We start from the raw sequence: 71647 nt of genomic DNA, 5'->3' as shown, positions 1-71647 counted from the left end.
AAGCTCAGAGCTGGTTTTTCGGCTGGCTATTTTGGGACAATAAAAGGTGTGAAATGGGGTTGTTATCTATCTGAGCCTGTTCGTATGTGGGGGTCTCATTTTTCCTTTTCTTTTCACTACCAAGAGGCAGGGGAATTTTAATAGTGGATTTCAGTTTTTCTAGGCTCAGTACTTCCAGCAGAATCTGTAAAGCAAACCAGTCTGCCTTCATCCAAACTGCTGTGAAAGTATATTTCTATTTCTCAACGCTGTCACCAATTTGGTGATACGCCACATAATATTCAGTGTTAAATCTTTCCTGATGAGGTACATTTTAGTCTGATTCAGTATCTTTGATCCCTATCGGATTCAAGCCTGTTAGATTTGAATTAATATTCTACTGTGTAGTTAAATGCCTGCTTAATTAGCAATCATAAGGGCCAAACGTCCTAAGTGTTTGAAAACAAAGAAAACCAGAAGTGAACTGTCATCATGCACAAAAACACGCCCGTCCATATGTGATTAGTATCGAGTTAATGGAACGTGATAGAACCTGGGGCTGCTGGATTTTTAGACTTAATGTATTTGTATTTTCAGGAGTTCCAAAGTGAGGCTGCAAAAATTGGTTGGAGAACTGAATGCATAATGCATTCATGAAGCACATAATGCAATTTTATCAAGGTTGGCTGCAATTTCAAGAAAGATAATTGTATGTGTTTTTTTTTTTACCGCCAGGGGAGAGGGCACATCTCAACTTTGGGCGGTACATTGCATTACGCATGACATCACTTAACAGACACTCTTACCTAGAGTAAAACATAACTGCATTCACCTGATTATTACGAGCAACAGAGCCAGACCTGGCTAGCAATAATCCCAGACCAGCAAGTATAAATTCAATATCACTTAAGCACTAGTGAAAGTTAACGTTGCAAACCAGGAAGCAAAATACCAATTCTGAATACACAGATTAGATTCACCTTGTGCTGTAAGGTGCTGCTCTAAGGTGCTTCACACAATACAGATTTAAAACAGAGGTAAGACAGCTAAAACAAACCAAGACAACAACAGACACAGTCAAACATACAAGAACAAACCAAAAAGAAACAGAAAAATAAAATGGCAAAATGAAGACATCATCATCTGTCTCCGAAAATATAGGCTAAATTCAAATGAGTAGAATGTTCTAGTAGATGTCTCCTCTCGAAGACCCAAGATCCATTAATTGAGATGAAAAAACTGAAATCATCCACACAATTTACAGGCCCACGCTGCAGACAAATTAACTGGAACCACACAATGACAAGCACAATTCCTACAGAACGGAAGCTTATGTCAAGATTGAACCTGCCATTTCAGTGCGAATTTACAAGTGTCCTGGCCTTTTCTGAAATAAATAAAATACCCCATTGCTTGTTGGTATACCCATTATTTGACGCAATATGTGTTAATCATCAGGATTATCAGTATTATGTTTTTAAATGTTACGCCTGTGCTCACACCTAGGCTACTTTCAGTAAATAATAGTAAATATGAAATGACAAGCATATGCTCGCGAACAATTTCACAACGCACGGGGTAATTTTCTGCATCCTTAGCAAAATGACCCCACGCTGTTACATATTCTGCAGAAGCCGCATTCCAAATCAAATTAAAACTGCACGTGAGAAACAAGTCTTTAGCCTACTTCCTGCTCTAAGTCATATGAAAGTGCAAACAGAGCAAAGTGAAAACGGGAACGAACGCGCTGCGCGGCGCACCTGACCTTTTGCGAAGGAATGTCAACTATCAGCAGAAGCGTCTGCGTTAGGAGCCTGTTTCCGACAGGTTTTCATATCTCCAGAAATTGGAAAAATGCTGCCAGACGATTTCCGTCAATTCGGCGGACAACCGCGCCTGTCATATCCGCAAATGGCCCCGCGCGTGTCCAGGAGAACCGGCCCAGAGAACGCGATGCGCACACCCACTGATCTTTGCGTCAAATGATTGGGCTGATATTACATCCTGATGACTGATGACTGATGCATCAATGTTATATATAGATAACTGGATTTGTACAGAGGAGCTGACCTGCTGTAAACGGATGTAAGTGAACAAGTAACACCTGTCAGCTGGTGTAGTGGATGGATGCGCCCTTCTTACCATAGGTAGGAGGTGTTAGGTATATGTAGGCAGTATGCATACGGTTTGCTGCACTGAGTTTAGCCACCTTATAATGCCTGTGTATTCTGCTTTTTTTTCTTTCTTCTTTTTTTTGGCCAAGGCAGCTCTGCACAAAATGTGAGATTTATCCATGATTTATTCAGAACCCCAGCCTTAGTCTAGTTCCCATCTCTCTGCCGTACTAAGGTCCTGAGAACACACACAGGCCCCCTGTGCAGTCTGTGAGAGTGTGTGTGCATGTGTGTGTGCATGTACAGTATGTGTCTGAAGGTGCAGGTGTGTGTCTGCATGTACGTGATTTATAGGTGTGTGTGTGTGGGGGGGGGGGGGGGGGACTGCAAACGTGTGCATCTGAGCATGTATGTGTGTGTGTACGCGTGTGTGTGTCTGTAGATGCAGGTGTGTGTCTGCATGTACGTGATGTATAGGTCTGTGTTTGTGCGTGTGTGTGTGTGTGTGTACGCGTGTGTGTGTCTGTAGGTGCAGGTGTGTGTCTGCATGTACGTGATGTATAGGTCTGTGTTTGCGTGTGTGTGTGTGTGTGTGTGTGTGCATGGTTGTGTGTCTGTGACTGCGCACGCATGCATCTGGTCATGTATGCATGCGTGTGCGTGCGGGTGTGTGTCTGCGCGTGTTATCAGAGGACAGAGCGGGTGGGCGTGGGCTGGTGTCATTTTGGGCTGGGCGTCTCTGGTGAGTTCTTCCACTCGAGGGCAGATCAGGCTGGAGAGCGGCGGTGTAATTATCCTCGGCGCGTGTGTCAGACAGCCGGGGACTCCTTCAGCCGCCCGGGCTAATTTCTCCCCGCTCCGCGCGTTTCCCCGTGTCAGAGCCGGCGCTGCTCTTTTGAGCAGCCTTTTCTGTCTGCTCGGAAACAACCGCTGCATTGACACGGAGACACGCGTTGACGCCGAAGCTCCAGCTCCTTTAACGTTGCTCTTTTAACGCCGAGAAACGCGCCGTGTTAACATTTTTTGTATTAACGCCGCTGAGCTTGCTCCGACGCGCCGTCTTTTTGCCGCTGAAATTTCTGCCCTGTTAACACCAAGACGTGGCCTTAACAGTGAAATACCTGCTCGCGTTATCGCCGCTCAAGCTACGCTGAGATATGCTCCATTAGCGCGGAAACTTCGGCGCCATTAACATCGTTCTATTAACACTGGGACACATGCCACATTAGCTGCAGCATTAACAACGTTCAATTTACAACGAGGCCAGGTCTTTTGCCACTTTAATTCCCGCTCAATTTACACTGCTCCATTAAGAGTGAGGGATGTGGTCTTAGCACGGAAACCCTGCCACATTCGGTGTCATTGTGCCCATTCAGACAAAAAAAATGTACATTTTTGGCCTCTCTCAGATGTGAAATTAACATATTTTTTTTAATTTGTCATTTGTAATATGTGATTTCGGATTATACGTTTTAGAAGAATTCAAAAGTATTCTTCTAAATAAGACACAGTCTGGTAGTGGTAAACCCCCCAATCCACCACCTCCCCCTTGTTGCTAGTTCCTTCCATGAGTGCGTGGGCATCACAGATAATAAAACAGTGACAAGATCCCTTTAGAAAATATCTGGGTATTATGATACCCACAAATCACGATAACAATGCGATTATATTTTACCAATAAAGAACAACTGTTGAATTAAATATTTACGAATAACTGAATAAACTGAACATGAACATGATCATTAGAAGGATTCATGCAAGTTGACACCAGTGTATAGCTGACCGACGGCCTGTAATTCTTTGGGTTGATTTTCTTCCTAAAAAAAAGTGTTCACATTCACAAATGCTTTTGTTTTGTTCTGCGTTGTTCTGGTTCCGTTAAGGGCCTATTTGGAAGGGGTTTTTCTTTAAGTGATTTAACCATGCCATTACGTCATTCCTTGTCTCTTCCGTTCCCTGCTGTCAGTCAAATTGCGGTTCCTTTAACTTTCACTTCCTGAGTGTCAGCCGCCACATCATTTCCTGTCCCTCTGGGGCCCCCCGCCCCCGCCCCCACCCCTCCTTCACTCCGCGCTGTCAGCCCCTCTCCCCCCTCTCCTTCTCACTGGTAAATTGGTTGCCTTCAGAAGTTTTATGCAGTGGCCGGAAATATCACACCCAATAATAGCTTGACCTCCCATAACCCTCTGCAGGGAGACAGTGGTTAGAGCGGCCTTTTTTCTCTGCTCTTTTTCCTTTTAAACTGACATTATATTTTAAAAACAGAGAGAGAGAGAGAGAGAGAGAGAGAGAGAGAGAGACAGAGAGAGAGAGACTAAGGCGATACTTATTCTTCTAATCCCCTCCCATTAAAACCACTGTCTATGTTGTGGTTAATTAGTTTGTCCACTACAAGTTATTAATGATCAGATAATTAAGCAATGTCATAAAGGCATGGTGTGGTACATAATCTTTTGTGCTTTGGAATTCTCTTCTGCTTTAATGACTCATCTTTTTACAGCCTTGTTTTGTTTGTTTTGCATTATTTCATTTTTTTTGACAGGAGCCAGACTGCGATGACCTCCGACCTGGAAGCAGTAATAAGCTGGCCGGCGCTTGCCAGCCGGCCCCGGCGTCCTCCCCGTTCGTTGTTATTAATCTGCTGTCGACTCCACCTTCCTCCCGCCATTACTCATCTGGTAGAGTTTATTTATCTCCACTTTAACGATGGCGCTAATTACAGTCCACTCATCTGTATGGGAAAGGTCAGCTTCCCCTGCTGAACCGGTACTGTACCTAGCCTCATCAGAACAACCTGTGCTCCATGCTGGGGTCGCTAGCCTGGGCCGATGGTCTATTTTTATTAAAAGACATGGTGAAGGATGGAGAGGTTTTTTTCCCCTGCCATGCTGAAATGTAGAATCATTAGAAATAATAATGCATAGTTGTCAATGCATGGAACAGCTTGTAGTATAGGTAGAGGCCCTCAGGGTGTGTAGGTTCAGGTACATTCAGACATTAATTATGGAAACCTGCTAACAACTGCAATTTGAATGTGGCTTGACACCACTTTATATTATTAAGGAGAGATTAATTAAACCTTATTAATTTAATGTTTGTGTTTCCACTGCTGAAGAAAACACTTATAAATGACATGAATACAATTAACAGTGATTAAAACTGACCTGACTGAATTCTAGTCTCTATAAGTCAACTGTAAATGGGCGAATGACATCTGCATTAGGACAGGCATTCAAATAAATAATGTATTCATCATTTTGAAAACTGAAATGGTCAAAAGTGGAACTTTTTGGTTGACATGGTTCCCCTTATGTATGGCTTAAAGCAACTACATTATTTCACAGTAAGAACATACCAACAGTCAAACATGGTGCCTCAGGACTTGGATGACTTGCCATTATTGAAGGAGCCACAATTTTGCTCTGTACCAGAAAATTCTGAAGAAGAATGCCCAGTGATCTGTCCATGAGCTGAAGCTGAAGCGTAATTGGTTTCTGCAGCAAGACAATGATCTAAAACACAAAGGCAAGCCTACAACTGAATGGCTGAAAAGAAACAAAATGAAAGTTTTGGAGTGACCTAGTCCAAGTCCTGACTTGAACCCAATAGAGATGCTGTGGCAGGACCTGAATGTGCTGTTCATGCTGAAAAACCTGCCAGTTTATCTGAATTAAAGCAGTTCTGCAAAGAAGAGTGGGCTTTCCTTTCCACGTTCCCTTCATCTGATATTACATTTATTCTAAAGATCTGAAACTGTTCAGAGTGAAAAATATGCAATAATAGAGGAAATCAGGAAGGGGGGCCAATACTTTTTTTATGGCACTGTATATATGGTTCCCCCCAGAAGGAGTGCAAAATTATCTGTGGTCTGAAAAAAATAGCAATTCTAAAGATTAATCCATGTATATAAATTATAAGAGGAAGTATCTCTCCTGTCTGTCTAAGACATATTCTACTGTTATCTCACAGTACAGCAAGAAGCATTGTTATATGTTTAGTATTTATTCTTGAAGAAGGAGTATTCTTATTATGCTTTATCTGTAGTATTTCAACTAAATAATTTTTTGTCCCTCTCTCTCACTGACTCTCTCTCTCTCCCTCTCCCTCTTCTTCTCTCTCTCCCCCCCTCTGTCTCTCCGATGAAGCACAGCCTTATAAAGACACTGCGCGTGTGGCATGGACTCCGGTCTCTTGCCTTTGGCCGCGGACAGTCGATAGCGGTCAGCGTGACTGGGGGAGCGCTTAACCGCCGCGGTCTTCAGAAAAACAGCTTCCTCTCCCCGCCGCCATCGATCCGGCTCCGGGGTAATCTGGGCCGATCGGTTTGTATGTGCCAGCGAGACAAGGGAGAACATTCTTTTAATTGCTCTCCATCCATCCAGTGGAAAAAAAACACACTTAAAGTGAGCTTAAAGAATCGTCCCTTATGGATGCTCCCGGCACCCCCTAACTGTGCAGTGAGCTGAAAATAAATGGGGAGGGGGGGGTGGGGAGTCGGGGGGGGGGGGGGGGGGGGCTTGGGGGTGCTAACATGACAGCTTCTTTGACCCTGGACAGGTGGTCAGAATGAAAGGAGCTTGCAATCAGCATCGACTCAAATGGTGCATCTCCCAGGTTGCCTAATAACAAGCTGCCCAGCACCTGGGGTCATAACGCCCTGAAGTCCACGCCTAACAGTAAGTCATATTCAAATTCAAATTCAAATTCAAATAAGCTTTATTGGCATGGTAAGGGTACACTTACATTGCCAAAGCATACACTGACGTGACAAACATAACAGACAGGCAATAACAATTTAACTACAATAAACAGAACAAATATAAAATCCAGAAGACAGAAATAAAATTCTACATCTAGAAGATAATGCATACAAAATGGCAATGAACTGTAATAACTTTGCTTTTTGGTGTCAATGTTACTCACCGTTTGTGGCAAGTGGCAATGCATTGCGCTGCCAAATCCACACATTCCCTTCTCTCTCCCAAAAGGAATTTTATTTCATTTAACTTAGTCATCTTACTACCCGTCTTACTTAGCCTCATTTGTTTTCTGAACTATAGGCAAAATAAGACATGGCCTAAGAAACTGACTAACTGGTCTTCAGAGCAAAATAAGACTGATCTCTAATCTTATGATTTAGACTGGTCTTTAATACCTATAAACAGGCCCCTGGGCACAGCAGGCAGGAGACCCTCTGATGGAAGGAAACAGCGTGTGCCTCGATTTCAGCGTGCAGGACTTGATGGAGTCAGCGTGAGGTCACATGGGACTGCGTGTGCCAGCAGGGTTAAAGGTCAGAGATGCCTGGTGTTCTGGAAGGAGTATCTGCTACTCGATACTGTTCAATTACCCAGACATGTGACCACATAACCCCGTTCAGTACACAGTGGCAACTTTTTCCCACAGACACCTGGGTACTGACAGAGACAGAGAGAGAGAGAGAGAGAGCGATGGAGAGAGGGACAGACCGTCACAGAGGTAAAAGGACAGGTTGAACAATAAGATTGAAGGAAGAGGAAATATTAAAACAGAATCTCTTCATTTTACATGGGTGGGAAAAAATGACAAATGGGGAAGAGTACATATTTCCAAATGCTTGAAAACCAATATTTCCAAACGTAACTTCCTCTCCATCTGTTTCACAGCGTCCTGCTCACAGGCAGAAGAGGAACTCCCAGGTATGTACCGGCCTGTGAGGTCATTGCGACAGTACGTGTGGTAGGTGAGGGAGGAGGGAAGTAGTATTTACACTATGAAAGGAAAGGGCTGTTACCAAGAAAGCACTATAAATGGGAATAATGAAATGCTCTGTGTGTATTTATAATGTACTGAATTCTGTTTTATTTATTGGCAGAAGAGTTATTGTATCTCAATGGGACCTTTCTGGTTAAATGAAGGATAAATAAAAATAAAATAAAATAAATTGGCATGCTGATACAGCCCTTTTGAAAATGGATTTGGAATACAAGAGAAGCGCTAGAGGGAAACAGAGCTCAATCATATTCGTATTGCTTGTGTTTGTATGCGTGGTGCACGCAAGTAAAATTGTTTGCCAGTGTCGATCTTCTGTTTGCTACACTCTTTGACTTTGAAATTTGAATTTGAGAGAGAGAGAGAGTGAGTGGGGAAAGGAGGGAGAGAGAGTGAGAATGGAGGGGGAGAGGGAGGGAGGGATGGGAAGGAGAAGGGGGAGAAATATCTATAAAACAATAACAGAAACAAACAGGGAGAGTAATAACAGGCATGGGGAGAAGGGGTGGGTATGAAAGAACAGGGGAGAGAGAGAGAGAGAGATTGAGAGATAGAGCACATCAAAGGGAGCGAGGGATGAAAACTGAAATGAGATGAAACGAGACACTTTGAGGGGATAACAAAGCGAGTGGTTGGGAAGAGCGGATTGGGAATACTCCTCCTACCCTCCACCTATCACCCCCCCCCCCCACCTGCCCCTCCTCCCCCGGCCCCCCTTCCAAGAGGTCAAAGGTCATCCCAGCCATCACATCAGAAGCCTCCATGGCACCGTGCTCACCTTTTTCTCAAAATGCTTTGCCATTTTGGAAGATTAATATGAAATGCCGCATAGCTGCCTGTTTCCCTTTTTTTTCCCTTCTTTGCAGGTTTAGTAGCATATTTTTATTTTATTTTATTTTTTTCTCATTAGCTCACTGTACCAGGTGCCCTTTATGAAGGTCAAGTAGCACAGATTCCATCTCGCACATATTCCGCTGCCCATTTATACGATGGGGACCTGCTTATTTGAAGTACTTCCACCTCATGGGGTTTATCGGCGCTCAAACTGCAGCTTCAGTCTGTTAGCCCCCTCCGCTTCACTCTTCCCCTTTCATGCTCCCCCTAGTGGCGAACCATCGCCAATTCAGACCTTCCATAGTTAAGGCGTCTCGTAAGTGTGTAAAAGCCCATTTCTGGTTGGCTCTCCTGTAAAAACCAGCCACAATATGGATCGCAGGAATGAACAGAGAGCAATCCTCACTGTATGCAAAAAGCTGCACACTCTTCCTCTGTTTGAAGGCTAGCAGTAAAAATAGGCTGCTCTAAAGCTGCTGGAGTTTTTTTTTCATGCTGTGACCGAAAGTGCAGTAACTCCTCATTCCCGTGAGAGGGGTGGGCGAGATGGGGGGGGGGGTGAAATGGGGGTGTCCCACAGAGGCAGCAGACATGAAAAGATTGCTCAGCTGTGCATGAGGCGGGAGGAACCTTCCAGCAACCCCCCCCTCCAATTCTGCTGGCAACCACCTCAGACGGGCTAGCAATTAGCAGAGTGAGTGATTATCCTTCCCACAATGCACCTCTTTCTTTCACTCCTCGTGTTCCTAATGACCTGCCTTCATTTATCTCTCAATCGGCAGTTCCTGCGTTCTTTAACACCTTTACCTCAATCTCTTTATCCGCCCTTTTCCACCCCCCCTCATATAGTGCTTGGCTGACGTCAGTGGGTTTGATGTATTCCTATGTTCAGGTAAGCTTCTGCAGGGGGCCGCCCCCCTAGAAGTGCAATTACTGTGTAAAGTTTCGGTCCCAAATGAGGGGGTGGGGGGGCTCAGGGGGGAGTGGGGAAGGATGGAGGCTTGGGAGGGGGGGGGACACTTTGCTACGACTGGTTAAAAAATGGCATCGCCAGAAGGAGTTGGATACAATCAGCAAGCGTTGGCCCAAGGGAAGTACGCATCACACCACTGACATTTCCATATGAGGAGCTGTGCAGTGACCGTGGTAACAGCATTAGTTCCCCACCCCACCCCAGCACACCCCAGCACACCCTGCCACCACATGCTGCAGGTGTTCAGCGGAGGAGATATCTGCACGGGTAAACAGGCGGGTACATACCTGTGTAGCCTGGTCAACCCCCCCAACACCCCAGGTAGAGCGGGTGGGGCAGGACAAAGTAGGGCCAGACGTGTGGATAGCATGGACATGCTGTTATAACATGTATACATGTAAATTCTATTCTATCCAAGCATGTTGGTGGTATTGTTTTGTGATAATCCTTGTTTACTCATATTATATTTACTTGTCTTTGTGTGTGTGTGTGTGCGTGTGTTCGCTAACATCAGGCTGTGACTGAGGTTAAAAGTAAATGGTTACTGTCAGATGCTTGCCACACAATTTTGAGAAACATCCCTGTTGGCCCATACCATCATATCCTTCTTGATACATTGAGCAACGTCTGCTGTATTTATTTAACAGTTGCCAGGATTCAGTCCTACAAAAATCACTTGGCAAATATCATCCATTATTTATATCCGCTAACCTAATTCTCTGTCACTTTTGCTTGCAACTGATTTTAGAAATCACGGGCTTGCACTTGAAATAGAATTGCCGTGGTAGCTCAAGTGTGCTAAAAGGTGGGATGACATCACAAATGAGGTTTAGGGGCTGCCGGATGGTATCCTGTCAAGGTGGCATTGCTCTAGCGCATGGATGGGCCCCACAGTCTGGTATCAGTGCTGACTCTGGCCCACAGACCCATGCTGTTGGCTGTAGCATCATCCAGGGGTGTGAGGATTTCAGTTGGCCAGGGTTACAGCATCTTATCACTCTGCTGGTCGATCAGGCACCCACAAGTCGAGCTGCGTGTGAAGATTTGTGTCTGCGTGAGCCGAACTTGTGAACTGTAGTTATGGAGGTACTTCTGTGGCAAAAGTCACAAATCTGTAGAATAGATTCACATATCTGTAAAGGGTTTCACAGATCTGTAGAATGGATTCACAAATCTGCAATGAATTTGACGAATCTGTAGTATGGATTCACAAATCTGTAAATTAACATGAGAATACATGCAATGACAGTTGCAAACCTGACTGTACAGCTCAGTAACTATAACCTCTCAAATCTGCCTTTGCAACCTCTCAAACGCTATCCTGTGTATCATTTGGTGCAAAAGTGAGTTGTGTCTCCTGGTCATTGGAATCAGAGCCTTCGGGGAAGAATGAGAAATGGACAACTTGGCAACCGAGTGGCCAATCAGAAAATCTCTTTTCCTGTTGTTTTTCCCATCGATTTCTCCAGACCATATCATCCTCCTTACTTCTGTCATAAGTTATTAAACTGGAATCTGTGAATCCTTTGCTGATGTGTAGTTTTAATATTTTATTGCCTTCCCCAATAGTTGAGAAGCATTTTTAAATGATTCTTACAAAAAAATGTATAAAAGCTGAAATTGGCTTGCTTTCCCCTTGGCTAAACAGCAGGCCTTCAGTGAGCAGGGTAAACTGGGTGTTAGTTGTATAACAAAAACCTTAAGTCCAGTGAAATCCTTCATACATATAATATGCAAATGCTGCTCTTGCCACTTCTGTGCAGTTAAGGTAGGCTAAGTTGAAAATACCTAAGCATTGCCCCTTCTCAGGATGCGGAGAATGCAATACACTTTTTTATTTTCCCAAAAATGAAGAGACCTACAAGGAATAGGATTTATTCATGGAGCCCATGGGTGCTGCAATATTACAATAACTTGTACAGTCAGTGGTTGCAGTGCCCATTTTCGCCTGGAACTTGCCGGAGAACATGGTGGATCAATAAGTATGCTACTGTTAACTAGCCACAATTAAAAAGCTTTCAAGCCTAGACATGTGGAGTCAAAGACTTTCTTTTTCGTATGTGAGGTCCGGAGTTTAAGACTATAGAGTCTAATAATGTTAGTGTACAGTAGTTCAGTGTTGCAACATTATTACACACGGAATGATCTTCAGGTTTAACTATACAATGGTAAAGCCTAGTTCATGTTGCTTTCTTTCATTTTGTCTGATGGTGTAAGCTTACTACCCTAACCGGCTCTAATCTAACGAGCAATGAGGAATTATTTACATACGACCTGTCTTACAGATATGAATGTTAATGAGCACAGGATACACACCCACCACATCTGTGTCTGCTGAACAGGTCACAATAATCTAATTGTGTTTATTACAATTTAATGGTTATAATTGGGTTAAAAATGTGAAATAAATATTAATAAGGCAATCAATTGTCACTTCTGGGGAATATTACCACAATTTTAATCCAGTTTCCTGGACCTTTAATTGTGTATTTGGTTAACGTTAGCCGAAATTTGGCAGGCTAGCTAGCTAGCTAACTAATGTCACCTCCATCACTAACGTAAGCCAGCGAGTGTGTTCAGATTTAGTGCAGTTCAGATGCAGTGTGCATGCTAGCTAGCTAACGTCAAGTCTTCTGGCTAATTCTGTCACGAATGTTAGCATGCTCAATTCCGAAATCCTAAAATGGTCTTGGTAAATTATCTGAATGCAGCATAAACTTACAATTCTGCAGATTTGTGAACCCATTTACAGATTTGTGAATTCATTCTACAGCTTTGTGAGTCCATTCTATAGAGTTGTGAATCCATTTACAGATTTGTGTATCCATTCTACGGATTTATCTCCCTTTTCACTGCAAAGAAGCAGCATTGGTTTCACAAGCACTTTGTTAATAGCTGAAGTTGCAGCAATGAGCACTGGCATATATACAACTGGAAATTCCAAATTGGGGGGGGGGGGGGGGGGAGTACACAAAGCATTTAATTATATATACATATAATTCATTAATGAAATGAGATTGACAATAGTGCAACTGTTTTGAAAAGAAGTCTATTTAAATGCTATCACATTTTACTGTGCCAATTATTATAAATAGCACTGTCAAGTCTTTGCATAGTACATGTGTTTTGCCAAAATGAACAAAATGTGCAATTTTTCTGTCATGTTTTCTGTCATTTTTGTTGTAGCACTGTGTAATTACATTAGCAATTATTTGTTTACTGTTAACTGGTGATTCTTCCTGGTGCTGGTGTAAGCACCCTGGGGTTATAATCTTATAATCTACTGGCTCTAGAGCGGAATTTGAGCTGTTTGTGGGGTGTGCGAGTTTGTGACACAGTACAGTAAGAATTTAAGTCTGTGTCCCTCACAGGCTGAATGTGATTGAAAAGTATGTCAAATTAATTGACCTGCAGACAAGCCCAAAGGCAGAAGGAACATACACATTCACACACGTGCATGCACACACGCACACACCCTCACAGACACGGGGAGAATATACACACATGGAAAGTTGGCTAGATTCTAGTATTCTAATCCTGGTGACCACGTGTGAACGAACCACAGCTCTCCTCTCAGGTAAATGTACTATACCGCTTGTCCCCTAAGGTACATGTACTGTACTGCTTCACTCATCTCAGGTTAATTGAACTACATTACACCTGCCCCCTCAGGTAAATGTACTACACTATACCTGTTGCCTCAGGTAAATGTACTATAGCACCCCCGTCCACTCAGGTAAATGTGCCATAAACACCGGTTCCCTCTGGTAAATTCACCACACCACACCTGTCCTCAGGTAAATGTACCACCATTGTCCTCTCATATGAGTTTCACCATTCAGCTGAGATAAGCCATCCCACACCATTCTTCTCAGGTAATATCTTATATGAGATATGCCCCCTTTATGTATGCCCGTTCGTTCAGGCAAGTTCTTCTGAACTCTTTCAGGGGTAAATAAGGCTCTTTTTTGTGGAGTGTCATGGAAGACAACCCCCTTTCTGTTTGCTGGGAAAGTTAAATGTCATGAATTCTTAATGCTTAACGAGGCCAGCAGCTCTTAAGTAAGTGCTCCGTAACATTTCAGCTAATTGGCTTCAGTGGCTGTGCGTCCTTCTTGTAGTGGATTAAGAGCAGGGCGAACTGAGGTTGTGGGGGAGCATGGAGAGAGGAAGGGCTGAAGGCCACAGAGGAGTTTGCAGAAAGGGGAATGGTAACAGGAATGTAGTCTTTAGATGGTTTTGACAGGAGTGGTCTTCACCTTATTCGACTGTGGTCAGGTTGCCAGCGTGTGAATCAAACTCCAAAAAAATCCCCAAAACTATTTGATTTCTTTGTTTTATGTTGTTGTTTGTCTGTATGTATTTTTGCATTGTTTTAACCCTTTCCCAATGTAGGGTGGGGGGGTGTTCAGTGTATTTGGGGGAATACACTGAACCGAACTGTGGTTCTTCACAGAAGGACAGAGGAAGGCAGACATTTTGGAGCTTCAAAAGGAAGGCTTGAGTACTGGTGGACAGGGTGATGTGGAGAGACAGGAAAAGAAGTGGCCAGTGCCACAGGAAGACTCTTCTGTAGATAAGGACAAGGAAAACCAGGAATAAAGAAGGAGGGAAAAAGTGAGAAGGCAAGAAAGAGAGGTGAAGACATGAGTGAGAAGGAGAGAGGAAGAGGCAAGAGGAGAGGGAGAGAGCACAAAAAACAGGAGGGAGAAGCAGAATGAGAAAGATGGAGAGGGAAGGTAAAGGAAAGACAAAGGGGAAAGGAGGGAAGGGAAAGAGAAAGGTACTGAGGGGAAAAAGAACATGTGAGGGACAGGCAGAGAGTAACGAGGGAGGGTGAGGGAGCGAGCGGGTTTAGTACGGGCAGCAGTGGCCGCAGTTCGCCGTTGGTCACAACCTCGCACTGCTTCCTGTCCCAGACTCCACCCACCTCAGCCCCGGCGAGTGGTGGGCTCGGCCGAGTCCTCACAATTGTCGGGAGAGGCAGGCAGTCACGCTCGGCCCCCCCGCTCCCCCAGCAGCCTCCGCCTCCCGGTCTTTCTGTGTGCCTGTCCCGCCATCGCCGCCAATTACCCGAGCGGGACAGAAGCCGGGCCCTAATCCGCGGCGGCGTCCGAGAGGCATGCCCGAAGCCCGGCCCCCCGCCGAGCGCATCTCTCCCGCCCCGCGAGGACAGGGGAGGCGCCGCTGCGCCGCCGCAGCCTCCCCGCGGGACCAGCCGGGCCGGGCCCAGCGGGCCTCCGTCCCCCCCCCGGGCCGCCGGGGGCTCCGGGACCCGCCCGCGCGGCTCGGGGCGCGCCGCCGCCGCCGCGTCGATCCCGCCCGACAATCTCCGCGCTAACCGCCATCGATCCGCTACCGGGCGGGCCGCGGCGGGGCTTCCGGCCGGCCCCCGCACCCGTCCCTCCCCTGATGTTCTCGTCCTTGTTCTTTTTCTCTGTTCTTGTTTTTTTTTCCCTGAGCTCCTGTTCTCCTCCTTCTGAAAACCTTGCGAAATAGTCTTCCTAGAGTCCGTGAGCCGGATTGTGACTGGCGGACAGCGATTGGAGAGCTCGGAAATGGCACTTCGCCTCTCTGTGTCTCTCACGCTTTGTTAATGCAGGTGTGCTTTTGTTTTCTCCTTCCTGGAAAAATAGTAGCTGTGGGTTTATGAAGTCCTGCACTTGGGTGTAACGGGTGCAGTGGGTGGTGGGGGGGGGGGGTGTTTTAAGGGCATATCTGAACGGTTATGGTCTGGCAGCAAGGATGTGCGGGAGGGTTGCTGGGGTCAGGGGGGTGCCTGCTGATTGATGTTTTTCAATGGGGGAGGGGGGTGGGTCAGGGTGTTGTGCATGTGACACAAAGAATGCTGTATACTTTGTCCAGGATATAACATCAAAGGTCTGTTCTGGAGTCTGAATTTTTGGGCTATTCATACTGAACAGCACCCCATCTGGCCAACTTTGGTAAACACCCCTATACGTCCTTCAATGAGCAGGCAGCACTCTTTCTGAAAGGATAAATAACGGAGTCAGAGGAATGGAGTGATAGAAGAGAGAGAAAGAAGAATTGAGGGAAGGATGCAGATTAGGAGTGAGAGAGGGTACGATCAAAAACAGAGGAGGATCTGTAAAAAAAAAGAGGACCAGATTAGGGAGGATGAGAAAGAGAGGTGAGAAAGGATATTTAAGACGAGGATAAAAATAGTTATATGGGGAAGGAGAGAGGCATTGTTCGTTTCAGTAGCACATTTGACTTTGATATTGAATGTCATATTAAAGGAACCGCCTACCTTGACCCCTCAACTTCCTCCCCAAATATTAAATGTATAGGTTACAAAGTAAAATGTATAGGTTTTCATGTGTGCTGTAGCCATGCCTGAATCACAAAGAGGACTCCCAAGCAATCATAAGGGTGCATAGTGGATCTGAATGTCTAACTGCAGCTCAAGAGCGTTCTAGTTTCCAAGTGTCGCGAGAGACCTGACATAGTTTCCTTTCAGGTAAATTGGATTTTTTTTGTTGTTGTTGTTATTGCATTTAGGCCCAAATTCTAATTCAGTGCTCTTGGCTCCCTGTTCCTCGAGCACTTCAGTAGTTGCACTTCTTTAAGTTAAATCCCTTATTGTTGGGCTTTTATGCACTTTATATTCTTTAGCACAATAAGGAAAAACAAAAAGGCAAGCACATTCCTTCTTATTTACTTCCTGTTCTTGCGGTTCCCATGGTTAAATATGTCAGCACTGAGAAAGTGTTTGCATAGGCCATAGGTCAGTTGCCTTGCTGTTGTCTTTGCAGTAGGGCAGAGACAGATTTAGCAGACAGGTCAGGTGCTAACATTGGTAGGAAATCTTCCATTCATTGCAAACAGCAGCGCTATGGATTTGCTACAAAGGAGCGCTCGGCAGTTGTGAACTTCATTAAGGGTGCTACAAAACCCAGATAACAATGATTAGAAATATTTTCATTCTCAATTTTCCTCTTCTTTTTGCATAAAAAAGCCTGTCTGCCTCCATCATGAGGTGTGACAACTAATATTTATCCAGCTACAAAAAAAGTGGTTTTCACATGATGTTCCACTTTCAGCACTGAATCGTTTTTACAACAGGAGACCACAACATACAGCGTCTCGTTTTATCAAGTATCTCTGAGCTAGAACCTGAGGTGCAGAAGATGTCGTAAAATGCTAAGGTAGCGCGACTGAATACGTTACATCGCTATCCATTGTATCTGCTCCTGTTGACATATTAACTCATTTTATTAAAGTATGTCTGTGTAGGGCCAGTTTTTGAATGTGCTGTATTTATTATAAACATTCACCAGTCATTTTCACTCCCCTATATGGAGCAAGGTCTAACTACAGTAATATTGCAGTAATATTCACCAGAACAATACTCAGTCAGCTTGGAAGCTGACTGTTTAAAGTCTGCTCTATCCCAGCTAACAATTTTTGTTTCTCAGAACGTTCCGGAAACATCAGGAGTTAGGGTAAATGTTCCCAGCATGTACATTTGCCTGGATTCCTCTGAATGGTATCTTTACATCACAAGTCCAATTGCAAGAATGAATTTTAAAAAATGTAATTATGGGTGGTCACTCATTCAAATTATATCAGGGATGTAAACAAAGTTTCAATATTTTCATGCAGAACACTCTGTTACTTTGAGAGTATAGTTTTGGAGGGGATATGTCAAGGTTGGTACCATTTTAGTATTTATTTGCCTCAATGAAGGTACATTTTTGGTGTATATCTGTCTATGGAAGTCCAGTTTTGGTGTGTATCTGTCTGTGAGACTGTATTTTTGTGTGGATTTTGGTGTGGATCTGTCTATGAGACTGCCGTTTTAGTGTGGATCTGTCTGTGAGAGTGTAGTTTTGGTGTGGAGTTGACTGTGAGAGTAGAGTTTTGGTGTAGATCTGTCTGTGAGACTGCAGTTTTGGTGTGAATCTGTCTATGAAAGTACGGTTTTAGTGTGGATCTGTCTGTGAGACTGCAGTTTTGGTGTGAATCTGCTTGTGAGAGTAGAGTTTTAGTGTGGATCTGACTCGCTGAAGGACAGGTGATGCAGGGTTGTTGTGTGAAGGCAGGATTTGAGAGGTCTGTATCTGCATGGCAACGAGGTGAGAATAAAAGACAGAGACCTTGATATCCTCAATAGAAAATCCTAAAAGACTGCAGTTCCTTTCAGCTGCCCACACACTGCACATTCATTCTCTCTCTCTCTTTCACAAACACACACACATACACACACACACACACACACACACACGCACACATACACACACACACACACACACACACACACACACACACACACACACAAGTACAAGCATACAAACATGACAGATACCCACACACACACACACATGCACACACACACACACACACTCACACACACAAGTACAAGCATATAAACATGACAGACACCCACGCACACACACACACATACACACACACGTACACACGCATACACACACATGCAAGTACAAGCATACAAACATGACAGACACCCACACACACACACACACACACACACACAGGTACAAGCATACAACAAACACAGACACATACACAAGCATACAAAAATCAAAGCCACACACACACAGGAACACACAATTATACAAACATCGCAGACATGCATACATATAATATAGACACAAGTAAATACACACAAATACATATACATTCACATGCAAAAATGCATATGGACACACAAAATTAAATGCATACATTCAGAAGCACTCACACTCACTCTCCCACAAACACCTTATTGCTATTCACGAACTGTTAATTGCAGAGAATAGAATGACACATTGAGTGACATCACACATACGGGCTCTGTGCCCTGGCCCGGTGCCTGCACTGACTGCACCAGGCCAGGACCGAGATGCAAAGAGCAACACTTCCTGGCAGGCCTCTTAATGTGTCTCAGATTTATTTATATGTCTATTTGTTTAATTGATGCCTCCCCCTGCCCTGCTCCCCTGCCTCCTCCCATGGTCAGCCCACAAAATTTCAGCTCCCTTCCTAATGAGCAGGTGAGACGGGATTTGGGCTAATTACCTTTTCGTGACTCGCATCATAATCAAGGAAAACATTAACAAAGAACAAATTAAAAAGAAATACTCCAACCAAACATTATGGCGTGAGTAATATTATTTCTGGATATAAAGGTGTCTATAAATACAGAATGTGTGTCAGGAGTAGAGGGGGAGATGGTAGCTGGGGACTGTGTACATGTGCATATAGCCGTAATAAGAGCAGTAGCAGTTAAAGGAGAAGTAGCAACGGTATTAGCACAAATAATACTTATAGCAGCAGCAGCAACCATAGTAGCCGCAGTAGAAATCATAGCAATGGAAATACCAGCAATTATATCAGAATAGTAATTACAACAACAACAGCAATTGATGTTGTTGCCATTGTAGTAGCATGAGTAATACTAATATAATGAATAGTAAATGTAACAGTATTAGTAGCGATATTATTAACTATTGCATTCATAGCGGTAGTGATAGTAATAGAGCTTGGTTGCCTCTGGAATGGATGTTCTCTCTGGTAATATTGATAGCAACAGCAGTATTACCACCACTAGTATGGTGATAATAACAATAGTAGCAATACCAAAGTTAGTAATAGCTACCAATGATATCGGGCTCAGTATAATTTGTAATAACAATAGTAACAGTAACAATCTTAGTAATAGCTACCATAATATTAGTGGTAATAATGATGGCAATGGTAGTAATATGAGGAAAAACAGTCGTCGTAGCAGTAGGAGCAGCAGAATTAATGGTAATAACAACAGTCGCAGCTTTCATGGTAATAACCACAGTAACGGCAATAACACTGATAATAGCATTAGTAGCATCCATGGTAACAAGAATATTAACAGAAAACGGAAGCAGTATTCATAGTAACAATGATAGTGATAGCAGCAGTATTAGCGGTGAAATTGTAGTGTGGGGATGGCATTGGGCAGACCTCACGCTGAGTTGTGAGTTGGACACTTCTCTCCCCTAACCAGCGCTAATAAAATAAGCGTTGGATTCTGCGAGACTGGCAGCGTCTGACTGCCGGAAAGGCTCATTTGTCTCCCTAATCTTACACAAAATAACATTTGCATTCAACCAGCTGCCTATAATAACGCTTGACAGTTATGAGGCAGCCTGGCCACATTACCATTAATCTCGATTAAATAAAGCTTAGCGCTTGTCGCATGAATATTTACAGTGTGGCCAGGCCCATCAGCCACTGTAAATTCATAAATCATTGCCCCAGATTATGGGATTTATGGCTGTTTTATTATTCATGATCTGCCTTTTATGTGTTTATATATTTATTTTCCACTCCACATGCAACCAATAGTGATGGCGTTGGAGGTAGGTGGGGGTTTGGAGGGGGAGAGGGGGGGTTTACACCTCCCTCACTGTTCCCTGTCAATCAGAGCCTGCTCCCACTTCCTACCACTATAGGATTAAACCCACCAGAATTACAGCATTCCCACCCATGTTATTTGGTTCCTTTCCAACTGTCCAGTGTGTTTATTTGACCTTCAACCTCCATTGACCCTTGACCCCCAGATAACCCCTCTCCTTCACTCCTTTGTCCTATGAACTAATTCACCACAGGTGGCGGTAATAACTGGCTAATTATATAGTGGTTAGATACACAACTTTTCTGTCATAAAAAGTTAGCAAGGGAAGTGCTTGGATGGGCCCCACAGTCTGGTATTGGATCCAGAACATTCTGATGTCGGCTGTGGCTAGCAACCCTGCAGGACATTTTGGAGCAGTATTGCCCAGGGAGGGAGAGATTTAGTCAGCTGGGATGACCACGTGTAACAGCTCACCAGTGACCCCCGCTGGTCAACTCAGCACCGACATTCTGCTTTCTTAAAGCTGCGGATGAGGTGACCTCCTCTGATTCATGCTTTGGAAGATCACCTTGTGGAGCATGAAAAGAAGCAATGACTTTATGTACTCCACAACATCTCTTCAAATTTTACAGCGGAGATGGCAACAATGAGCATGCCCTGTGAGGATGATTGAGTGTACTAATTTGAAAGGACAAAAGGGGGTATAAAGCATAAATAAATCTTTGTATGGCCACCCAAGAGTGCCACTGCCCCATGCCTTCAGATCATCTAAGGGGCTGAGATTGAGAGATGATTGGCAGGGGGCAGGAGGGGATCGGAACACATTCAGGCATACGGCCTTGCCAAGGAACGGCAGCAGCGGTGCCAAGCTAGGCAGGGGAGCGGCGCATTTCCCACAATCCTTTGCTCCCTCTCTCCTGTTACCCCGTTCTGATCTGTCCTCCACCGCTGTCCGTCCGACCAACCAGCCAAGTCCCTTTTCATCTCGGTGTCAGTTCCCGTTTTTAGCAGGCTTCCGCGTGTCGTCTTCCTCATTTTGCAGAGAAACCAATCTGTCCTTTGCCGGAGCGCGGGTCCTTTCATGTTTTTGCGGGGCCCCCTGCTGTGGCGGAGTTGTTTGGGTGTGCTGGCTGGGGTTCTGCTCAGGAGGCTGCAGGGAGGTAATCAATGGAAAGAGATCAGAGAGATACTGCATATGCAGTGGCTCTCTTATCCCTTTTTACATTACACAGAGCAGTGGGCAGGTGTGTGTGTGTGTGTGTGTGTGTGTGTGTGACCATTAACAAGTTACTGAATCCCTTTCACATATTCTAAATGGCTGCAGTGCATACAAAAGGTTGTACATAGCAAGATATGATAGAATTGTGAAACTGTTGGTGAAGGGCCTATTACCATCATATCCGTTTACTGTGAGAATGAGCAAGCATCCTCAAGTCATTTCTACCATGTTCTATCTTTGCAATAATGATACTGACATATCCTACAATGTGTCTGCTCCAGATGTTGATGATGAAGGAAGCAGAGCTGAGTTTGTTCTAGAGCTGGACTTTTCTTTTGATTCCAGTCTAGAAGAGGCCTTCCTCACTAAGGTAGGCCTAATGAAGTATACACTCTTGAACAAATTGGCAATAAATGTAGAGTACTAGTATTTATATTTGGTAGCCTTGGCAACAGACTAGTGGTGAGAGGTCTGCACCTGGCTGGGATGTTATAATCGTGACCAAGGCAGCTGGCAACATATTGTTCCATGTCAGCAATAATAAGTAGCCGCCATATTTGGAGGCGGTGCTGCTGCCTATACCCCTAATGAGCCTGCAAGTGTCCATATCATTATTCTGTGCTGTGTGTCTCCATTGTTAATGCCATTTGATGTCGCGTCCTGTATGTGGACATGAATAAAAGTATTAAGTGTGTGTGTATGTGTTTGAACACTGATTCTGAAGACTGTCTCTGTGTCCTGTGGCAGGTGCGGTGATGATGCTGTGGCGCCGGCATTTTGTCTTCCCTTCACTTGCTCTCGTTTCCAGGTGACTGATGTGAAGGTTAACTGCCACTTAATGTCCGTGTTTAATGACCGGCGGGCGCTCCTGCCAATCGCCGCCGCCCGGGTCCGAGCAGCTGCGGCCGGGAGCGACCGGCGGAGCGGAACTAAGACGGAGCATGTGTCTCGGGTCGGCGCCGCTCTCCACCCAGCAGCTGCGCCGCCGTCGGCCGAGGCCACTCGACCGCACGCTCCTCAGACCCGGCTCGCGCCGTCGCATCGCCGAAACGCCGTCCCAGGAGACGGGTTTGCTTTTACGCGAAAGCGCGCCGAATCACTGTATCCGTTTTTACAGGATATCTAGTGAACAAAGAAGTTACGTATTTGCGGGGGAGCTGTTTCGCTTTTTCGGTGCGTTTGCTCTGTGCCATAGGCGAGCGAGCGGGCTCAGTTTTTCACTGAGAAAAAGCAGAGTGAGATGAAGCGAGGGAACGAGACGCAGTGAAAGAGCGAGGGCAGAAAACTGCTGAAAGAAAAACATCTCGATCGACCTGCGCGGGCAGGATCACGAGCCACGAATTAAGGTTTGAACACAAACATGCAGGCAGGTCAAATGAGAGATTTCCTGGGAAATTGACTGAAATAGACGCCTGCATGTTGGTGGGTAGTTATATCAAAGATGTAGAGGAGATCGGAAAGGGACTCAGAGAGAGAGAGGCTGGTATGTTGCTAGGGAGATGGACTACGGAGATTGATTTGTTGGCAGACAGGTAGACAGACGGGTGGATTTATGGAAGGATGGGTAAGCATGATTCTCAATGGATTGATAGAAAGAGTGAGGATGTACAGGACAGAGAGGGGGGAAAGAGAGAGAGAGAGAGACAGAATGATAGACAGGTAGCTTGCTCTCTTGGGCAGATTGACAGGTGGCATTAAACGTGACATGAACAGAATGTGGCATGACTGATGTGAAGGTGTTGGTGTTAGTTAATGCACTGCTGTTCTATTTCTTCCCTCTAGGGGGCATCAGGCGATCGTATCCACGCATCTCCTTCCCAGCTACAGTGGGGGGGGGGGGGGTTGCAGAGGGTGATGGGGGGAGGGGGGGAGACAGAGGATGGACGCACTCATGGACAGATATTACAGTCATCTCCCCACAGGATCCGTGCTGCCTCCTCTTGTTCAACAGTACTTCTCCTCAATGAACTTTAATAAAGGAAATGTGCCCCAATTCCGTGGGTCTGGGGTCCAAATAATGAAACATATCGATTTGAGCATTACGTTCTAGTCGATACTCTCCCAAGGTGGGAGGGAAGGCTTGCAGGCGGCAGCCGGGATGGTTACGAGGATGAGAGCGCCACCTAGAGCCAGTCACTGAAAGAGAGCATTAGAGAGACTAGAAATACAGACGGGTAAAACAGCAGTTCTTAATCACCATTATAGAAATGTCTACGTTTTAAAAAATCTGTGCTTATTCACATTAAGGTTTCTTCATCAATGCTCTCTCTGCAATTTGTTTGCTGGTTTGTTTTCTTTGTGTGTGTGTGTGTGTGTGTGTGTGTTTGTTTATGTGTGCATATATTTGTGATTGTAAATGCATATGTGGACTAGGTGTGTAGGTGTATGTGCAAGTTATGTTTTTTGTGAGTGCATGCATGTAAGCTGGTGGGCTATGTGTGTGGGTGGGTTTGTGTGCATGTAGGTTTTGTGTAACTGCTTGCATTGTGTGCATGTGAGTGTAGCTCCGAGTGTGTGTGTGTGTGTGTGTCTGTGTGGTTCTGTGTCTTTGTGTCTGTGTGTGTGTGTGTGTGTGTGTGTGTGTGTGTCTGTGTGGTTCTGTGTCTGTGTGTGTGTGTGTGTGTGTCTGTGTGTGTCTTTGTGTGTGTGTGTGTGTGTGTCTGTGTGGTTCTGTGTCTTTGTGTCTGTGTGTGTGTGTGTGTGTGTCTGTGTGTGTCTGTGTGTGTGTGTGTGTGTGTGTGTGTGTGGTTCTGTGTCTTTGTGTGTGTGTGTGTGTGTGTCTGTGTGGTTCTGTGTCTTTGTGTCTGTGTGTGTGTGTGTGTGTGTGTGTGTGGTTCTGTGTCTGTGTGTGTCTGTGTGTGTGTGTGTGTGGTTCTGTGTCTTCGTGTCTGTGTGTGTGTGTGTGTGTGTCTGTGTGGTTCTGTGTCTTTGTGTCTGTGTGTGTGTGTGTGTGTGTGTCTGTGTGGTTCTGTGAGTGTGTGTGTGTGTGTCTGTGTGGTTCTGTGTCTTTGTGTCTGAGTGTGTGTGTGTGTGTGTGTGTGTGTCTGTGTGGTTCTGTCTTTGTGTCTGTGTGTGTGTGTGTTGTACACCCTTGATTTCTTGTTTCTGAGACAGAGTGGCAGCTGTGCCGGGGCTTTCAGTGCAGCCCTGAATGGGCTGTGTGTCTGTGCAGCGCTGTCTCCTCCATCTCAAGGCCCCGAAGCCTGATAATAGGCCCACCGTTGTTCCCTCTCCTCTCCCTGCAACTCCTGTTCATCCAGCGTCTCTCACCCACACAAGGACACACACACAGAGTCTCTGTAACCATGGGCACATGCGCGCACACACACACACACCTCCCACAGCCCCACCTATTCCCTCTCTTTACTTGTGTGTTTCATTCTCTCTCTCTAAGGATGTGTTCCTTCTTTATCTTCTCCTCGCCTCCCTCTACCTGTCCCACAACTTGTATTTTCTCTTTTCTCTTTGCTTTCTCCCCTCACGCTCTTCATTTTTTCAACATTTCTTCCCTCTCTCCTTTCCTCTCATTTCTGTTTCTGCTGTCTCTCTTCTTACTCCGTGCCTTTCTTCCTTCTCTCATCTCAATTCTTTCATTCTGTCAATTCTCTTTTCGTTTATTTCCTCTTTTGTATTCTGTGCTCTCTCTCCTCATTTTCTGCTCTCTCTCTCTCTCTAATTCAAATTCATAATGCTTTATTGGCATGAAATACATTTGCAGAATATTGCCAAAGTGCACATAACAGAGATAGATAAATAAACTGTATGACCAAAAGTATTTGGACACCCCTTGGTCTGCTTCTGTTTTTCATGGTTTGGGCTAGGCCCCTTAGTTCCAGTGCAGGCAAATATTAATGTTACAGCATACAATCACATTCTAGATGATTCTGTACTTCCCCGAAGGTTTGGGGAAGGCCCTTTCCTGTTTCAGCAAGACAATGCCACTGGCCACACATATTTTTACATAGAAATTGTTTGTTTTTTTTAGAAGGTTGTGGAAGAACTTGACTGACCTGCACCACGCCCTGACCTCAACTCTATCCATCACCTTTGGGATCAATTTGAAAGTAAACTGCAAAAGAGGTTTAATCGCCCAATCAGTATCCAGCCTCACTAATGCTCTTCTGGCTGAATGGAAGCAAATTCCTGCACCAACATCTTGTATAAAGCCTTTCCAGAAGAGTGGATATTATTATAGCAGGAAAGGGTGGACCAACTCAATATTAATGCTTATAATTTTGGATGAGATGTCAGATGTCCACATACTTTTGGCAATGTAGTGTACATTAGAACATGAACTTAAATTGAACAGAACAATTGCTATCTAACTGTGATAACAAAACAAACATTGTTATTATTATTAGTAGTAGTAGTAGTAGTAGTAGTATGACAAAAAAATAAAATGAATAATTCATTAATTCATTCATTAATTTGGTGGTCAAACATTGTCCCTCAAATTATGATAGGCAACGATATACTGGAGCTCTCTCTTATGCACTCTTCTCTGTCTTTTCTGTCTGCTTAATAATCAAGAGGCCAAGTCTGCCTAAAAAATGTATCAGGTATAGCTGGTGTGCCCCCTTAACGACAAGCGGCTCCAAGCTGTGTCCTGGCAAAGATGAAATGTGCACATAAAAAATGAAATAAACAGTAACTCATATTTACTATTTATACAGACTGGGAGTAGGAACTCCTTTGATTATCTATTTAACTCAATAATAACTGAGTAATACATGTAGATTATACAGAATTTCTGTCCTGTATTACACATTAAACTTGCATCCGGTTCTTGGCTGGAGGGGAAAAGTGCGTAATTTGTCATTCCTGAAAATGACACAAGAGGGCACTATCTTCAAAGGTGAAACAGGACCAAATAGAAAAATGTGATGGCGGAGTGCTAGGCTTTAAAAAATTTTTAAAACGGAGCCTTACCACTCCGGGACGCAATTATTTGATTAAAGCCCATGCGTCACAGACATTGATTTATAAATATGCATTGCTATATTTTAACTGTTTTTTCTAAGTTTCCTTAAGAAACGTGTTATCTGGAGAGAAAATAACTTTACAAGTGTATTAGATTGAACATAGGTGGGTAGCGTTGGCTCGGTTCCATCATTATCACTCCAGAAGCGCATTAAGCGAACAGAAAGTGCCAGAAAACGTTTCGCAAAAAGGATGATCGGAGAAGTGCTTATAAAATATATTATTATTAAGTGTCAGAATCTCAAAAGTTAAACTTCACCGGCACACCTTGCTCTCTGGGGAAAGAAATGTTATACTCTGCAGCTTTTTGCTGCACATCTGGTTATTTTACAGCTGCTACATCACTGCTGTTTTGCTATATAGGGATCGTTTTATTATGGATTTAGCGGATGGCATACCATGTTGGTGTACTCTGCAGCAGTCGAGCATTTCAGAAAAATACTAGAAAAATACTGCTGCATGTAGGCTAGTTGTAAATACGAAGTTTGAATATGAGTTGGCGTAGTGGTGTGATGTTTAAATCAATGAGATGCAAAACGTATTCAATTAGGACATTAGAAGCGGTTGCGTTTGTAGCGATAGAAATAGTAGTGGTTTTCTTGTATCAAAAGTGCTGGTGGTAGGCCTAATGTCTAAGCTACATTTTATTATTTTACAAACATATAGGAAGTACATAAAGTGCATAAAATAAGGATTAGGATATCATATTAGTTTATTTTGGGAAAGTACATTATTGCAATTGTCATTTCTGTTAACTTGCACAATAATATTGAGCAAGACTGAAACGATACATTGCTGATATAGTTAGCTACTTAGATAAGTGAGATAAACATTAAACCGCGGTCGTATTTTGATGACGTCATTGGGACTTTCCGGGTAGCTACGAGAGATGTCATAGATGTAGCTAGCTATAGCAAACTTGGTAACGAAAGGGGGTACGAAGAACACAGGAACGAGGAAGAAAGTCGTACGAAAATAATGAAGGGAGAAAACGACTCATTCATCACTGAGTGCTTTAAAGAGTAAAAACTCCACTAACAAGCAATATTAACACTGAAATAACCACCGAGGACCGAATGTCAACAACGCGGCCCCTCCTCGGGATGAAGCGAATCACCGAGTTAACCTGCTCGGAGCCTCCGGGAGGCAGGCTGTCTGCGCCGGTCAAAAAGCAGCAACAAGACGCGCTGACAGTGGACGAGTTCACAGTTCCTGAGGCTAAGCAGGAGGAGTTGAAATGCGTCAAGCCTCGGGTTGAGCAGGTTTTTGAGGTGGCGTTCACCATTATCGGCCTGTTAGACCCAACCGGAGCCCACGGAACCAAAGCGTCCCGGCAAATTTGGCTTCAGCTTAAGGGAAAGAGAGAGGATGTTTCAAAGGCTAAGGTAACGTTTGACGTGTTACACTTCTCTTAACATTACAGCATTCGGTGTATACATACGTAGTTTCAGATAATACTGAAAACACACAACGAATGTCTCCTTGTGCCTTTCAATTGTTTAAATATAACCTTAGGTTGTCTAACCTAAACACTTCGTCGGTTGGTATCGCAGTGGAGTGTGACATTATTGGACAAGGTTGAACTTGGATTTGCGAATTTGGGTTCTGCGGTGTCAAGATAGACTCTTGTTAGTGCGTTTTGTATGCTATTGAATGTTGTAGTTCATTTTGCTTGCAATTTCGCATTACTTTACTTGGCTCAACATTACTAATACGACCAGCATTGCAGGTTCGCCATTACAATACCAAGCAGGGATCTAACGGTATTTCCTCCTTCCTTATCTTGGTTTGCTGTGTGGAATGTCCCAGTATGAATCCCGTGTTGTGTAATCATTCTACATCTCCGCCTGACTTAACTGGTTAATACCCAGAGCACAACGCATTGTGGTTCTAGTAGAAAGGTAGTGGTTGCATTATGACTCACTCCTACGCAGCGCAAATAGATAATGTTGGATGGCTGGCAGCAGTTTTTTCCCCCCTCAAAGTATTGGGAGACAAACTTGTATGTTGCATGTAAGTTGTGATCTTTCATAAAAGTTGGTAGTCATACATGCACATAGAACACATGGTCCGGCTAGAATGGAACGTTCCCTTCCACGTGTTCCTTGGTAATTTATGTTATTTCCCTGTCTTGATTCTAGTACAGTTTTGACAGTTTCGGACAGCCCTGGCTCTTCCCCTCTACGCACAACGTAGTTCCGCCCCCGCCTTTACGGTACCCAAGGTCGGTCGAGTTCATCTTCTCCCCAAACTGGCATCGGCTGGCCTTTGTCAAACTCAACGTGGAAAACGCTGTTACTGGTGCCAGTAAACGTGTAGCCCCCGCTAGACCCGTTCAGATCACACAAAAACGGAAACCCCACAAACCCCCTCTGACACAATCGCTCTGTCTCTCCGTTTCCTACTTTTGGTATCTGTGCGAAATCGCCAAACCATGCGCAACCCATGGAGGGACGAATTTAGATTGTGTCATGACTGTTGTAGAAGCCTTCCTGCAGGAAGTCCCAGCCCGGCCGCTGATTCATCTCTGTTTGAGCAAAATCCCCTAACAGCCTCATAGCTTCAGTTCTCATACATAGAAAGTCTATATCGGCCACACTGTCACCACTCGTCAGAAAACTTTAGTTACTGTCAGCCTTGTTCGTGATGCTGATCACTCACGTATATTTGGTGCTACTTGGTACCCTGTCAGGGCAAACTGTGTCATTAAAGAAGGGCAGTGTGATATGTGCTGATATTGTCAGCAGGTATGTTACTGACACTAAGCAGTTGGCGAAGTTTTTTTAAGCCGGTTGGCTGAGAGCACCGCCACCCTCCGCTGCACTGCTCAGTGTTGAGGGAGGGGGAAAACCCCATGCACCCCACCGTCAGTCCTAGAGCGTGAACATGGGCGACACACCTGTGTCTGTGAGCGCGCAGTCAAGCGGGTGGGTGTGTTTAACAGGTTACTACAACGAGGCCTGAATTCAAAGTGAGTCAGAAACGGCGGTTGTATGTAAAATCGCTCCAGTGCAGGTGAGTCACTGCTGCCAGTTGTCTCTGAAGTCGCTCGCAGTCACCTGTCGGTAAACGTTCTCCGGTAGAATTATCGTAAGTGACGTGAAAGGCCACAGCAACGCAGGAAACGCACCTCGAACCCCCCACCTTTTCAGGCGGCGTGGACCGTTCTTTGTGGCCATAGTCACCCTTCGCCCACCCCAGTCCCACAAGATAGAAACTGCCCCACACCCCGCCCCCACCCCCCCCCCCTCCCCAATCCTCAGCCCGTCTCACTTGGTGTTGAAATCAGCTTTCCTTCCCACGGTATCATTGTTGCTTGATTGTGTCTGGATCCTGGCCTCCTCAAGTCGCTAGGCTGTGAGTCAGTGTTGGTGTCATTCATAAGAATCTGTAAACAACACAAACAGTCGGAGTGCACTCTGACGCAAACACCGGTTGTTTGCTTCGGCTGAGAGTCTGGAGCATCAGTCTGTCAAAGGTCATTAGACATCACGAAACCCCCAGATACCGTGAACACGAAAGAGAAAGAAGTATCAGTTTGCCCGTGGATGCGTGCAACCCTTTTGCATAGATTGTGGCTCTTGCCTGTGGGATCTAAAATGCAAAATTATTCAGTACAGATGGGTTTGAGTACTGAAGTACTCATTATTTTATTCAAAAATTAGCCTGCTTGATAATATACGCAAATGAATTAACGGGTTTGGTTTCACCATTTGTTTTTGCATTGCAGCTTTGGCTGCTGGCTGTTTTTTAGGTTAAAACATTAGCTTCTATTGTTCTTAATCTGCAGTCAGCATTTCACCAGCGGTTGTGGCTCCAAAGCCGTGGAGTTTTCAACATTGCTGACATTAAAATGTGATGACTCAAGTCCCACTTGATTCTATGGCGCTGTTTGTTAGAATTCATATCGACATGGTGGCACCATGAATGGAATCTGCAGTGAAATGTAATCATCCAGCGAAGCCACGACTCTGTCATGTGTCTAAGGATCTTTGCTGGATTGTAAAGGTGTTGCCACATTCTAAGATTCAGCTGTGAATGGTTTTTGGTTCAAAGGTTGACCCCGGGTCGTACCATAGTGAAGTAAAAATAATTCAGCTGGCCAATTATCTGTAACCTTTGGATTGAAATTTCAGTCATTCAGTTGAGTGTGTAGTGTATCACTGTCCTGGTCGATGCGCTGTCTTTCTGTTGGTCTGGGGAGGGTGTAGACTACCACATGGCTCCTCCGATACATGTGGAATCACCAGCCACTTCTTTTCACCTGACAGCGAGGAGTTTCACTGGGAGAGCATAACGCGTGTGGAGGTTCACGCTATCTCCCCTAGATCCCCTCCCTGCTGAACAGGCGCCCCGACCAACCACTAGGAGTCGGTAATGCAACAATCAGGACTCATACCCTCACCGGCTTCCCACCCGCGAGCACTGCCAACTGTGTTCGTAGGAACGTCTGACCAAGCCAGAAGTACCGCTGCCGGGGATTGAACCTGGGTCTCTGCGGTGGTAGGCCTCTACCCTACCCAGACGGCCCCCTGAAACTGTAACTTATCGTTAGTTAATCTGCTGTATTTTCGGGGCCAGGACGATGCAGGAATCGTGATATGCCACTGTCCACTGTACCCATTCTCAGATCAAAAAGCCCTGTGATTCGCTGTTTGGCATTGTGGTTTCTCTCTTGATTTTTTTTGTCAGTTGAACAGAAAAAAACAGGGAAGAAGACTGTCTTGCAAAAGATGGTGTAATAATGACAAGGGTGCTCCAAGATTCTGTACAGCACGGACTGTACCGTGGCCTGTGCTTTGTGTCACAAACGTGCTAAATTTCTGTGGCAATTTCTTTTACACTGAACAGTTAATGCAGTGTTAATTGCTCACAAGACAAGAACGTTTTGAATAAGAGCTTTCACTCAGATCTTTCTCTTTGTAATTGTCTCTTTGCAATAAAATCTAAACTTGAAATTCATTCGAAAAGCTTAAATATAAAATATAAAATGAAATAATGAAAATATTGTTGGGTGGTTAAAGAAACAATTCTAGCTGATAAATCTTTCCCTGCCCTTGGCAGGTGACCTGAAAAGCTAAATTTAGACCCAGGTAGCCAGTCATCCTCTTGTAGTTTCAGTTTGATGTAACCAGTCGGTTGTCCCGGTTTAGCAAGTCCAGGTACGAGGTCCTGGACGATTAGGCGTATTTGCTCAGTTTGTGTATTTAACTTCTCAAATGGAGATGATTTTCCTGCCATTTTGAAACAGGGCCCCTGGCAATGGTACTGTCGCCTTTCAGAAGGCACTCTTGTAATTCTTATCTGTTGGACTGTACTGTGCTCTTTATAGGAGCACAATAAATGATTACACACTGCTGTGCCGCTCCTGGATAATGTGTGTACTTTTCTGTGTGCGTCTGAGTCACGCTGAAGGTGGTTACCCGCACTTGCACGAGCAGGGCAAGGCATTATGTAAACACTGGGACATTCGCAGGTGTTCTACTGTACGCAGTTTCGTCTATAAAGTAGCATTGTCTTGGGCAAGACCCGTGTTCAAGGCACAAGGAAATGTGAAAATCCTCGCTAACTCTCGAGCCAAGTGCTTGCTTTGCTCCCCGGGGTGACAAGCCGGTGAAATCTTAGCCTACGTTCAGCTCAGTACTGGTGTACTTCCTGCATAACTCTTTCCCTCTTGGATTACGACCCAGTCAATAAGTGTCCATGGGATTGTTTTCTTTTTGCCGCAGGGGTGAGGTGGAGGTCCCCTTGACTTGGGGGACCGCGATACCGCAGTCATGTGATGCCTACCGCGGAATTGAGCTCAGTACCGTCATCACCGCAAAATTTCAAAACTAAAAATTTGTATTTCATTTTTATTGCTGGTGAAAGTTACAGGAGTGCATATGGTGTGTGATATGAAATGTAAGCTCATCATATAAACACAATAATTGTTTAGTTATCATCATTGACTTCCGTTCAAGGGCTTCTGGAGAAACAAAACTTTTCAGTTGCTTGCCACTTCAGCTTCGAGCGCGAGGGGGTATTGTGAGGTTTTTTTTGCAGCTCATGAATTGAATTGCATTTCAGCTCCTCCAGGGTCGTGCGGGTCTTTCCAGGAGGAGAAGCCGCGATGCTGTGGGGTGTGCTTCCCTGTTCTTCCTGACGCTGTGCTGTCCTTGCAGGAGTACGTGAAGGGGCTGTGTGACCCGGAGCTCCAGAAGGTGGAGGTGTACCCGGCGGACATGCACTGCATTTTCGTGGGCGCGCGGGGCCTGTTCCTGGACCAGCTGCTGCGGGACACCAGCGCCGAGGTGGCGGTCCTGGAGCCGGGCCGGCTCCGCCTCCTGGGCCGGGCCGAGGCCGTCGTCATGGCGCAGAGCCGCGTGCAGCAGTTCGTGGCGCTCTTCCAGGAGAACAAGAGCCTGCCGGGGGACACGGAGCCCGCCGTCAAGCGGGCCTTCAAGACCTTCGTGGAGGAGCGCGCCGACAAGTACGCCATGGAGCTCCTGCTGCTCCCCAGCGCCCTGAAGGAGGAGCTGCTGGGCCTGGCCTGCGGAGCCTCGGCCCCGGCCGGCCCGCCCAACCCGCCCCCGGAGCCTCCGCCCCCCGACCCGCTGGACCGCTCCCGCACCAGCACGCCCGTCACCGAGCTGTCCAACCGCATCCTGGACGCCACCTTCGAGGACAAGGCGGTGGGGGCGGGCGGCGGGGAGGTGGTGCTGAACGGGCGGCCCTGCCACAAGCGGCGCTCCTCGGAGAGCGAGGCGCGGGACACCAAGCGCCAGTTCTCCCAGGAGCGGCGGGACGAGGAGCTGGAGACGGACTGGTGCTGCATCGGCGGCGAGGGCCGCGGCAAGCCGTCCGCCAACGCCGCCTCTGGGGCCGCCGCCGCCGCCGCCGCGGACGACGCGGTGTTGGTGCTGGACTCCAGCGAGCTCTCGGACGAAGGCGCCGACGGCGTGAGCCCCGAGACCAACTTCAAGTGCCTGGTGAACTTCTTCCGGACCATGGGCTACCAGCAGGAGGTGGTGGAGCGGGTGGTGAAGGAGGCGGGGCAGAGGGAGGACACCTTCCTGCTCCTGGAGCGCATCGTGGAGGAGAGTCAGAGGACGGGGGCGGGGTCCGGGGGCGGGGCGGGGATGCGCACGAGAGAGCCCAGGACCCCGAGCCCCTCCTGCCAGCCGGCCGCCGTCGCCTCTTCCTCCGCGGCCCCGTCCTCCTCCTCCTCGTCCTCCCGGGGCCGGGAGAAGGACCGAGCCCACGGCCGGGCGCACGCGGAGGTGAAGTCCAAGGAGAACATCCAGCCCGGCAGCAACGGCATGTTCCCGCCGGCGCACAGCGGGCTGGCCCCCGCCCACCCCGCCGGCCCCCCGAGGAGGACCGGCATCCCGCCGGGCCACCAGGAGATCATCGTCATCGCCGACGACGACGGCAGCGAGGGGGCGCGGCCAGGACCAGGGGCGGGGCCGGGAGCGGGAGCGGGGGCGGCCGTCAAGGCCAGGCCGGCTGCGAGGGCCAACTTTGCCGCCGTGGCCAAGATGGACTACCTGTCCCGGGGCACTAGGACCCTGGGGCCCGAGCGGGTGGAAAGCATGACGCCCCTCCGCAGCACCACCCAGCGCCCCCCTCAGACTCTGGAGCGCCCCGGCTGCTCCTACCAGACCGTGGGGCCCGCCCGGGTTCCCCCTCCCTCCACCCCCATCCCCGCCCTGGCCCCGGCCCCCAGCCCCATCCCCCAGCCGGCCCGCTGCGAGCCCCAGCCCCCGAAGGCCGCGCCCCTGACGGGCGTGTCCCGGTTCCAGCAGTCGCTGCGCACGCCCTACCGGCTCACCCTGCAGAACGAGCCCGGGAACCCGGGTCTCCGCCACATCATCATCGACGGCAGCAACGTGGCCATGATGTGAGTGTGCTCTCCGTCCGCTCTCACCCGCCCGGCAACGGCAGCCCTTCTCCATTGACCAATTGGAATCCTTTTTCAATGCTTTCCGACCAATAGCAATCATTTTTGGATGAGCCTTAAAATAGCGAATAGCAGACGCTGTTTGATAGCTTTCAGGCCACATTCGGTCTTTGTTTGTTGGATTTCACGCCAGTAACATCAAACTAGCAGGATTGGTTGATGCTGTTTACGCTCCTGGCTGAGAATGAATGAACGTATGTTGATCTCTACAGTGAGTCAGTTTTTGCACTGAAAGAACTGTCGGTCCCTGCAGATTAATTGTAGCAATATTCAACCTCAGGAGGACCGTTGAACAACCACAAATGAATCCCTCTATTATACTCCGCTGAAACTTATCAAGCTGTTCGCCGCAGGCTAAAACGTAGACATTTTTTTAGCTCATCGGCTGAATTTTGTTTCTTTTTCTGAACTCAAAATCGGAAACTTTCCTGAAATTCAAGCTAAAAGGTAATTACCCCAGCCCTGGTACATATTGTACTTTTGCTGTTTCGGTTTCACAGTCACTGAAAGCAAAAGGGCTGCGTTGGTGCTTTCACTCTGTCCTGATTTTTATTAGCTGCGACCGCAGCTCTCTATAGCTCTGTCTGTCGGTCGGTTGGTCGGTTGGTCCACAAAAGTGTCCCACCCCGTAGCGGCCACAGTTTTCGCCCCAGGAGGCTGAAATTTGGCATGGAGGTTGGTCATGACCGAAGGTAGAGCTGAGTAACTTTCAAGGCCGATTGACCAAGAGGGGGCGTGGCGATGGGCATGGCCTATCACAAAAAGGCGCATAACTCCAGAATGGATTCACAGGTTTGCACAAGATTTTGTGGAAAGGTTGGACATGAGCCAAAGAAGAGGTCACGTGTTTGTGTGAGGGTGTGTGCGTGGATGCGTGGATGCATGGATGCATGCGCGTGTGCGGTCGCAGCTATTGCGGGTTCGCGCTTGTTCAGGGGGTGAGGGGCAGCGGCAATTGTAGAGAGAAGCTGTAAGATCCTGATAATATGCTGAGACACCGCGTGTCGCTAGCCCCTTCTGAATTTCACCCAATCACACAGGTGCATTGTGGAGAACGAATCATTTTGATTGGTCCTCACAAGTGTCATTGACAGCTCAGGTGGCTCTGAGGCTTCTCTCCCACCTCATGTGAGCAGTGGATGGCCATTGGCTGCTTTTGGTAATGCACCTGCAGTCATGTGCAGAAAAAAACACAGGCACACCGCACCACGTCTTTGTTTTTCACTGATTCTGACTAACCACGGTTTGGTTCTGCTCTTCGATTGTTCGATGGAAATCGGCAAAAAAAGGCGGGGCGAACGGTGCCAACCCTTTGGAGGACCGTCTCAATCCCACGTCCTTCAGCCAACACCTCTCTCTCGCTCTCATACCCGTCTGTATCCCCTTCTCTTTTCTTCCCTCTTTTCTTAAGCCCTTCCCCACCCGCTGCCTACCCCTCTTTCTATTCTCCGCTTCTCCTGACGTCCCCTCCGCGGACGATGTCCTCTCCCGCGTGTCGACCCCGGCGTCCGAAAGGAGCGCCTTCGCTTTCGTGAGAACCCGATGCAGCGAGCGTTCGTTCTGGCGGCAGGTGCAGCGCACCTCACCTCCGCGTGAGCTGTCGGCGCTAGCGACTTCGGGCTGACCTCAGGCTGCTGAGCGAGGGTTGGTGTGGGTGTTAGCGCGGGGGCGGCCGGAGATCTTCCAGTAAACGCGACGGCGCGCTTCACACCCAGGAACCTCTGCCTCCCGCACGCGTGCACTGCTTCCTCCGCCGGGGCTCTGATCTGTAGAGCTGATAGAGGGCTTGCGTGGGAGTGCGCGCACGAGGTTGACATCAGGGGACCGAAGGCACCTGCCCTTCGGTCCCTCGAATTAAACATCATATGATGCTATGTAAAACATTTCTGGTTGTTCAAATTTCTTTCTTTCTTAGTTTATTGACTGGGCTTCAATGGTGATAGCGGTTAATTTGTAATATTATTAGCTGAAATCAATTTCTGCTTGTGGTGCTTAGGGGACTCCAACTCTTAGGTCCACAACCTACGTTTAGGGGACAGCAACCCAAAGGTCCACAGCCTAAGAAGTGATGTTATGTTCTCACCTTTTCCTTTGCTGTTCGGATCGCGTATTGATCACCTCCTCCAGACGGCCCTTGGTCTCGGGTGTTCGTTTCTGCTCCGGTCCTTTTACGTACAGGCCGCGGAGAGTCGAAACTTCCGAGATTTCCAAGAATCCCGGCTGTGCACAGTGTTTCCCTGTTCCAAGCGTCTGAAAAGGGAATCAAGTTAGCCATCTTGCCGACTACGCCAAATTACTGTGGTGGAAATTACCTCAGTTTTCCCCCGGTCGGTGAGAAGAGTCCAACAGACTTACGCACAATATTCAGTTCAGATACCTTTATTCGGCCGAATAGGAGAGTTTTCCCAAAACCTGTCTGTCTCAAACTGCACGTAGTGCAGTTTTGCAGCTCGTCTCTGATTGGTTAAAAACATGGGTTTCTGAGGTGCGGCCCTGTTCAGACGTTCTGACTTCTTCAAGGCTATCATGTCACAGTGACTAAAAACAATGGAGAAATACAAAGACAGTTTTCCGGGGGAAATAGGAACACGCGCGGGAGGGGCTATGCACTCCCAAAAATTCTCAGTTAGACAGAAAAGCAATTTAAATGATTTCTTAAGGTTATATAAAAGCAAGCAAATATATGTAAAAAGTCATTTCTCATTTTTCCCTTACGCTGTTAAAATTGTTTAATTATTAATAATCGCCCCAGTACATTCATGAATGGGTGAATAGAATTTAGTTGCTAAGGAAAAATTCATGACGAAACACAAACCTTTTCACGGGACATAAAATGACCTGAGTCTAAAAAGGATATCAAGCATGATTGATAGCATGTCAAAAGGCAGTGTTCTGATATCATCAGCTGGTGATTGTGTCCATGGGTTACGGACTGGGCAGTCTACGTGCAGAATGATACGCGAGAGAAGGAAAGAAAGAAAGGGTTGGCGTATTCCGCTTATCTAAAGACGAAAGTGCCCACGCCCATCGAGCGCACGCCTGGATCACAAACGGGACTCCTCCCGCTGCCCTGCGGTGACCTTTAGACCCTACGGTTCAGATTACATGCTGAGGTGGCCCAAATCATATCTCTTCATATCACGTTTGGGCCACTTCCATATGCGGGGCCTGGATCTGTGGTCATGTGACCACTGCGAGCGCACTGTGGTCATGTGACCGCTGCACGCACTGTGGCCATGTGACCACTGAGAACCGTCAGGTCAGAATTCCTGTGGTTTTCTTAACGTCGTACTTCACCGGGCAGCCGCAGGTCACTGTCGTCGTCGCTCCCTTGGCCTTCCTCCTCCTCCTCCTCCTCCTCGCCCTCACCCTCAGCAGCGGACGAAGCGCCGTCCAACCTCCACAGCGAACAATCTCGGGCCACGTCCAGAACGGCTTACTTGCCTACTGTTGAGTATACAAGTTATATGCAACTTGTGTACTCAATAGTAAGCAAGTAAGCCATTTAGGACTCGACCCAGTGCTTGCGCCGCTATTTTGCTTGTTTCCGTGATGGACCGTCTCACAAATATTACGTTATTTTGTTGTTAATGCGTGCGTGCATGTTCTTTCAAGGCTGAGGTGTGTTCACACTTACAGTGGATATCGGTGAGTTACAGGCATGAATGTGAAGTAAAATGCAAAAAGGATTTGATCTGAGCAAAACATCACAATTGAGCATTAAGGCCGGTTATGAACTTAGCCTTAGTGTTGCTCCTCCTCCTTCTCTTCTCCCCCCCCCCCCCCCCCCAAAAAAAAACGATATATATCGGGATTCGGTTGTCTTCTCCCCTTGACTTGTAAAGCTTGAACTCAATGTGGTGATGGATAGTGTAACCGGGCAACACTGTCACCTTCTCGATTTCAGAGCCATTGAAATAGAATCATTCTTTTGTAATCAGCTGTTTCTTAGATATGGATGTGTTGTACCTTGTTTTAATCGGAGGAAAGAAGACTCTTCATCCTCTAAACAACAATCACGTATAATTGCCAAAGAATTAGAATATAAAAATCGAACGGAAGAGCAAATAGAAAAAGTTGAGTTGAATTCCAAATGTTTTCCCTGCAACGGAACGTCATTGGGCATCATTGGCTGCCGTTAGCCAGCTGTAAAAGTGTAATGGCCTGGCCGGATATTGTATGCAATATCTGAATGGTAAGTGGACTGCATTTATATAGCGCTTTTATCCAAAGCACTTTACAATTGATGCCCCTCATTCACCAGAGCAGTTAGGGGTTAGGTGTCTTGCTCAGGGACACTTCGACACGCCCAGAGTGGGGATCGAACCGGCAACCTTCCGACTGCCAGACGACCGCTCTTACCTCCTGAGCTGTGTCGCCCCAAAAGTGAGTTATTCCCCTCGAATAGAATCACTTGGCACTGAATCGTTTAGCTGGACGGAATCGTCACTCCCACCAAGGAAATTCACTCAGCAACTTTCCGTTTGCGTCCAGCAACTTGGCAACTTGTTTGGGTGTAGAGGTGGCGCGTGTGGCGGTGGGAGCTTTAGCCGCCTGGCCTGCGTCAGGTTTCAGAAATTTCAGACCGTGATCTCGACAGCCAGGACGGGCGGGACCGACCGTCATAACGCGAAAACGCAGGCGGCACCGCGCTCCGAGCTCTGCGTCTCGCTGACGCAGCACTGTAGCTGCGCTGACTGCGCAGAGAGGCCCACAGCCCTGCCTGCGTTCGGCTGCGGCACAGAGGTGTGATCACAAAGTGGCATCTTGTGACCGTATTTCAATCGAAGAGAGATGGGCCATAGATTGACAACTGAACTTTTTTTTCTTTTTTTTTTTTAACTCAAGTCGCAACCACAAGAGTAAAGCTAACTTGCCTGAAAGCTTATTTTTTATCTGCCTCGGGCAACGGTCCTTTGTGTGTGTGTGTGTGTGTGTGTGTGTGAGGAGATGTACAGTATAATTGAGAATGAGGGAGTTTGAGTATTTTGTGTGTGTGTGTGTGTGTGTGTGACAGAGTGTGTGTGTGTGTGTGTGTGTGAGGAGATGTACAGTATAATTGAGAATGAGGGAGTTTGAGTATTTTGTGTGTGTGACAGAGTGTGTGTGTGTGTGTGTGTGTGTGCAGGAAGTGTTTGGCTGAGAGAGGTGTGCTTGTGACCTCAGTCAGCCCGGAACTCTTTTAAGTGTAAAAATAAAACACAAACACACATGCGGCGCTTCCCGTAACCCTATTCGTCAGCCGCGTATGGGAGTGGGCTCCCGAGGACGTGCGCGGGCCAACCCAGAGGGCAGGTGTGGTGAGTGGGCGGGGCTGCAGTCTTATCTGTGGGAGGCGTGGACCGGCCCCTGACTCACTCTCAGTCTCTCTCTGATTAGCAGTTTCCTCTGGTCTGATTTCCCAGCGCGTCGGCCTCTATTTCATTCAGACTCTGTCTGTTCTTTTGACCTCTCGTTCTTTCTTTCTTTCTTTCTTTCTGTCTTTTTCCAGGAAATCGCCTTGTTCTGATCAGGGGCCTCACGTACTCACTCATGCGTACAGCTGAGAGAAAGAGAGAGAGAGAGAGATACGCCTGTGTGTGTGAGAGAGAGACACAGATGTGTGTGTGTGTGTGTGTGTGTGTGTGTGTGTGTGTGTGTGTGTGTGAGAGAGGGAGAGAAAGAGATAGAGACACAGAGAGAGAAATGTGTGTGTGTGAGAGAGAGAGAGAGATACGCCTGTGTGTGTGAGATAGAGACACAGATGTGTGTGTGTGTGTGTGTGTGTGTATGAGAGAGGAAGAGAAAGAGATAGAGACACAGAGAGAGAAATGTGTGTGTGTGTGTGTGTGTGTGACAGATAGAGACACACAGAGAGAAATGTGTGTGTGTGTGTGTGTGTGTGTGACAGATAGAGACACACAGAGAGAAATGCGTGTGTGTGTGTGTGTGTGTGTGTGTGTGTGTGTGTGAGAGAGAGGGAGAGATTGTATGCACATGTTCATTTGTGTCTGTGAGGTGTCATGCTCTCATACTGCTCTCTAGGTTAATCAGTCATATGATCTCATCCCAGAACTCCCATTCGTCTGGATCAGTGGCCAGTTTGTTTCCCAGTTGGCTGATATCCCTGTTCTGTGTTCACGCAGCAAATGTCCTCTTTCCATTACAGGGGAACTCCACGAAAACAGATCAGTGATTGGTTCTGTGCTGATTCTTGCTTTGAATGTACTCAGTACACACGCAGAGAGTGTGCTTCCTCTTCTCAGAATACATGGATTTCCATCCTTGCTGTCGAGCACGGCCACTTTTAGAAACATGCATATCTGAGTTGGCACGGTTAATTTCTTAATAATAAAGCGATTAGCTTTTTTTTTTCTAGCACCTTTCATCTAATGCACTGCAGCCCAATTTTCTCAGCAAATTGACACAAAAAAAAAACTAATGTGTGGTGAGCGCTCAGGTGCAAAATGGCTGCCTTGCATCACCCAGGTGGGTGATACACGTGGGTGGTCATGGAGGTGAGTTCCCCCTGTTCACTGAGAAACAAGTGCTTTGAGATCTTGAAAATCACAACATAAGTACAACCTTTTATTATTAGGAAGCCTAGCACCGAAGGTTCGAAGACTCTCTATTGTTTTCCTTGGCATAATTATTATTATTTCATTTTATTTTATTTATTTTTTTAATTCAGGTTTTTGCAATTCAGGTAAAACCGCCTGGTCGTTTTTTACCGAACTTTGCCAATTGATTGAGGGGTACTTTAAATGGTGATCGAGAGATTTTGTCCTCAGTTGGCTGCTTGGTGGTGCTATAGCAAACGGTTGAAAATCCAAACTTTTATAGGCCATAACCCCTGAACCATTTGACCTGGAATCAAAATTCTTTTTTGTTCATTCTTTTTGCTTTTTTTGCTGACCGGTTTCCACGAAACTTGGAATATATCCTCTACTAGCAAATATCTAAAATCCCAGCATCAGAAAAGTTGCTACACTTAAAAACGTGCCCGCGGTAAATGCATTTTTGTGTGCATATGATTTTTTTACCAGAAAGCTAATAAATCCCAAACTGTTTGACAAAATGTGTTTATTGACAGCATTATTGTGTGGACAAGCCAGAAGGATTGGCCCGATTCAACCACAGGGTGGCGCTACAGTGCTCAACGTTTTTTAAAAGCGGAAAAATTCACAGAAAAATCAGTTTTTATTTGGATATTTGAATCTTGCTAGAGTGAATAATCACCTACATCTGAGGGCGCCTCCCTGTGTCATGAAATGAATCGTTATCTTCGGCGTTCTCATAAAGCACATGGTGGACGTCAGCGCTTCTCAGCACTGTGTGTAGGTCCTGTGGGGTCACGGGGTCTCAGAGGGGCGGGGGTGCGTCGAGGCGGAGGTTTTCGCACCATCGGTCTGTCGGCGCCGGGAGGAAAGCCCGTCGGCCTCGTCGGCCGGCCCGATGGCGGGCTGAGGCGTCGGCCGCGGGTCACAGGATGTCTTTTCAGACCGAAACTTCAGCAGCGCGGTTTCTCCTGGGAGCTCGACAGCGCCGTGTTCTTGGGTGGGTTTTTGTGCTGGCGCAGGCTGTTGTGTAGCTTGGGCTCGTTTCCTGTCTGAAATTCCCCCCCCCCCCCCCCCCCCAGACGATGGAACTGAACTGTCTCTCCGTGCTGCAGTCAGCAGGTTACTGGCTGGGTCCTACCTGGTACTCAGAGCGCATTCTCAACGCTTCTGTCAGTCGCTTCTTTGTGAGCGGGGGTGCGGTTTGAATCCTCTTCATCGCTAGGTCCTCTGCTTCTTTGTGAGTGGGGGTGCGGTTAGAATCCTCTTCTTCGCTAGGTCCTCTGCTTCTTTGTGCACATCTCGAAGTTTCTCTCGGAGAATCTCATTGGTAAAGCTTCTCAAGTTGAGTATCTTAGGAAGTTTTTCTTTTCCATTGTCGGTTCGGCTCTGCTCTTTCATTGGCTGATGGGAGCTGTGCTGCATAAGCAGACAGTGTTGACCTACGCGCCGGTTCGTGGCACGCACACACGCGCGGACGCATACGCGCAGCGGTACTCCGAGGCGCGTGTGAGCATCACCGTTCGCTGACCCCCCTGCTGTTCACAGTAACTCCACAGAAACTGGCCTTATGCGTGACCCTTGACCCCTGACCTCTGCAGGCACGGACTGCACCGGTTCTTCTCCTGCCGCGGGATCGCCATCGCCGTGGAGACCTTCTGGAAGCGAGGCCACCGCGAGATCACCGTCTTCGTGCCGCAGTGGAGACAGAAGAGAGACCCCAACATCACAGGTGTGTGAGTGTGTGTGTGTGTGTGTGTGTGTGTGTGTGTGTCCCGCAGTGGAGACAGAAGAGAGACCCCAACATCACAGGTGTGTGTGTGTGTGTGTGTGTGTGTGTGTGTGTGTCCCGCAGTGGAGACAGAAGAGAGACCCCAACATCACAGGTGTGTGTGTGTGTGTGTGTGTGTGTCAGTGTGTGTGTGTCCCGCAGTGGAGACAGAAGAGAGACCCCAACATCACAGGTGTGTGTGTGTGTGTGTGTGTGTGTGTGTGTGTGTGTCAGTGTGTGTGTGCCGCAGTGGAGACAGAAGAGAGACCCCAACATCACAGGTGTGTGAGTGTGTGTGTGTGTGTGTGTGTGTGTGTGCCGCAGTGGAGACAGAAGAGAGACCCCAACATCACAGGTGTGTGTGTGTCCCGCAGTGGAGACAGAAGAGAGACCCCAACATCACAGGTGTGTGAGTGTGTGTGTGTGTGTGTGTGTGTCCCGCAGTGGAGACAGAAGAGAGACCCCAACATCACAGGTGTGTGTGTGTGTGTGTGTGTGTGTGTGTGAGTGTGTGTGTGTGTGTGTCCCGCAGTGGAGACAGAAGAGAGACCCCAACATCACAGGTGTGTGAGTGTGTGTGAGTGTGTGTGTGTGTGTGTGTATGCGTGTATGCATGCGTGTGTGTGTTTGAGCACACATGCATGCCTGCAATAGGGGTGTTTAACAGAAGCTGGAATCTTGGAATTTCCCAAAAATGTCCACTCCCGTTTCCTGCTATGGACCGGGGGAACCAGTTCTTCCCCCCAGTTGAAATTCAAGTTTGTTTGTTTGTTTAGAACATTCTGACCCTGTTAAATAACTAAAAGCCTGTTCTGCAAGTCTTGACCTTAAATGAGCTCATTAGAAGTTACAAATGAATCTTAAACATTTCCCTGTGGCACTTTGTAATGTAATAGTATTTGTTGTGGCATCCATCAATTCCCGAAACTTCTAAGATCTCCAGCCCTGAAATGAGTGGGTGTGTGTGTGTTCTTCGCAGGTTTGTGTGTGTGTGTATGTGCGCGTATGCGTGTGTGTGTGTACGAGCGTGTGCGTGTGTGTGTGTTCTTTGCGGTTATTAAAGGCGTGTGTGAGTGTGCGTCTGTCTGTCTGTCTGTCTGTGTGTGTGTACGTGCGTGTGCGCGTGTGCATGCGTGTCTGTGTGCGTGCGTCTGTGTGTGTGCACGCGCGTGTGTGTGTGTGTGCGTGCATCTGTGTGTGTTCTTTGAAGTTACTAAAGGCGTGTGTATGTGTGTGTGTGTGTGTGTTCTATGCAGTTATTAAAGGCGTGTGTGTGTGTGTGTGTGTTCTATGCAGTTATTAAAGGCGTGTGTTTGTGTGTGTGTGTGTGTGTTCTAAGCAGTTATTAAAGGCGTGTGTATGTGTGTGTGTGTGTGTTCTATGCAGTTATTAAAGGTGTGTGTATGTATGTATGTGTGTGTGTGTGTTCTATGCAGTTATTAAAGGTGTGTATGTGTGTGCTTCCTGTCTCCACAGAGCAGCACTTCCTCAGCCAGCTGGAGGACTTACGGCTGCTGTCCTTCACCCCTTCCCGGGAGGTGTGCGGGCAGCGCATCTGCTCCCATGACGACAGGTACCCCTCCCACACACTCCAGGACAAGCTACACGCCTCTTGGCCTTATGCCATCCAAGCCGCACCCACCTCACACTCTCACACCCCAAAACTGAACCCCACCTCACCCTCTCACACTCAAAACTGAACCCACCTCACCCTCTCACACCCCAAAACTGAACCCACCTCACCCTCTCACACCCCAAACAACGCACCTCATTCATAATCTCATACTCGCCTGTGAGCTTACCTGTCCCTCTCATTTTGCCAGGTTCCTTCTCCACCTGGCAGAGAAGACGGGCGGGGTCATCGTCACCAATGACAACCTGCGGGATTTTGTGGACACATCGGAGGCATGGAAACAAATCATCAAAGAGAGGTTAGGGGCATAACCGCAAGTCAGTGCTGTTTAATGCACACAGACTCAGGGTCAGTGCTGTTACTGCACACACAGGCTCAGGGTCAGTGCTGTTTAATACACACAGGCTCAGGGTCAGTGCTGTTTAATGCACACAGACTCAGGGTCAGTGCTGTTTAATATACACAGACTCAGGGTCAGTGCTGTTTAATATACACAGACTCAGGGTCAGTGCTGTTTAATACACACAGACTCAGGGTCAGTGCTGTTTAATATACACAGACTCAGGGTCAGTGCTGTTTAATACACACAGACTCAGGGTCAGTGCTGTTTAATATACACAGACTCAGGGTCAGTGCTGTTTAATATACACAGACTCAGGGTCAGTGCTGTTTAATACACACAGACTCAGGGTCAGTGCTGTTTAATATACACAGACTCAGGGTCAGTGCTGTTTAATATACACAGACTCGGGGTCAGTGCTGTTTAATACACACAGACTCGGGGTCAGTGCTGTTTAATACACACAGGCTCAGGGTCAGTGCTGTTTAATACACACAGACTCAGGGTCAGTGCTGTTTAATACACACAGACTCAGGGTCAGTGCTCTTTAATATACACAGACTCAGGGTCAGTGCTGTTTAATATACACAGACTCAGGGTCAGTGCTGTTTAATACACACAGACTCAGGGTCAGTGCTGTTTAATATACACAGACTCAGGGTCAGTGCTGTTTAATATACACAGACTCAGGGTCAGTGCTGTTTAATATACACAGACTCAGGGTCAGTGCTGTTTAATATACACAGACTCAGGGTCAGTGCTGTTTAATATACACAGACTCAGGGTCAGTGCTGTGTTACTGCACACACATACTCAGTGTCAGTGTTGTTACTGCACACACAGACTCAGGGTCAGTGCTGTGTTACTGCACACACAGACTCAGGGTCAGTGCTGTGTTGCTGCACACAGACTCAGGGTCAGTGCTGTGTTACTGCACACACAGACTCAGGGTCAGTGCTGTGTTGTTGCACACACAGACTCAGGGTCAGTGCTGTGTTGTTGCACACACAGTCTCAGGGTCAGTGCTGTGTTGTTGCACACACAGACTCAGGGTCAGTGCTGTGTTACTGCACACACAGACTCAGGGTCAGTGCTGTGTTACTGCACACACAGGCTCAGGGTCAGTGCTGTGTTGCTGCACACACAGACTCAGGGTCAGTGCTGTGTTACTGCACACACAGACTCAGGGTCAGTGCTGTGTTGTTGCACACACAGGCTCAGGGTCAGTGCTGTGTTACTGCACACAGGCTCAGGGTCAGTGCTGTGTTGCTGCACACACAGGCTCAGGGTCAGTGCTGTGTTACTGCACACACAGGCTCAGGGTCAGTGCTGTGTTACTGCACACAGACTCAGGGTCAGTGCTGTGTTACTGCACACAGGCTCAGGGTCAGTGCTGTGTTACTGCACACAGACTCAGGGTCAGTGCTGTGTTACTGCACACAGACTCAGGGTCAGTGCTGTGTTGCTGCACACAGACTCAGGGTCAGTGCTGTGTTGTTGCAGGCTGCTGCAGTTCACCTTTGTGGAAGACCACTTCCTGATCCCAGATGACCCCCTCGGCAAGCATGGCCCCCAGCTGGAGGACTTCTTACGCAAGGACTTCAGGTGTGTGTGTGTGAGTGTGTGTGTGTGTGTGTGTGTGTCTGTGCATACGAGTGAGTGTGTGTGTGTGTGTGTGTCTGTGCGTGCGAGTGAGTGAGTGAGTGAGTGTGTGTGTGTGAGTGTGTGTGTGTGTGTGTGTGTGTGCGTGCACGTGCGTGTGTGTGCACGCACGTGTGTGTGTGTGTTCGTGTGTGTGTGTCTGTTTCTCTCTATCTCTCTTTCTCCCAGGATCAAATGCATATTCATACACTTATTTTCAGTTACTAAGCATAATGAAAATGATTTGAAAGAGGGTTTTGTTTCTGAGCGTTGGTGTGCAGGAGTGTAGCCCGTGAAGGCTTTACAGGGAGGTCCTGTCGCTCACTCTTAGAGCTCACTCTAACTCTGTGCGGTCTCCCTCCCCACAGGCACAGCCCGGTCACCGCGCCCTCCAGGCCAGAGCTCCGGGTCACCCCGCCCGTCTACGTCCAGGCCCTCCAGTCGGCCCCGCGGCCCTCCCTGGCCCCCCAGACCCGGCCCCCGTCCCGCTGGCCCCACACGGGGCCGCCCGGCTGGGCCCCGCCCCGCCCGTCCCCCTCCCCCCCGCCCCAGCGCTCCCCCGGCGAGACGGCGGACCTGAAGAGGCAGCTGTACGTCATCTTCCCCGACCAGAGGCCCCGCATCGACCGCATCCTGAGCGAGAACCCCTACATGCGGGACCTCAACGCCCTGTCGGGCCTGCTGCTGGGCTGAGCCCCCGTTCGTCCGTCCAGCTGTCCGTCAGTCTATCCGTCTGAGGAGGAGGGAGGGGGGCGGGACTCTGCAGCGCTCCCATTTTAAGAGCTTTTGCTCCCGGGAATGGGTGTTGTGCTAACTGGAATAAAATCATTTAGGAGCACACCTACTAATTGGGATGCTTTGCTGTGCTCCTGTGTTTTTCAGCTTAGGGGCACACGTTTTTTTCCCCTTGGGAAAAATAGTAGCGTAAGGCCCTGGGGGGGGGTGTGGCCTCTGAGAACAGGGTTCAGCACTGAGCTCTTTTAGTGTAATCATTAAACGGGACTGGAAGATCCACCACACTATGGGGACAATATGGAGTCAGCTTCACGCTGCAGTCCACTTAATCGAAGGTTCTAGTGAATCTATCCCCCCCATTTCCACCTTCCTCCAGCACACTCACTTTCCGCTGCCTGTTCCTGCCTGATGATCCAATGGAATGCTGGGTAATGTCAATCAAAGTGATTTTTCGAGTGGAATTTTTGGGCGGGGAGGGAGGACGGGTTTGGCGGAAGTGGCCGATCACACGTGTATATATGAAATATAAATGTTTCCTCATAATTTATTTCTGCAGATTCAGGTGACTTTGAAAGCGGGAGAGATTTTGTGCTTCGCTGTAGTTTTCCCTGCACAGAGACTCATTTGGGAAAGGGAGCCTTTCTGTTTTGGAGCTGTTATGAACAGAATCACTAAGACTTGATTTCCTTTTTGTACATAAGACGTTAAATCCTTTGCTGCACAGAGAGGGGTATCCTCACTACCACGGCAACCTGAAACGCAGGACTCGTTCGAAAGAGAGAAAAGACGAAAGGAGGGAAGGAAAAGGGGGAGCACTTACCATAAAAACATGTTTTTACAGACACCTTTTTCCCCGCAGAGCACTGGACCCCGTGCCCTCTCTCTGTCTGTTTACTGTTTACACACGGGAACTTCAGTGTCCATTGCGATGATCCCCTTTCCCACAATGCAACACTCAAAAGTTTTTTGGTAGCAGGACATTGTGAGCACACGCGCTCCCTCGCCGTACGTTTCGCAAAAGAACTGCGCTTCCTTACCTTAACTAAGTCCACCGATGTTTAAGCACAGACTGACACACCTCCAATGACTTAGCTGTGTTACAGTTCCATGTTCCTCTTGGCCCCGCATAATCAGAACACGCAGCCACAGGGACAGGTAAAGGAGGGGGGATATGGGAGCAAATATCTATTTAAAAAGCCGCTCGCTCGCTCCTCCGACACAATGTACAGTTCCTAATACAGATGAGCACAAAGGTAACACACTTACAAGCGGTAGTTCATTGTCAGTTCTACCAGAAGACCACCAGAGGCCGCTGTTTACCATATAAAGAGGTCCCAGTAAGCTTCGAGACAGCCTAACGATGTTTTGTAAATTCCCTTTCTCCTTCGCAAGCCAGCGGCCCTGCCTTGTACAGACATAAAGACACGCGCATCGTTGTCACGTGCAGTGCTGTTGTGGCTGATCCATCGCATCAGGGGTCGGGAGGTGTGCGGGTTCCATTGTGTTATCGCATTCGTGAGCGTTCTCCAGGCATTGCCATGTCGCCGCCGTCTGGCCCAGGAAGCTGTGACGAGGGGTCGGACCGCCTGTGTTTCCGAGTCGCTTTCTGCTGTGTCCTGTGGGTGCAATGGAAAAGGACTGCCATGCTTTTTTTTTCCTCCTGGTTGGTTGCTGTTATGTTTATTTTTTTATATTTAAGACGAAAGCGAGGGGGGGGGGGCGATATTATTCCAGTTGGTTCCACAGACCCCAGGACTTTGTTTTATTTAGCAGGAGAAACTTCCTTGAGTTTTCCCAAAGGCGGTGAAGTCATTAAAGGACATGTTTTCTTTATTTATTATTATTTGGTGTGCTCTTTTTTTGGTGGGGGGGTGGGAGGGGTTTGCACTGGTCATGAAAAAATTGACAAAACCTTATTACATTAATTTTAACAATTAAAATTAAATGGCGAAGGTAATTAAAGCAGGGAAGTCCAAAAGAGAACAAGTTGGTGAGGTGACATAAAGGAGTGTTCGCTCCCAGGAGGCAAAGCCTGATAAAGGCCGAGAGGCTTTCAGTTTTTAATTGAGCTGCTGCGTATTTAATTCATCATAAGTGACAGAGTGGGTGGCGGAGTTTGCCTTAAAAGAACATAAGATGGAGTACATGGCTGAGCTGAGCGCATGGGTGACCCCTGAGAGACGAGGCTGTCAGTCGGCATGGGAACAGCCAATAGGAGAGCCACTGGATTTGCCCGGCTCCGAACCACAAATTGTAGTAAACACAGCATGAGGTGGATTTCTGACCTCTCGAAACATCGCAGGAAAATTGGTTTTCTCTATGCAGATTATGGATGAATACGGACTACCAGCTCTGTCTGGAAGGACACCTGTACTCGCCCACCTGTCAACTCATGCCATGAGGCGGCTGCTGGCAGTCCAGAATGCTGCTGCCTGTCTGGTCTTTAACCGACCTAAATTCAGACACATCACGCCAACTTTGAACACCCTTCACTGGCTTCCCATGGCTTTCAGTTTAAATCTCTTGCCCTGGCATACCGAACTTCAAAGGGTACTGGCCCTTCCTGCCCTACAGTAATAATTACACCATACACTCCAATCAGGTCTCTTTATTCTGCGTCTTGTTGACACCTCAATGTCCCGTCTCTTCAAGCATATAGCTGCTGCTCCTCGTGCTCCCAGCTCTTCTCTGCCCTTGTCCCCCAGCGGTAGAAGGACCAAAGGAAGATTCTGTGGCTGTCTTGCACAAACATCTAAAACCTCATCTCTTCACCTCAATGTTTCCATTTATTAAAAGGAAGCATAACCCTTCTCTCCCCTTGTAGGTCTGGAGGCATGCAGCTTGAAAGTATGATTGATTAACTTTGAGTATCCCTAGCTCTTGTGGCATTTGTTTGCCACATGAAATATACTTTTCAAAAAGAATTTGCTAAATTACTTAATAGTAAATTGTAGAGTTCCTAAAAGCCAGAGACAGTTAATTTATGATGGTCACAACCATAACATCCTGTGTCAACAACAGAAACTCAATGAAGTCTGGTGGATAATTAATGGATTTCTCCCAATGTGTTGGTGTAGTATAATGATCAGGGAACAAACCTTATATGTCAGAGGTTGGGAATTTCATTCCCATGTAAGTCACTGCTGTTATACTCTTGAGCAAAGTGCTTGACCAGATGCTGCTGTATAGATAGTATGCATAAAAAAGTGCAGTATGTCACTCTGTGTAGGAGTATCTGTTGAATACCCGAGTAAATATAGAAATTGTCTTCTAATTGGACATTAGCACCCTCCTGCAAATGAGGTATTGTTGTGGGTAGTGCCTGACAACACCAAAGTGAATCTCCACTGGTCAAAGGTAGCCCCAGTCACAGGTAACTTAAGGCATATCAAATGTTGATGAGTTGCGTTAGAACTCAGTGGCACCTTGTTATGTAACAAAGTCATGGGTTTGTGTGAAAGGTGACCTTTTTGACACATCACCCAGTAGCACGTGAAGGTTCGTGGGTGTGCTCTTGAAAAAGCTGCCGATATTACACCAAGTTACAAGCATTCACATGACACTTTGACAGCGGAACAGTGGATGACTTTGAGCCAAGAAAGGTGAGCTAATAACTTCAGAACTGAACTGTGTGTTCTGAACTAAAGAAAACTATTCTCGACTAACCTAACCGCATTCTCAACTAAAAATATCCTTTTTGCCTCAGTGTTTTGGTAATCTTTTCTTTGAGAACATGAACATCTATTGTTCATACATAGGTATGTATTAAAGCAGTATTTACATGCAGCAAATATGAATAAAAAGTTACTGTAAAAAAGATGTATGGAACCTTGAATAAAGATTATTTTGTTAAATAGCTATTAAATTAGCATAATGGTAATCATAATGTACAAAACACATTTAAACTAATTTTATGAGTTTATTAAAGTACAGTATACAGTGCAGTGAGTAGCATTGTGAATCATGAAGGTATCGAGTTGAATCCAGATCAAGAAGGGCCTTTCTAGGTACTCTACTTTCCTCCCAAAGTTCACAGACATGCAGTAGGCTAATTGGAGACTAATTTGCCCGTAGGTATGAATGTGTAAGTAAATGATTTGTGGGCCCAATAATGGACTTGCAACCTGTCCAGGGTGTATTCCTGCCTTTTACCCACTGCATGCTGGGATAGGTTCCAGCACCCCTGCAACCCTGACCAGGAAATATGGATGGATGGATGGAGTCTACAAATGAATTTGTACACTCAATGACGCAAAATACAAGAACTGATTAAAGTGAATCTTCGTATGTCCGTATTGTAGAATGAAAGTTCCATGTTGCTGCAGCTTTGGTTTTCCGAACTGCAGTAGGAAGTGACGCTGGACCAGTTTCACTTGCGCCATCTGTGATAAGTGGTAACAGAAGACTGAATTGGACTGGTGTGATTGCCAAGGAGTTTCACCATCAGAAATACTCTTAAGGTTGGCATCTTGTTGTGTTCGACTGCAGTCAAGCAGGGGGAACTTTAGCTGAGCAGCTGAGACTTTACATCTTGCAGAAAAAAAAAATGAATTGTATTTAGAATGACTGACCATTCATAGTGACCATCTCTAGATCCCGTTTTTTTTTTCGTCTAAATGGCTCATTCACTACCCTCACAGATAAGTGGTGGTGGATAATGAATGTATTTCTACCCATGTGTCGGTGTAGTATAAGGGACAGGGAACTAACCTTGTATTTCAGAGGATGTAGGTTTGGTTCTCATGCAAGTCCCTGCTGTCTTGCCCTTGAGCAAAGTACTTGCTGATCCTGCTGTACAGATGCATAGTTTAATCAAATGAATGTATGTTATGTCACTCTGTGTAAGAGTATCTGTTAAATGACTGAGTCTCAAGAAGCTGCCTTCTAATTGAACATTGTCCCCCTCCTGCCAATGAGGTCTTGTTATGGTTTGGGCCTGGCAACACCTCCCAAGTGAATCTCCACCCCTCCCTGATAGTTGTGGGAACTGTGTTCGTCTCTCCACTGGTCAGGGGTAAGCCCAGTCACCAGTCACAGGTGACTTGATGCATGTCAGGTGTTGATTGGCTGCTTTAGAAACTCAGTGGCACCTGGTTATGTAAGAGAGTTATGGGTTTGTGTAAAAAGGTGACCTTTTTGACACTTTCTAACACATCACCCAGCAGTATGTGAAAGTTCATGGGTGTGCACTTGAAACAGCTGCCAATATTACAGCAGGTTACGGGGCAGTCACATGACACTTTGACGGCGTAAAATTGGACAACAATGGCACCAAATACAATAACTGATTAAAGTGAATTTTCGTATGTGCGTATTGTGGAATATAAGTTCCATATTACTGCAGCTTCAGTTTTCCAAACCACAGTAGAAAGTGACACAGGACCAGTTTCACTAGCACCATCTGTGGTTGGGGGAAAAATAAGACTTAATCAGACTGGAGCAATCGCCAAGGAGTTTCACTATTAGAATGACTCTGTTCAGGTTGGCACCTCGTTGTTGTATTCAACTGCAATCAAGCAGGGGGAACTTTAGCTAGGCAGCTGAGCCTTTCATATTTTGTGGGGAAACAACTCTGAGTTGTACTTAGTGACTTAGTGACCATCACTAGATCTCATTGTTTTCATCTAAATGGCTTGTTCACTAAGCTCACTTCAGTCAACTGAATCTCTGCAGATGTCCAGCCATATGCTAAATGCTATTGTTTCCGCGCCTACGTCTTTTCTAAGTCTCACAGCAAACTGTTCATAAAAGATTCAGAAATGTAACAGTGGGAAAAGATCCTGTTCTTTCCTCTGGGAAAGCGTCTGTTTCTTGGGAAATGGTGAGTGGGGGTAATGCTCCTACACTTGTTCATTCACATGCTGAATCAAAATCAAGAAGTAACTATGAAATGAATATTGTCTGCAAGAACAATATAGCTCATTTATTTTTGTTTTCTATTCTTATTGACAGAAGTACACTGTATGACCAAAAGTATCTGGACACCCCTTGGTTTGGGGCTTCATCATTTGGTCTAGGCCCCTTAGTTCCAGTGAAGGCAACTCTTAATGCTACAGCATACAATCACATTCTAGACAATTCTGTGCTTCCCCAACAGTTTGGGTAAGGCCCTTTCCTGTTTCAGCATGACAATGCCCTTGGGCGCACAGCAAGATCCGTATAGAAATGGTTTTGTTGAAAACGGTTCGGAAGAACGTGACTGGCCTGCACTGAGCCCCGACCTAAACCCCATCCAATACCTTTCGAATCAATTGGAAAGCCAACTGCAATCCTGGCCTAATCACCCAGTCAGTGCCCGACCTCACTAATGCTCTTCTGGCCAAATGGAAGCAAATCCCCGCAGCAGTGCTCCAACATTTCGTGTAAAGCCTTCCCAGAAGAGTGGAGGTTGTTATAGCAGCTAAGGGTGGTCCAACTCCATTTTAATAACCATAATTGTGGATGTGATGTTGAATGTCAGATGTCTGCATACCTTTGTAGTGTATGATGAGATGAAAAAAAATTCTGAATAAAATTCTGTATTGGCAGAGTAACATGAATTCATTTAGAATTTTGAATCCTCATTATTTAATGTTTACAATCATTAGCTCCCACAATACATTTGGTCCTCACACATTGTCCCTTCACCCATTCGCTCCCCTACTCGCTGTTAACCTTACTCACTTAGAGTCCCTCACACTCCCTCATTCGCTTCAGACACCTCTACTGGGGGCTCCCAAACCTTTTTCTGATGCAACCTCAAATGAATGCTCACAAATTTACATGACCCCCAACACTCCACTCACGCGCCTCATGCCAAACAACACTGTTTAGCCGTGACCGCTCATGCCACATTGCTTTATTACAGTTGGGCTGTGGCAATGTTCAGTATGTAGTGGTCTATATTCGCATACTTTAAAGAGACAAAAAAATTACAAAATCTTTTTTTTTTTACTTTTATTTCCCCAAAGTTTTCAGGCAGCCCTACATGTAGTCACGACTCACAGTTTGGAAACCCCTGCTTTGCTCACTGGCTGCAGTCCCGTTCAGTGTCACTGGCAGCGTGTGCGCAGACATGGTTCGTGGAGTTCAGAGAGTGCAAGGCAAAGGGGAGCGGGGGATTCTGCCTCCTGTCTCCTTTCCAGAAGCTGCTCCCTTGGCCGCCTGGCTCATCTGCGTGTGTTTTCGCCGCTTTCCCGGTGCCTGCGCCGAGTGAAAATTAGCGTGTTTACATTTCGGTCGGCTTGAGGGAGGAGGGGGCGGGGCGTGCGCTCGCGGTCTGTGATAGGCTCTAATTAGTCAGAGAGAGTTCTCCCTGCACGCATTCTCTCCGCTGGCGGGTGGAGAGCGAGCCTGGGGTGGAGTGGAGACCCAACGGGGCCGTCGGTCCGCTCGCCGCCCCCTCCCCCACCCGCTCTCTCCCTTTCTCTCTCTCCTCCCCCTCTGGCCTCTCTTTCTCTCCCCCTCCCCCCATTTCTACGAGACTATAAAAAGCAGGGGGGAAAAAAAAGCATAAGTCATGTCCAGGGCAGAATGTCTTAGGATCATCAACATTCCAGAACAGCTCAACATTCTTGGGAGCTGCTCTCTCCCCACACTCTCGGTTGTTTACCCACTGCACCCCCCCCCCCCCCCCCACCCCAGGGTGCTTGTACAATGTGCTTGCATAACCAGATCTGTAATCCCCCGTCAGCTCACCCTCGTTCCCCCTCTCCTCCTGCGTGAGATGCAGTTCCTTTCCTCGTTGGGGAAATCCAACGTCTCCGCAATTTAACGCAGTAAAATAATGCTGCTTTAAAAATGTAATTTACGCCCCTTAGCTTTATTACTTGGTGAATATGTATGAATGTGTTTTTCCTTATTTCTGTGGAAATATACGCACACACCCTTTTAAGCTGGCCTCGTTCTGATCGCTGGTCTTCTGGTGGATTGGTCTGAATGGAATCAATCTATTTCAGATTGCGAAAGAAACTGATGTTTTCCTGACAGCAGAAGAAATTAGACTGAGAATCTCCTCACAGAGAGGCAGATGGGCGCGTGAGACACTGGTGTTGGTCAGCATCACAACTGTAGGGCCTGTAGCACGGCCCAGACCACACATATACACACACACAAAACCTGCAGCAGTGTATATACTCAGACTGTGTCAAAAAGTCATAATGCCTCTGTGCATGACATCAGTCACTCCAGTAGACAACATTAATTAGACTCTTTTTTTGATTTCACACTTCATACAGTGAAATATTTAAAAGCGTTCTGCAGACCACAGAGCTCTCCTCCAACAGCTATGTTGCAAAATTTTATAAAGAGCCTTTCTCTTTGTTACACTGCACAGCATTTTGCAGTGTTTTAATCTGCCTTCGCGATTTGGTAGCTTGCTTGCAGCTGGATAATCTTAACACTTTGAACATTTTCAGTCTTGGTCTAGAGGGATAAATGGCCCTGGGTGGAGAGAAACGTGGCTTTGTATTTTCCATGGTTTAAATCCATGTAATTGAAAAACATATACAGATATCACAGACCTCTGCTTGTGCGTGCAACCAAGTACAACTAAAAAAATAAATCAAGATAAAGCTTCTGTAGCTATTAATGAATGGCTCAGGGCGACATAACTGAGCAAAGTGTTGAAGAAGTCACAGTAATGAAGATGAAGAAGTCTGATGATCGCAGCTTTCTCACTGAGAGCTCTGCAATAAGAAGCTCACAAACACACAGGCTGTTTGTCAGTGATATTGGGAAAAGGTAACTGTCCATTCTGGTAGACAGGTTACACCCATCAAGAGGTTTTTGTTTTTTGCTTTTTTTTAGTTCACTAGTTTTTCTTCTCCAAATGGAATCTATGGCATAGCCCGGGAGAAAGCAATGACAGCTACTGATAATGAAGGGGCCACAGTACAGAGAGTGGCTCAGTGAGGACTCCCAGGATTCATATATGGGTTGAAAATCAGCTGTCCAACAGAATGAGCCACACTCTCTCCCCTGCTTTGTAATGTTGACCAATTGTAATGAACGATGTTTTCAAGAGTCTTGAGAATACAGACAACTCTTTAACAGGCAGAACAGGCACTCTGTATCCTTCCGGAATAAAGCCTTGCAGTATATTCTGAGAATTCTGTAAACATTCTCCCAAAATAAAGACCAAACAATCCTACGAAAATTCAATCATTTTATTTATAAAAATTAAATCAAGCTGGTACAGCTATTTAAAGCTTTTTTTAAATAAAAAAAAAACAAGAAATAACTAATCTTTTTTCAATCCTGTGAAAAGTATATACAAATGAATTAGCCATGACATTATCATTTCACTGGCTGTTCATTGGCTTTTTTCCAGTGTGCTTACCGACGGCACACAGATAAATGTGGACACAGTGATGAACAGTTGCCATTTGACATCAGGTATAGATGTGAATGTTCAGTGAAAAATGCAACTGAGCGGTTTTGGCACAAAATGGCGCATGCCAGCTACACACAAAAGTGCCACTTGACAATTGGAAGGTCACAAGCAAGGACAACATGGTGCAGGGCATGAATCGTCCCGAACAGGAAGGGACACTGCAGTGCTGATCGAACAGGTGTTTGATTTCTCACCCCCTCTCTTTTTTCTCTCTCTCCATTCGGTGGTGGTATAACTGTTCCCTCAGGGTGTGGTCAAATTCCCTGATGGCTCACGCAGGAGCAGCTCGCTCTGCTTACCGATTATCATTTACAGTTGTAGGCATGTAGCAGACGCTCTCATCCAGAACAACCTGCGCAACATTTTACATGCAATTCATAATGTGTACATTATGTGTACATTTACTGAAGTTGCTTGCTCAAGGGCACAAGTGCCCCACCTGTGAATTGAACCTGAAATCTCTGGGTGGCAAGTCCACTTCCCTAAACGTTATATTACACTGCCAGCCAAATGATATTACTTTCTACGGAGCCAAGTTGGCAAAATGAATATAGTTTCCTAGGGAACACTGAAAACAGCCTTGGGAAAAGGAGAGTACTCCCGATGCAGAGAGGGAGGAGCCTTGCCCTGTGATCCTCCCGCCCAGGTGAGTGCACTGATCTCACCTACTCCCTGCCCTGGGCAGTAATAATACCTCGTCTAGTCTGGAGTTTGGAAGGTGATTCAGGGACTGTCTGGCAGAGGGGTTCCCCTCGCGTCTGAATGACATCATCTACACCAGACCGGAGCAGTGAGTCAGGGAGAGGGAACCTGGGAATAAGAGATGATAAGAGGCCTTGTGTTCGTGTGTCTGGCCAGGGTGGGAGTGAGTTACACCCCAGCGCACTCAGTTTGCAGTGTGCTGGAAGGACAAGAGGGGGTGGAGTCTGCCAGGGATAGGTGTCAGCCTCACTCTGCACCTGGTCAGGTGATCTCTGTGATAGGCAGGGTCTGTCTGAGGGTTTTCCATCACAGCATGGGGTTGCCATGTTTGCATACTGTATATAAACATCCAACTGAACCAGTGGGTGCAAACGGGGGTTCCGATCAAATGTTGAACAAATCAATGGAATCAAATATGATGAGGTGGAGGCAGTGGTGTAGACAGGTACAAATTAGACTGTAGTGGAGAATTATACCAATAGAACCAAAAGAAGTTAGTTCTTTATGTATAACAAAATGAACTGTGGTATTTTTCATGCAGGCTTTTGGAAAAGTAATTCATGATTGATTAAATTTTCTAGGTCTGAAACAGGCCAAACCTAAATTTAACTGCAGATTTGGATGCGGATCATTTCAAGCGGCCACAGAATGAAGGTGTCCTTGAAGAATTTATTAGATAACTGATCCAGATAATGTACAGAAAAATAATAGGATATAAAATGTATCTATGGCCATGAGGGAGAGAGAGAGAGAGAGAAAGAGAGAGAGAGAGAGAGAGAGAGAGAGAGAGCCCACCAGGCAAGAGAAATGTGAGTGACTGACATCGTTCTTCACAATGCTGTGTGTGTCACCTACAGTCTGAACGTTGGTCTGTATCCAGTCAGCCATTATGTGCCTATTGTCAGAACCCTACGTCACCATTTGGCCTGTTCTGTGCACTAGATAATACAGAGATAAGACACAGAGGGCAGGAACTGGCTGTGGGGGTAGCCATTAGAGGTGTAAGTGTGGTTGTGAGTATGGGTGTGCGTGTGTATGTATGAATGTGTGTGTGGCAACAGGCGAGACCAGGGAAACCTCATGCTGGCCTCATGCCTCATACTATTAAGATTCCACACCTTGAAACTGGTAAATGCATCCCCAGGCACTATTTTGGAGATTCTGAGTCAGACCATACCAGAATAAAGACTGTCACTGCTGACTTTGTAACTTGGTTTGATTATTTCCTGATCTAGTCTCTCCACATAGTAGCTCACAAACATTTCGATAATAGCCAAGGCTGTCATTCCCAAAAAGATCTCAAAATTCGTAATATTTAATGTCACCATAATGCTCTGTAGGAGATGGTTAATTTCCATATAACCTTGTAAAGATGGTGTGTACTTCAGATTGACCTGAACCAATAATAATAATAATAATAATAATAATAATAATAATAATAATATAAAAAGGGGAAGAAATCAGTACTCCTTGAATCCCCTTGATTATTACTTAAGTATGCACGGGCCAGGAGAAGAGGGGGTGCCCCCTCCTCTTTCAACTAGATTGAAGGTGTGCCTTTCTTTTAGTTTAGAGAGTTAGTTGTAGGTTGCCAGGTTGCTAGGTCTAGTGTTCTACATTTCATCCCTGGTCTTTTTGGAATATTCTGCTGCCTGTTGGTTTTTGAATTTTGGTCTAAGCACATTCTTGGGGTTACTTGGGAGAGACACGCTGTAGCACCTACTTTCATTCATTTCTTTTGTGACTGTAACTTGTCTATGTCTGTAACATTAATTGTTTTTTAAGGCAGTTTTAATTTGGTGATTTGATTGATAACTGGTCGATAAATTAACAAATGAAATTTTTAAAATGCATTTTACATGTTGGATAAGTGAGGAGTTTTCACTGTTGATGCACTTGTGTTCGGTATTGAGAGTGCTGAACATGAAATGAGGGTGTTAGCTGTTGAAATGTCTAGATTCAGAAATTGCATTTTTTACTTAATCCTCACTACCCTGACACCATCACACAAATTATGCTCAGACATGCATTTATTTATGGAGAAATGCATGTATGTGCAAATTAATGTATTTGTGTACATCCATAATTTTGACACACAAGTGTGTCCATACATGTGTGTGTAAATATACGTCTGTGAGTGTGTGTGTGTGTGTGTGTGTCTGAGTGTGTATATATGTGTACGCATATGTAAGTATGTTTGAGTATGTGTGGGGTGTGGGTGCGTGTGTAGTTGCTTCTTAAGTAACTTGCTACCACACAGAGGCTAGCTGCTGAGTCTGTGTAACTGTATCTATTCAGACAAAGAGCACATTGCAGCTAAAGGTATCACTGTTGCTAAGTTTGGATGGGCTTCAGTGCCTGACGTCCTGGGTTGGTTAATAATTCAGTAACTTTAAAGTAGTGAGCTGGAGGTAGATTGGTAAAGGTGGGTGTAGGCGGAGTGGAATTCAATTAAACTGTATGTCAAATTATTGGCTGCATAGAGGAGAAAAAACTACCCAAAGGCCTTACACAACCACTGAGACAGACTGCATCACTGCAGCCATGACATTCATGTCATTATTCCAAAAGGCTGAGGCATTAGTCTTTGGAGATTGAACAGTAGACACAGTCCACTTTCCTACATAAAAGAATCATCCATTTCTGGAAAGAAAATAGGATAACTGCTTGACTGGTGTCAGTTACATTTCAAATCCTGAGCAATTTAAAAACAGAAGACCAGTTTTAACAAAATAAAAAGAAAGTAAAAGAAAGAAGAAAAAAACCAGCACTGCAGAGAAAATCTGCAGCATTGATCCAGAAACAATGCTTCTTGGACTTGGAGACACAGCTGATAACACCAAACAGAAGGTATAAGCTATTTCAGATAGATGCCTTAAAGTGCATTGCATATTTCTGCACTATACACTGATCTGATATATGTAATTCGGTTGCACATATAGACAACTAGATATTATTCTTATGGAGACATAACATGAATCAATTTTCCTGATATACATGTTTGCATTTAAAAATAAAATTATTTATTTTCTATTGCATTGTAAATAATCTTTACTTAGTCTTAGATATATGCAACTGCAGATATTCATAATTCATTGTATATACGAATAGGCTGATAAGACAAAAAATCGCAACTTATTTTAAAAATAGCAAAGCAGATGCTTTCCAGAGTCGCGTGGTAAAAAACGATCGGCAGCGCGTTCATGTCTGCGAAATCGCGCGTACCCGTCAGCTGCGAGAGCAGTTCCCGTGGAAAAGTATTTCAACAACAGTCAGTGCGCAGGACCGAGACCGACAGCCGCGTCAATGTGGAAACAGAAACACCGATACGAGTAAAGGATAAAAATACGGGTGGTATCCCTGGCGGATTATTTCACGCAAATTAAAAAGATTAAGGAGGACATTTCTTCTGAGGTAAGCGGCCGACCCCCGGTTGTATCCGAGCAGGGATTTCTCGTAGGAATACATTCGATACCAACTGAGGTTTGCTTTGTGTTTCCACGGAGAACAAGTAGCAAGCTAGCCGAAGCTGCCTGTCGTGTAGCTAGCCTAGCTAAACCGACTAATTCATTTCGCTGAGAGACTAATCCAGAGAAGAGGTGACTAGCGGGCAGTTTTTTAAATGGCGAATAATTCAAGTTGATGCATTGCTTTATGACATATTTTAAACTATATCTTTATGCAGCGGGTTTTTAAAATAAGATAACCTTCAAAATGATCCGTGAGTGAAGATGTTGGTGATGGCCAACGTTAGCAAGCTCGATAATGTTACATATGGCACCTCAGTTTGACGTGAGAACATACTGTCCGCTTCCCAAACTATTGGCTAGCTGTGGGTGTGTAATGCCAAGGGTTAAACTGTGTTGTGGTTTTCTGGGTGTAGTGTTTGACTTGTGCAGCTTTTGTGTGTGCATGGCTGCGCCGAATGTCCGTGTGAAAGCTGACCCAAGGGGAGGCGGTGCCGGAGCGCCGCGGCCTAGCGCTATGTGTCTGGAAACTCTGGGGTGAAACGGCTTGGTTCTAGTCTAGCTAGCTTGCTAGTAACGTTATTCCCTGTAACGAGGCAGCTAGCTATGCGTGTTACTCGTGTAGCACTGGCTGTTTCTGATATGTGCAGCAACGTGTTTAATGCTGTGTCAACATAATAAACAAATGGTCAACTATGCTAGAATAGAATAAGCTTTTTGATTGGGTGTGTAATTAGATGGCCGATTTCACAGCGTGGTGCTCTGGGGAGATGGGAAGCTAGCTTGCTTGTTGCGCTAGACAGGTTAACTGTCTACGAGTTGGCATTTTTGATACATTGTGGTTAGCTAGCTGGTAGAAACACCAGTGCTTCATCGTCAGGAATCACTGTTAACGTTAATACAGTAACGTTATGTTCACTGCAGCGATATTGTATAGCTGGTAAACCGTTTGTTAATTTACACCGTGTTGATAGCTGACTCTTCGTGCAGCAGAAGTAAAGGGGGACAAAAGACCAGGTTGTCCTCCCACGACGTCGATTTTTGTTGACAGATGTCTCTAGTGTTTGAGCAGGCGGCGATTCATATGGAAATTGAGCTCGTTTGCATGTTCCCTTAATTTTGGCCTACCCCGTTAAACAAAAGGCATATTGGGGTACGTATGCGTAACTTTAGCTACTTGTCAAAGGGAAAATGCTTAACTTAAAAGAGAGGCTTCTGTGTGTACTCATCACCAAGACGACAGTGTTGAACTCGAGGCAAGCACGTCAACGTTGGTGGTGGACTAGGCTAGCTGAGCTTGGATCTTTCTGTCGTTTGTATCGACATTGGGGAGGAGCATATGAAAGGAGTACAATGTCCTCGTTTAACCCAAGAATGTAATGTCGGCGACAGACCTGGCCTTTCATCTAGAGTGCAATAAGCTTTGGCGCGATAATGACGTAATGTGTCATAGTACTGAAATTCTGCTGGCGCATTTAATTTTCCTGGCGTGGGGAAAGCTCTCGTTTCAGTCCCTGGATCGCCCTGTTCTAAATGCAGTCTGTCTGTACACCCAAAGCCCGCCCAGCTATTGTGGATATGACATAATGCCCACTAGCCGAAAATAAAATCCAGTTCATATAACTAAGTGTGATTTTTCTATTGGGTCCTTTTCGTGTTTGCGGCTCCGAGCTGGACCAGCGGTTTTCCAGCGGTCTCCCTGTGGTCTCCCATGTCCTTTCTGTGAGTCCGGCTCTGTAAGTGATACTTTTCCAGGGGCTGTCCAGGAACTGCTTGCATTCAGATGAACAGTAGTCCTCCACCAGCTTGTTTGTTATGAAAGCAAACAGCCAACGGGGAAGCTATGTATTTGTATAACATACCCATTGAGGCCACATTATAAGCAGCTTCAATTAACTAGAGTAATAAATGCATAATGTGCTAAGTTACCAGCTGCACCTTAAGTTCGATAGGGTACTATGTTGTGAGCTTGATCCATGTATTGATGTGGATGCAAGACATTGTACACGTTCATGACTTTATGCACTTCAGGTATCGATTGTGGGAATGCACCAAAGGTAAATTGAGCATTGTAATCCCATTAAACGCAGCCTGTGGTATTTGTGTTTCCTGGAAACAGTGCGAACGTGGCCCGCGTTTAAAGCTGGGGTGTGCCGCCCAAGGTGCCCGAAGCCTTGAGCGATGGCCCATGGGCGTGTGGCCGTGGCATCGGCCTGCTGGCTGTGCCGCTCACAGCCGCATGCGGTTACCATGGCGAACTCGGTAACACCCGGAAAATGACAAATGACAGCTGTTCCACAAAACGACATGAGCTGATGAGTCAGTGAGTGAACCCTGCCGCTTTTAGACTGAAACTGGAATGCAGTTTGAAGTATAAAGTGCTCTCTGAACTCTTAACAGCTCACACCTTTCTCCCTCCTCTGTCTCACTTTGTTCCTCCCTCTCTTTCTCTCTTCCTCACTCTCTCTTACCTTTTCTTTTTCTTCTTTCTCTCCTTTTCTCTCGCTTGTCCTTTTGGTAGCAGGCGACCTCTTGGATAATAATCGTGTTGAACCTAGAGGTAGCTGGCCATCTGTCCCTTGCGTAAAGCAGGGTATGTGCTTGCATGTGCCTGTTCACCTCCCAACCTTTAACCTCCTTTCTCCACGGCAACGTGGGCATCCCCATGGCACCCTGTGACACGCCTCCCCACAGGTCATTTCGAAGCATTCCTGGACTGTTTCCCTGTGGTTTTTATTCCAGGGGGAAGACGGTCTCCAGCCCCACGGTCAGTGTCCAGCCGCGGGGGCGGGAGGGTAAGGAGGGTTAGAGTGTGGAAACGGGGCGGTAAGCGCAGGGTTAGCGTCTCTGACGGGAGTTTTATAGCAGGAGGAGAACGGCCTTCATCTGCTCCGTCAGCACTTTTTTGCGCTCGGGTACAAACACAGGAAAAAAAAACTGTCCACTGTTCTCGCCTGCATAGTTCTCGACCGGCAGGTGACCATCGCCATGGAAAATCCCCCCCCCCCCCCCCGGTTCAAGTTCAGCCACGAGGGGCGGCTCTGGCCACGCCCGTGTTTTGATCCTTCGCTACCCGCGGCCGAAAACGGTCGCGCTTTGTTTTCGGAGCGGCGTCCCGGCGGCTCGTGATCCGTCTCTTCGGCCCCGTGACAAAGACCTCGGCGCTTTCTCGGATGTGACGGCACGTGCGCTGCCTCGCCTCGCCCCGCCCCCGCCTCACCCCCGCCCCTTCCTCACCGCTGCATCCCCATGACAGGAAGGAAGTGGTTTAGGCGGCGCTTGCGGGGTTGGGGTAGGCTCTCTTAACCTCTTAAGGTGTTTCTTATTTGCACCTCTTGCATCTCTTTCTCACCTGTTTGTGCCCTGTGGACCTGCACAGCTCTATGGGGATTGCCATCAGGCTTCTAAACACAACACACAACACTGCAGGTAGAAAGCTCTTTACCTGCGGAAGGGAACACTCGATTCTGTCCTGCACATTCGAGAGTCATTCGTCTCTTCAGTCAGATTTACTCTCTCATATTACCCCTCTCTCCTTTCAGTCTTTTCACCATGTTTGATACAGAGGAGAAAGGAAAGACGTTAATGCAAGCAGCACAATACAGAGAACAGCCAGTGGCCTTTCAGAAAAGAGACCGTACAGCTGGAGAGATCGCAGTACTGAAGTACATCGCTCCCTGTGTTTGTAAAGGCCAAGACTTGTTAAATCCAAATAAGAAGAACTGTAGGAAACTCCTCATGCACCAAATGGCACATCTAACAGTCACCAACAGCAAGAAACCAAACCTTGTCATGTCAGTATCACCAACTCTAAGAAACCCCTCCGCAAACCAAGCGGCGGAAGTATCTGAGTGGCGAAGGAACGCGTGGAGTCGGTGCTACTGGAGCGGGATTCATTTAGCGTTATCTTGATCTGACTCTCAAACAGTGTTTTAACCTTTCCTTTGTGCTAACAGTTAGTTAGCCAGTAGTGTTTCTCTATACGGATGGCCATCTAATTTGGTAGACGTTGACATGTCTTTGGCTCGTGTAGCCTGCATGAATACAATTGTGTATCCTGCTATGACACAAGTGTATAGGTGGGTGACTGTGGCGTGCAGAGTTCTGTGTGTACGTTGGGACCTTAAAACCTGCATTTATTTTATTTAGGCTAGTAATTATGATGATATACAATGGTGCAAAATGTGGGTGGTGAAATGACTATATGCATCTGTGCAAGAGACAGTGTTAACGAGTCTCCCCAAATCATTGCATGCTTCCCCTGAGATCAAAGCGAAACACCAAGTCATCGTATAAAGACGCGATCAGGACAAAGCGGTATCAATGATCCTGCTTTCACTATCTCTGTAAGCATATCACGCCAGGTTAACCTTTGTGTCTGGCTGGGCGCTGACCCATAGGTATCAAGATCTTTAGTCAGCACCCCACCGTAAATGGTAAAATGGTAAATGGACTGCATTTATATAGCGCTTTTCTCCAAAGCGCTTTACAATTGATGCCTCTCATTCGCCAGAGCAGTTAGGGGTTAGAGGTTAGGTGTCTTGCTCAAGGACACTTCGACATGCCCAGGGCGGGGTTTGAACTGGCAACCCTCCGACTGCCAGACAGTCGTTCTTACCTCCTGAGCTATGTCGCCCCACTGTCAAAGACACCAACTTGTTCCCCATGACATCGGCTTTCCAACAATACAAAACCTGATTACACTGTATTATGGAGAACTTAAGTTTGACATAATACTGATCCAATCGGATGTTTTGCAACTGAGCATTATCTCTTTATTCACACTTGCTGACCTCCTGTCAGCACAGCGAAGCCTGTTTTCTTTTGGAGGTCTGATAAGGAGCGCACTTCTGTAAACCGCCTTACAGAAACAAGGTCAATTTTGAACAGGGAACCAAACAAGAGATGCTCTTCATATTCCATTCTGTAAATGTAAGTCCCCCTCCGCCCCCAGTAGAGTTTGATTTTAAAGCAGGTCTCCAGTTGTTGGCTTCAAGGTGTGAAACTTGTCAAAGTTGATGTTTTAGAAACTGTTGTATCTTGTCTTGTGACCTACTTGATGCATGTGAGGTGGTCCTCCTGAGTGTTCCGGCAGCTGGGTTATTTCTATCGGAGGCTGAGGCTACTGGACCGGTTTGATCCAGTTCTTAACACGTCACAGGTACCGAAATTGACCTGCTGCAGAACAGCGCTGCACGGCAGAATAGGCTACATCAGCTACATCGGTACAAAACACCTGCTAGGGCCAATATCCAGCAGGGTATTCTTTGGCTCATCCCAGCCCTGTCTATTCAATAAGGAGACTGAAGACTCCAAAACAATGTTACCCTGCATTGCATTTTGGGAAATGTAAATGAACACCGTTAATGAGCTAATTGGACTAATTAGGTCAGGGTAATTGACTGGAAAGGGGAGGGGGGTAGACCCCAGCATACTCAGCAGTCCTCCAGGAGTTGATTTTGACACCCCTGTTGTTGTGCAAATGGAGAGCAGGCTCTCGGGCCTTCGGGACCCCACCTGCTTGTCAGCCATGCCCCCTGCCTGTTAGTTTATTAGCCCTTTGTGTCCAGCAGTAGATTTGCAGCAAAGCGTCTCTAGAGCCAAAATGTCAGCTGCGCACTTCTTCCATTGGGTTACTTACAGTGTTTATGAGAGCTCCTGTAAAGGGGTTGGGCTTGGGGGGGTGGGGGGGGGGGGGAGGGGGGGGGGGGTCACAGTGCCTTCTGGGAGTGGGCTGTCAGGGGGGCGGGTAGTTGATTTATTCTGCTCTTAATCGCTTGGCTAATCCCAGGCACATTGTGGCATTACAGCTAAGGACATTATGTAATATTGCACGGTTCAGTCGTTCACTCTCGCATACGTTAGTACCGAGCAGCTAAGAGCACTATAGAAATTCCCAGCACGCTAGCATGTGACGGTGGCCCATGGCGCAGTCATATGGCCTATAGCAAATCACCTCCCAAGCAATAGTGCTGGCCAGTTTAAAGCACTTGATTACACAGTTGGCTCTCCTCACTTTTTCATGCCCAAACAGCTTAATGTTTCCTAAGGCGAAAACAAAAATGAGCAGGGGGTTCCCCGAACTTTTGAGTAGCGAGCCAGGTGTGTCGGCCGAGGGGAGAGCAGCGTGTTGGAGGTTGTTTCCGATGACCTCATATGGATTAAAGGTGGAAAACAACACGTTCGTCAGGTTGTTGAGCCAATATCCCAGCTAGACTTTTTTTTTCCTCCCTCTCAGTCTTGAGATATTAATGATGGCTCTGTCTAACCAACCCTGCGGTAACCAACCCTGTTACCTGGAGATCTGCCATCCTGCAGGTTATCATTTCAACCCTGATTCTACTGATTAGCAGCTGAACGAGATCTCTAGCTGTGAGTGAGGTTTGTGCTTTGTTAGGGGTGGAGTGAAGACCTAGAGGACGGCAGATCTCCAGGAACAGGGTTGGTTCCCGCTGGTCTAAGAGTAGCCGGCAGAACGGGCCTGGAGTCGGCCGTTGCTCGGGGAACTCGCGGCAGACCCCTCGGCCTGCTGGGACGACCACGAGGGCCCGGGGAGCGCGTAGCGGCGCAGATGACAGCCCCACGCTCATAACCGGAAACGGCAGCACCTTGGAGTTAGTTACACGAGGGCTCGCTACCTCAGGGAGAGCCACAGAGCCGCTGAGCGCCGACTCCAAACTCTTCCCTTTCTTTAAAAAGGAAGCCTAGCCGCGGCGCGCCCCCCCCCCGAGGCCCGTCTCCGATTGGACGACGGGGATGACCTCACCTTCGCGTTAGCGGTACTCCGGCGCACGTGCTAGCGTGTGGGTGCGCGTGTGCGCGTGTGTGTGTGTCCGTCCTGTTTGGAGTGGGTGGGGGCAGGTTCCACCGGGAACCCGTTTTTGCATCCTGTTGGCGCGTCGCCAGGCCGCGCGTCTCGGCCGCCGCGGGTTTCGGGCGTGAGCGGCGCCTCTGGGCTGCTCCTGGATGCAAACGGGCGGTTTTGCATGGCAGGCTTCTGTGCGCAGGTGTCGCGTGGCCACTGCCCCGCAGCGCTGTGATTCACCAGCTATTGCGCAACGCTCGGGGCGGATGACGGCTGGGGCTAACGTCTGACGGGAAAGTGAAGCGCGTTAGTCAGTGTTACCGACACATTCGCCCAAGCCATTTGGCGTAAGTGCCTTCCTCTGCTAGAAAGTAGCTGTGCCCCTCATGGGAATGAACCCTACAACCTTCGGGTTACAAGCCCAGCCTTTCCCTGTCCTCTGCACCCCCGCACCTGACCAGTGCCGGTATGCGTTTTTGTGTGACGATACGGTTTAATTTGCTAGCATCACACTCGACAGGATGGTGACAAAATTATAAAATTTGATGTCTGTAGAAGTAAAAAAAGATAAAAATAAAAAATAGGTAAAATGGTGCCCTTCAGTTCACTGGATCAGTGGAGGTCGTTTTGTTGAATGGTGGTTTGGCCAACCTGTGCTAGTCAGGCTGAGGCCTTTCAGCCCATTTGTTTGCGGTAATTATCTGTGACGCGACATCACAAACACTGTGGGCTAACAGCTGTGTTCTAATTGGCTGCTGAAGTACCATGTATGCCCCCTGGCTCCTCATTTCCACAGACCCTAGTGATGCTGGATTGATGGCACCTCTGGGCAGAGCCACGCCTGCTGGTTCCTTCTCTCCAGATTCCAGCCAGCCACTGAGTAGTTGGTCCTTGATTATTGGCTCTTGTTTCTGAGGTGGGAACAGGGATAATAATATTGGAATAAGACAGTTGTGATGTAAATTTTTCAATAGACGAAACACACAGGATGTCCACCAATCGTAGATTTCCTTGGTGACTATCAATGGGACAACGCTGGCAATGATTGGTGGATCCTTTCTGGCTGCTGCTGAGTAGTATTCGCTAATCACCTTTGGTAGGGCACCTACGCGATAAGTGATGTGATGTAATGACTGTCTTATTACTATTTTGATATGCCCAGGGGTGAACAGGAAGTGGAGATTTTCCACCGACCAGGGATCAGTGACCGCTAATGCACCTGGAATAAGTGCGTCACCAATGATATGTGTTGGGTGTTGATATGACAGCCAATCAGCAGCGAGGTCGCACAGCTCCTGTGTGATGGTGTGAATTTTGTCATTGGCACGGAAGCTGCGAGGCCTTGCTGTTGCGTGGGTGTCATATCAGCACACAATAGATAGGAGTGCTGTTGCTTTATTTTTAGGAAGAAAAAAAGGCTAAAGAAAGCCACATGGAAGCGAGGATTATTATTATTATGCTTAAAAAAACATTTGATAATGATTGATATTGTTTAGCAGACAGCCCTAGCTGGGTGTAGACCTTGAACGGTGTCTATCTGTGTCTGTCTCTAATAGTGTAAGTGTGTGTTTGCGTGTCTGTTTGTGAGAGTGTGTGTGTCTGTCTATGTGAGTGTGTGTGTGTTTGTATGCGTGTGTGTGTGTGTTGTGTTTGTGTGAGTGTGTGTACGTGCATGTGTGTCTGTATGAGTGTGTGTGTGAGTGTGTGTCTGTATGAGTGTGTGTATGTGTTGTGTTTGCGTGCGTGTCTGCGGTGGGGGTGAGAGGGTTATTTGAGAGAACACGCAGGGAGGGGTTGTGTTTTTAGTAATCACAGGTGGTGCTTGGAGCCTTCTGTTCGCTCCCAGGGCTCACGCTGTTGACAGCCGCGCTTCCAATGGCCTTTACAGCGCTTTTTATTGGGCATTGTAGGAGGATTCCGAGCGGAGCGTGCGAGCGCTACTGCAGGCCAATTCAAAAGCCATAAGTCTTCAGCCCCTCTCTCTCTCTCTCTCTCTTTGTGAGGTCACTGAAGGATATACGCTCTGATAATGGCTGCCCGGAGGGCGGGTTTGATGATGGCGATGATTATGACCGCGCGCGGTGTGGTATAATGCGGGCCTAATGCCGCGGATTAATGGCTCCCGCCACCTCTCGGCTGCCGCCGCGTGCCGACCTTCCCGGTCGAGCGACAAGACTCCCCCCCCCACCCTCCCCACCCTCCCCCCGGTCAATCAGGAAATACGTGTTTTTCCAGACCCTCGGGCCTCTAGTATTTCCCTTTTCTTACTGCAGAACATTCTCTCCCGCAGTCAGCTGTCAGAGTGCTGAGCTGCGGGTGCTGTCACGACGCCCCACGCCTCTGGCTGGGGTATTCAGGGCTGTGAGGAATGAGCGTTTCCTGGTTTTATCGGGGGGAAAAGCACACCCCTCGCGTTGTGTTGTGTTGTGGGGAGGGAGATAGGCGTGGGGCATGTGTTGTTTTTTTTTTTTGGAGGCCCCGGGCAGGCCCGGACGACTCTCCTGCCCCTCCTTTGTCTGGACACCGGGAAGAGGGGGGGGGGGGGGAAAGAAGGGAGGAGGGTGGAGTCGGGCCTGCCGGGGGCGGAGCCTTCGGCCGAGTAACTTGAGCTGGGCCGGGCCGGGCCCCGCTGGGGAAAGAGAGAGAGAGAGAGAGGGAGGGGGCGAGAGTGAGAGAGCAAGAGAGAGAGAGAGGGGGAGAGGTGCTTGCTCGCTTGCTCGCTCTCCAGCTCCACTCTGCTCAACAGCTCAGACGAGGAGAGCAGCACTAATGAGAGAGAGAGAGCAAGAGGAGCGGTTGGGAAGGGGAACGGGACCGTACGCTACACCTGGCACCCCCCCACAGCCAGCCTATCACTGACCTGAACCGTGCGGTCGCCGGACCGGACCGTGACCGGACCGGACCGTGACCGTGACCGTGACCGTGACCGGGCTCCGCTCGCGGGACCTGTGGGGCTGTTCAGCGGGAGGGACGTCGGCCGCGCTCTCCGCGAGGCGGGAGAGGCCAGGCGGGGGCTCCGGCGATCTTTGCCTCCCCTCCCCTCCCCTCCCCTTCTCTGGACCTCCTCCCCCGCCTCCTGCCAGGCTGTGGGAACTGGAGACTGAGTGGAACATTCCTGGATTACAGCGGACTGTGTTTTGGTAGCTGTTCTGCGCTCCTCCCTCGCGCCCCCCCCCCCCTTCCTTTCGCCCCTTCGCGCTCACCGTTAGTTTTGTTTTTTTTGTTCCTCGGTCTGTACTTTTTAAAGAGAGATTCTGGATCCGCGAACGGGCCGGTGACTAAGTGAATACCGCCGCGAGGAGGGAGGGGGCTGTGGAACCGGGGGGGCCGTCCGCTCACCTTTTTCCTGCGCGCGAGGGTTTTGGCTGCTACAGACCGGGGCTAGCGTGTCACTGCTCTGTCCCACCTGGGGGGGGCCCTCTCTCCGTGGGGGGGGGGGGCAGAGGCCGGCTCCGTGGGCCCCGGGTGGGGGGGAGCCGGCGGGGGGGGGGCGCGGTTGGTTTCCATGGAGAAGCGCGAGGATGAGCGCGGCCTCCCCTCATGACGGCGAGGGCTCGGCTGCCGCCCGCGTGCTCCTGGAAGCGGCTGCTGCAGGCCTTCACCTGCATCGCGGCTCGAACCGCCGCCAAGAGTAAAGGTAACGCGCTGCGCCCGCCCCTCTCCTCTCCCCCTCTCCCTCTCTCCCCCTCCTCCCATCTCTCCCTCTCTCTTTCCCCATCCTTTTCTCCCTCCACCCTGTCCTTCCTCCCAGGGGTGTGAGGCGTGTGTCTTTGGGTCTTCTCGGCCCGAGCTCTCTGTCCTCGTGGTAACCCCCCGCCTTTTGTGTGTTTAAAGGGGGCGGAGTACCCAAAATGCCTTGGGTTTATTGGGGTTTGGGGGACTGTCAAACTCCCTTCTGACTGTACTGTAGGCAGGGACACTGCAGTATCTGTAGGTTCTGTGTGTGTGTGTGTGTGTGTGTGTGTGTGTATGTGTGTGTGCGTGTGTGAGTTTCCTGTCTTAGGAAGACTTGGAAGTTCTTATGTGGGTCTATTGGGATAGAAAGCACTTGAAGGTTGTTTTGTAATGGGTGCTTGTACTCTCATACTCTCTCATGTACTCTATCTCTCTTTACTGTTCAGTAATGTTTCAGGGAGATTTGTTGTTCTGGCATGTTACAGTGCTTCTGGCGCGGATGTGTCCTGCCGCTTGGCCGTAAACGTAGGCTAGTTGCTGGCCGGGGTTATGTGCCAGGAGTTTGCAGTGAAGTCAGGCCAGGAGCCAGCTGCATTTTGGATTGCGTGTGTGTTCGTGTTTCTGAGTGTGTATGTGTGTGTGTGTATTGGTGTGTGTGCTCATACTCTGTGAGTGATCAGGGACCTGTCGCATGCCAGGGTGTGTGAGCAGTTTTTTTGCAGCCTGCAACAACCGCAATCACGTGTGTCTTTCTCATTTGGAGCGGAACGTGCTGCTTGACCCCCCCCCTCCTCCCCCCCACAGTAATTTGTTGACCGTA

At 47.2% G+C, this 71647-nt stretch overlaps 2 protein-coding genes across 3 annotated transcripts in view; both read left to right on the top strand.

The window, feature by feature from the left end:
• The first annotated feature begins 26375 nt into the window (after window positions 1–26375).
• n4bp1 (nedd4 binding protein 1) lies at window positions 26376–48638 on the top strand. Its single transcript, XM_035419135.1, has 7 exons — window positions 26376–27592; window positions 32372–34089; window positions 42287–42417; window positions 43933–44029; window positions 44280–44387; window positions 45933–46034; window positions 46439–48638. Exons 1-7 carry the CDS (start codon window positions 27284–27286, stop codon window positions 46761–46763), a joined length of 2790 nt encoding a protein of 929 aa, XP_035275026.1. The 5' UTR covers window positions 26376–27283; the 3' UTR covers window positions 46764–48638.
• Window positions 48639–60134: 11496 nt separating this feature from the next.
• Window positions 60135–71647, top strand: part of siah1 (siah E3 ubiquitin protein ligase 1) — a 20116-nt gene continuing 8603 nt past the window's right edge. The window contains exon 1 of one of the 2 annotated variants that reach the window (XM_035417718.1): window positions 60135–60294. Coding sequence is in view for 1 of the 2 variants with exons in the window: in XM_035417717.1 (XP_035273608.1) it covers window positions 70693–70789 (97 nt within the window). In the remaining variant the exon portion in view is untranslated. Of the gene's footprint in view, window positions 60295–70639; window positions 70790–71647 lie in introns of those variants that run through there. The other variant, XM_035417717.1, reaches the window with a different exon arrangement.

The sequence above is a fragment of the Anguilla anguilla genome, chromosome 5 (assembly GCF_013347855.1).
Source record: "Anguilla anguilla isolate fAngAng1 chromosome 5, fAngAng1.pri, whole genome shotgun sequence".
NCBI lineage: Eukaryota > Metazoa > Chordata > Actinopteri > Anguilliformes > Anguillidae > Anguilla > Anguilla anguilla.
Note: the sequence above shows the minus strand (reverse complement) of the source record. Positions and strands in the feature narration are given on the sequence as shown.

Coding starts and splice junctions, on each gene's coding strand:
- n4bp1 (XM_035419135.1), top strand. CDS start 27,284: ATGTCAACAACGCGGCCCCTCCTCGGGATGAAGCGAATCACCGAGTTA. Junction 44,388..45,932: donor AAACAAATCATCAAAGAGAG/GTTAGGGGCATA, acceptor GTGTTGTTGCAG/GCTGCTGCAGTTCACCTTTG. Junction 46,035..46,438: donor TTCTTACGCAAGGACTTCAG/GTGTGTGTGTGT, acceptor CCCTCCCCACAG/GCACAGCCCGGTCACCGCGC.